This window comes from Monodelphis domestica, chromosome 3 (genome assembly GCF_027887165.1).
Source record: "Monodelphis domestica isolate mMonDom1 chromosome 3, mMonDom1.pri, whole genome shotgun sequence".
Taxonomy (NCBI): Eukaryota; Metazoa; Chordata; class Mammalia; order Didelphimorphia; family Didelphidae; genus Monodelphis; species Monodelphis domestica.
The window spans coordinates 93114957-93183401 of NC_077229.1; the positions used below are offsets into that span (position 1 = coordinate 93114957).

Here is a 68445-nt window from a genome sequence, read left to right on the forward strand (position 1 = left end):
AGGATTGCTACCCCTGCCTTTTTGACTTCAGATGAAACATAATAGATTCTGCTCCAGCCCCTTACTATTGCTCTTTGTGTGTCTCTCTGCTTCAAATGCATTTCTTATGTAATAGATGATATTGGAGGGTATATTTGATGGATACTAGATAGCTAATGGATTAGGTAGTTATCTTCTTTTTGTCTGCCCTACTCCCTTTTATACCTTCCTTCCTCCCCTTTTCCAATCTCTCTTCCTCCCTTCTTCTTCCCTTCAGTTTCCCTTTCTCCTTCTTCTTCAGCCTCCTTCTAAGTCACTCAGGGTGAGCTATTATATTTCAGAGGAAATATTCTTTTCTCTTTTTATCTCAAGTAAGAGTTTGTTGGGGAAAACAGGAAAGATGGAGGATGAAGGTAAGAGGGGTGGGATTTCCCTATTATCTACAGTGAGTCTTAGGTTGGAGGATATTGAGAGAAATGGCAATTCAGTCACTAGCATGAAACAGAGCCAGTCAGAGAGAGATATATGGACTATTGTCCTTCTTCTTCTGCCTTCCAATCAGCCAGGTCACCTCCAACTTGATTATCCTAAGTCCCAGAGATAAACCCAGCTTCTTCCTTCAGGGTCACCACCATTAGCCCCAAGCCTTCAAAACAGCCACCATTGGCTTGGCTCCAAACTGCTTTTCTGTTAACATTCCAAATGGAATTTTCCTTTGATTGACAGCTGACCCATCTCCAGCTTCTGTCCTTTGCAAGCATTTTCTTATAATTTCTCTCATTTCCACATTTATAAACAGTGTATTTCTTTAAAACCTTTACTTTATGTCTTAGAATCAAAACTAATTGTCTGTTCTAAGGTAAATGAAGAGTAAAAACTAGATAATTGGGGTTGTGACTTGTGATGGGTCACAGAGCTAAGAAGAGTCTGAAGCCAGATTAGAATTTAGAACCTACCATCTCTAGTCCTGGCTCTCTATTCACTGAATCACCTAGCTGCCCCCTATAAACAATATATTGTAAGATTCTGGTTTTTAATCCACCTGCTATCCACTTCCTTTTTATGGGTGAGTTCATCCTATTCACATTTATAGTTATGATTATTGTGTATTTACCTCCTTTGTACTTTCCCCCCTGTTTATCCTTCTCTCTCTCTCTGTTCTTTTACCCCGTCTCTCATCAAAACTGTTTTGCTTCTGACCACATCCTCTCAGAATTTGCTTCTCTTCTATAAGCACCCCCTTCTATGATCTCCTTCCCCTTCTACTTCCACGTGGGTAAGATGGAATTCTATATCCAACTGAATATGTTATTTCCTCTTTGAGCCAATTTTTATGAGAGTAAGGTTCAAGTGTTATCCACCAACCCCTCTCTGCATCTCCACTGTAAAAGTTCTTTCCCCCCTCTTTTATGTGAGTTAGTTTACTCTATTCTACCTCTCCCTTCTCCTGGTTTCTTCCTCCCTCCCTCCCTCCCTCCCTTCTTTCCTTTCTTCCTTCCTTCCTTCCTTCCTTCCTTCCTTCCTTCCTTCCTTCCTTCCTTCCTTCCTTCCTTCCTTCCTTCCTTCCTTCCTTCCTTTCCTCATTTTTCTTTCTTTCTATCAAAGCAAAAGAGTAGCAAGGGTGAGGCAATTGGGGTTGAATGTTTTGCCCAGGATCACACAGCTAGGACATGTTGAAGGCCAGATTTAAACCTAGGACCTTCCATCTTTAAATCTAGATCTTTATCCACTGAGCCACCTTAATTGCCCCACATTTCTCTTTCTCACCCCTTAATTTTATTTTTTTGAAGTGATATTATGCCATCATAGTCAACTCACACCCATGCCCTTTATGTACATGCCTTATAAATGCCCTAAAGATAAAGTTCTCAGGAGTTATAAGCATCATCTTCCCAGGTAGGAATAGAAATAATTTAACCTAATTGAATCCCTTATTATTTCTCTTTCCTGTTTACCTTTTTATGCTTTTCTTGGGTTTTGTATTTTTTAATCAAATTTTCTATTTAGCTCTGGAATTTTCATCAGGAATGCTTAAAAGTTCTTTATTTCATTAAATATTCATTTCCCCATGCATGATTATACTCAGTTTCACTGGGCATGTGATTCTTCATTATAATCTTAGCTTCTTTGCCTTCCAGAAGATCATATTCTAAACCCTCTAGTGTAGAAACCTTTTAGTGTAGAAGCTCCTAAATCATGTGTTATCCTGACTAAGACTTCACAACATTTTAATTGTTTCTCTTCTGAATCTATTTTCTAGGTCAGTAGTTTTTCCAATGAGATATTTAAGATTTTCTTCACTTTTTTTCTTCTTTTTTTTTGTTTCTTCATGACTCATGGAGTCATTAGTTTACACTTGCCCAGTTCTAATTTTTAGTTATTTTGTTCAGTGAGCTTTTGTACCTCTTTTTCCATATGGCCAATTTTGTATTTTAAGAATTTCTCCAGTGAATTTTTGTGATTGTCTAATTCTGCTCCTTCTTCTTTTTTTTTTTTTATAAAGCCCTTACCTTCCATCTTGGAGTCAATACTGTGTATTGGCTCCAAGGCAGAAGAGTGGTAAGGGCTAGGCAATGGGGGTCAAGTGACTTGCCCAGGGTCACATAGCTGGGAAGTGTCTGAGGTCAGATTTGAACCTAGGACCTCCCGTCTCTAGGGCTGGCTCTCAATCCACTGAGCTACCCAGCTGCCTCCTTAATTCTGCTTCTTAAGGAGTTGTTTTTGATAAAAAAAAATTTTCCCACTTGGCCAATTCTGCTTTTTAAGAATTTCTTCCCTTCTGTGGATTTTTGTGCCTCTTTTACTGTTTGGCCTATTCTTTTTCTTAAGGTATTATTTTCTTCAGTATTTTTGTGTATCCTTACACAGGCCAATGACTCTTTTTCATTATTTTCTTGCATTACTCTCATTTCTTTTCACATTTTTCCTTTTACCTCTCTTATTTGATTTTTAAAATCCTTTTTGAGCTCTTCTGGGAAATCTTTTGAGACCAGTTCTCATTTTTCTTTAAGGCTTTGGATGTAGCTGTTTTGACATTGTTGTCTTCTGAGTTTGTGTTTTGATCTTCCCTGTCATCAGTCTTTGTTGGGAGACTTCCAATGAGGAGAAAGGCATTATATCTTGAGATAGCTCATTATTCTAGGGCAGATCTAATTGTTAAGAAGTCTTTCAGTATATCAGGGATAAATTTGTCACTTGGTCACTTTCATCCATTGCATCTAGAAACAAATCAGAATCCTTCTTTCACATGATAATCCTTCAAATAATGGCACAACATGTGGTCCTAATGCTTGGAATTATATGGATTGTTCTAAGGGTTGAACTCCAAAGAATTTTTTTTTCTTTTCCCTCTTGTGCTCCTTCCCATAATTTACTCTGGGTAGTCTTCACATGTCCAGTTTCCAGCGATATGCATAAAAAGGGTCCCCAGTTTCTATAAACTCATTCAAGGTAACAAATTTATACCAGATATAGTACAGTTATTATTTTACTTTGCAGAAAATGTATAATAATCAAAAAAGCACTCATAAGAGAATATAGATATAGCAAATACATAAAACACTCACAGTAGTTCTCCTCCAAAGGAACTAAATTTAGGATTTCTATCAGGGCAAAACTCCAACATTCTGCTTAGTCTCAGGTTTCCTTTTGTAAAATAAACACAAATACAATGTTGTTTTCCTATACTGGCCATCTCCAGAAATGTCACTCCCAAATCTGTAGCATCTTTTGTGTTTTGGAGTATCAGTAGAAGGCAAACATGATTTGGGGGATACTGGATAGGTAACTTCTTCCTATCAGACCTGCATTATTGTATGGATAATTTATTGTAATAGTGGAGGATGGCAAGGTGCCAATCTCCTTCAACTATATTGTGGTTTTTAAGTTCCTTGCTGCTTTCCACCTACAGCAACCACATGATAATTCATTTCTTTCTCCAAGAAATATATATGCTGCTTAGGGAATCCTGGACTTAGGTTACTTATTAGGTAACCCACAAGGCTAATGCAACTCAAGAAATCTCCCTTCTTAAGCTGGATGGATAGGTTCTGGATCATACTGTTAAGGGAATAAAAATTCCCTTTTCTATACAGCTAGGATGGCTTATACTCAACTAGTAACTATCTGAGGCCAAATTTGAACCCAGGTCCTTCAGACCTGACTCTATCAATTGTACTACTTATCTGCCCCTACAAAAAAAGGAATACCCAATGAAACACATCCAATAAGTGGTCATCTGATTTCTGCTTGAAGATCTCTGATAAGGGGAAACCAACTGCCACATAAGCTAGCCTAATTTACTTTGGTATAACTCTAATTTTTAAGAAGCTTTTCTCTTATTTTTTCTATTAGCAAACATTTATTTTATCGCCTTGTTTCCTTTGGGGGAACCCCCTCCCCCCAATATCCTGATAACAAATATGCACAATCAAGTAAAAACAATTTTCCACATTGGCCATGTCCAGAAATGTATCATCACTTCTCTCTCTCAGGAGGAAAACAACACTTTCCATCTTCAGTTCTCTGTTATCACGAGTGGTCATCCTGTTGATCAGTTTTTAAGTTTTTCAGAGTTGTTTGTCTTTAGGATACGTATACAAGTTGTTCTCCTGGTTTTTCTTCCCTCATTCTGCATCAGTTATATAAGCTTTTCTAGTTCTTTCTGAAACTATCCTCTTTGTTATTTCTTACAGCACAATAATACATTACTACATTTATAAAAGAAAATTTATTCATCTGTTGATGGGCATACCCTTACTTTCTAGTTCTTTGCCAATACAAAAAGGTACTACAAATATTCTGGTACATATGGGTCCCTTTTTCTCCTTTATCTCTTTGGGGCATGGGACTAGTAGTGTTATTGCTGAGTCAAAGGGTCTATATATTTTGGAGTATAGTTCCAAATTGCTTTCCAGAATGTCTGGATCAATTCACAGTTCCAACAATGCCTTTTTGTGTCTGCTTTACAATGGTTCAGACATCCAGCATTTAGTATTTTCCTTTTTGTCATCTTTGCCATCCTGATGGGTATGAAGTGGAACTTCAGAGTTGCTTTAATTTTCATTTCTCTAAGTATTAGTGATTTGCAGTTTGAATTTTTTTTCCCACCTCTTGTAGGTATTTGGTGTTGTGATATAGTGGAAAGAGTGTTGGGTTTGGAGTCAGAAAACACCTGAGTCTTTAGACAAATTGAGCCTTAGACTCTTGCTAGCTGTGTGACCCTGGGTAAGTCACTTAATTAAGCCTCAATTTCTTCAATTGTACAAATGAAGTTAATATTAGTATCTACCTCACAAAGTATCCACCTTGTTGAAAGGATAAAATGAGATATTTGTAAAATGCTTAGCATGGTACCTGGCACATAGTAGGTGATATATAAATCCTTATTTCCTTCCTCTTCCCTTGAAAACTGCTTGTATCCTTGGGTGACTCATCAGTTAGGGAACTATTCTTATTCTTATAAATCTGAATCAATTCCTTATATAGTTGAAAAATGAGATCTTTATCAGAGAAACTTGCTACAAAGATTTCCCCGTCTAATTAACTGTTTCTCATAATTTTAGATGCAAAAAGTTTTTAATTTTATGGAATCGGAATTGCCCATTTTATCTTTTGTGGGACTGTCTCCCTTGTTTGGTAATGGACTGTTCCCCTATTCATAGAACCAAAAGGAAATCTCTCCCTTGTTCTTCTAAATTGTTTATGTTATAAATTTTTATAACTAATTTATTTATCCATGTAGAGCTTAAATTGGTATATGGTATGAGGTATTATTCTAAACCTAATTTCTGCTTAATTGTTTTCCTGTTTTCTCAGCAATTAAAAAAAATTTTTTTTATTATCCTAACAGCTGTGATCCTTTGGATTTTATGGATCTCTGAGGTACTAGGTTTTGTTTCTGTACATTGTGTCACTGGTCCATTGTACTAATTGACCGATTTTTTTAACAATGTCCAAATTTTGGGGAGATTGCTGCTTTGTAGTATAGTTTGAAATCTGGTACTGCTAAGTCCCCTTTCCTTCTCACTGTTTTTCATTATTTTTCTTGAGCTTTGTGATCTTTTATTCTTCTATATAAATTATTTTTTTCTAGTTTTTGAAAGTAATTCTTTAGTATGGCACTGAAAACATTTTGGTCATATGTTCATTTTGATTACTTTGGCTTAGCCTATCCATGAGCAATTAATATTTCTCTAACAAACAAATCCATACAAGTCTATTTCTATAGAGAATTTTATGGTTGTATTCATATGGTTCTTTCATGTGGGGGGAGTATTATGTATTTTGTATTTTCAATGGAATTTCTCTTTTTTGTAAGGCTTTGTTGCAATATATAGACATTTGTGACTTACATGAATTCATTTTATATCCTGCAACTTTGCCAGTTATTTCAATTAATTTTTAATTGACTAAGAGATTTTTCCTTATCTCAAATCTAAATTTGTCTCTTTGAAACTTTTATCCATTTCTCCTAGTTCTGTCTGTTGGAGCCAAATAAAACAAGTTAAATTTCTTTTCCGCATGGTAACCCTTCAAATGTTTGAAGACAGCTATTATGTACTGCCAAGACTTCTCTTTTTCAGGCTAAACATCTCCAGTTCCTTTAGTTGAACCTTATATGGTATGGACTTGAGGTCTTTTATTAATCTGGTTACCTTCTCTGGACGTTCTCTCTGGCTTATCCAGCTGTTGTCCTTCCTAAACAGAATATTCGCAGGCAGAGTTCAGAAAGACTATTCCTTCCTTATTCCTGGAATCTATAGGCTTCTCTTAATGCAGCCCCAGATTACATTAGCTTTGTTGGCCATCATCTCATGTATGATTTATATTGAGCTTTCATTCCCCTAAATTCCCCAGATTTTTTCCAGGACAAACTTGTCTAAGCAAACCACCTCCAACTTATACTTCTGGAGTTGACTTTTTGAAACTAAGTGTGAGCCTTTATATTTTTTTCTATTAAGTTTCATCTTGTTAGATTCAGCCCAATGCAATATTTGAGCTGCCCTTGACTGCCAATATTTTTGTGGATCCTTAAACAGTCATCCAATATGATAGCTATTCCCTGTAACAATCCCTTCCTTTTCTGAATAATTACTTAAAATCTCTTTAATCATGTGATGAAATTAAATAATATCTACAAAGTAACTTTACAAACCTTGCAGGGAGACATTACAGATATTATCATATATCTTAGAATTTTGCTAGGAAGCAAAGTCAAGCTCACAGATCTATGATTTAGATTCTAATCCTCTTTTAAAAAAACAAAAACAAGTCAGGGATATCTTTCACCTTTCATGGATTGGCTCAGCAATTGACTCTGCCAGTTCCTTTAACATATGATTAAAGGAGGATGTGATTATAACCATCACATACTAAACATTTATGGAGCACTTGAACTTGCAGAATCACATTATGATTTCAATCTCAACACACCTCACCTGGAAGGAGGTACTTTAGGTATTACTCTCCACATTTTACAGATGAGGAAACTCAGAGAGATAGCTAAATAGCATAGTAGATAGAGCACCAAGCCTGGAGTTGGGAGTACCTGGATTCAATTTGGCCACAGATACTTCCTAGCTAAGTGACCTTAGGTAAGTCACTTAACCTCAATTGCCTGGTTATCTCTTTTCTGCCTTAGAATTGATCATTACTATTAATTCTAAGACAGAAGGTAAGGGTTAAAACACACAAAAAGAAACTCAGAGAGCTCAAAGAAGTTAAAAGTGAATTGCCCTTGGTCACATAACTTGTGCCAGAGGCAGGATTTGAACCCAGGTCTTCTTGGATCCAAATGTAGCACTCTACTGCACCACACTCCTGGTGTGAATTCATCAAGGACATCCAAGTTTCCTCTTATCTTATTTATGGTGGGACATCATGTCAATCAATACAATTTTATTCCAACTTTTCTTGCTGACATCACATTGCCTAATCTCTTAATTTGTAATCTGCTAAAATCCTCAGATCCTTTTCAAATGATCTGATGCTCTCTAACCATGCCTCCTCTACCCAATACTTATGAAGTGAATTTTTTGAACTTCTAAATTCTAATTTAGAACCTTATCATTGGTTTTACATAGATTAGGTTTAATTTTTAAGCCTTTTAAATATGTAATATATATTTTAAAAATCCTACCTTCTGTCTTGGAATCATTACTGAATATCAGTTTTAAGGCAAAAAAGTGGTAAGGGCTGGGCAATGGGAATTAAGTGATTTGCCCAAAGTCACAAAGCTAGGAAGTATCTGAGGCCAGATTTGAACTCAGGATCTCCCATCTTCAGGCTTGGCTTTCTATCTAATGAGCCACCTAATGCCCCTACCCAATTTCCTTTGCAAACAGAAGAATTTTATATAATTTTTGGTCTCTATATAAAAGATTAAAAAAAGTCTTCTAAGCTCCCATGTAAGCACTCAAGCCAACAATATATATGTGTATATATTTTTATATATACACACACACACACACATATATATATATATATTTAGATTAAACATGAAGGATTTGTATCTAGATCCAAAATAAGGCAATTCTACTTCCCTCTTTTGTCCTCCCCTTCCCCCCAGGAGACTTTAGGATGTTCAATTCTATTCTGTGTCTGAAAGAGAAAACATGGGGTCATTAGAGAGTGGATTCCTTTCCCTGAATATGCATAGTCTACATAGCTTCCAGTACCTGTGGAGGGCAAGGTCTGGATTTCCTCTTCCAGATTGTTGCTCTGGTTCTTATTAGCCTATGGTGCTGGCTCCTGCTTGATTCTGGACCATCTTTTCTTTTTTTTTTCACAGGTGGTTTGTCCTTAGAATTTCTCTGCTTTTTCAGGAACTGCTCTATCACTCATAAGATCCCTGGTTCACTGCTGTTGCCTTGGTTCTGTTGGCTCCTAACTTGACCCAGAAGCTCCTCACTGTTCTCCTGTTGTCTCTAATGGCTGCTATCTCTAGGATCACTGAGTTCCTTCTCTTGGGACCACATGGTTCCCTTGGAAGAGAATCCCTTCTAGGGAGCCAAGCCAATGTCTTCGAGTAGCCCCCTCCTCTCTGCATCTCTTAGCTCTGCTTCTCTCCATCTGTTTCCAGAAGTCTCTGCTCTCTTGTTTAAATCCAAGGGCATATCCCAATTGCAAGACAACCTCTGGCTCAATTCATCACTCTCAAAATGGGTTGAAATGAGGGAATTCATACTATGTGTTATATATATATATACATATATATATATATATATATACATATATACATATATATATATATATATATATATATATATATATATAAAGATGTTTTTGAAGAGACTAGGGGAACTCCCCAACCAAGTTATGTTTTTTTGCTTTGTTTTTTTTATTTAATTTTTTTTTATTTGGTCAATTTCAAACATTATTCTTTGGTTACAAAAATCATATTCTATTCCGAGTTATGTTTTTAAAAGATGTGTATAGGAGAGAGAAACAAAGCCAGATACAGATGACTAGAAAAGCATAAAACAGGCCTGAAAAAAAATAGTGTCAGGAGTACTGAAGCTCACTTGGAGCTGGTGAAGGAAACCAGGACTATTAAAAAAAAAAGGAAAGGAATAAGCATTTACATGGTGCCTACCAGGCACTGTGCTAAGCATTTTTTAGGAAATTTTATTTCATTTGATCCTCACAACAACCCTGTGAGGTAGGTGCTGTTATCATTTTAGAGTTGAGGAAACAGAGGCAGACACAGAGTGTTTAAGTGACTTGCCCAGTTAGTTAAGGATCTTAGGCTGGATTTGGATGCAGATCTTCCTGACTCACAGCTCAGGTCTCTATCTATTAAGCTACTTACTAAAGTTTTATATGTTTGTTTCCCAGGTCTATTGGAAGAAAAGATAAAAGAGAGAAAGGACCTCTGTTTGGGGGTAGATGGGATGATAACAATTTACCAAAGAGACAAGGCAGAGCTGCTTAACTTAATTTTGTACACAGAATTACCCATGTGCTAAATAATAGAACAAAAAATGACTAATAGGGAGTTGAAACCCAAGAAAAAGAGGCAACAAGACAAGTTTTGATTCCAGGGAGTAGTACAACGAACTCAATTAATTCAAATCATCTAGCCCAGATGAACTGCCTTCCTGAGTCCTGAAAGAACTGGAATTTTTGATTGCTAAGAGGCTCTCAGTTGTATTGTTATATTTAAAAGATGATGGAAAACAAGAGAGGTTACCACAAGAATAGAGAAAAATAGATTTTCTGATCTGAGAGAGAGAGAAACAGTTTGAAAAACTACAAATCAGTGAGCTTTTCTGGGAAATTTTGGGAAAATTCTAGAATGGATCATTAAAGAGATGGTTGATGAACATCTAGAAAGTGAAACTGATTATGAAGAATTCTGGGAAAGTTCTAGAATGAATCATTAAAAAGATGATTGATGAACATCTAGAAAGTGAAACTGATTGCAAAGAATTCTGGGAAAGTTCTAGAATGGATCATTAAAGAGATGGTTGATGAACATCTAGAAAGTGAAACTGATTACCAAGAATTCTGGGAAAGTTTTAGAATGAATCATTAAAGAGATGGTTGATGAACATCTAGAAAGTGAAACTGATTACCAAGAATTCTGGGAAAGTTCTAGAATGGATCATTAAAGAGATGGCTGATGAACATCTAGAAAGTGAAACTGATTATGAAGAATTCTGGGAAAGTTCTAGAATGAATCATTAAAAAGATGATTGATAAACATCTAGAAAGTGAAACTGATTGCAAAGAATTCTGGGAAAGTTCTAGAATGGATCATTAAAGAGATGGTTGATGAACATCTAGAAAGTGAAACTGATACCAAGAATTCTGGGAAAGTTCTAGAATGAATCATTAAAAAGATGATTGATGAACATCTAGAAAGTGAAACTGATTATGAAGAATTCTGGGAAAGTTCTAGAATGGATCATTAAAGAGATGGTTGATGAACATCTAGAAAGTGAAACTGATACCAAGAATTCTGGAAAAGTTCTAGAATGAATCATTAAAAAGATGATTGATGAACATCTAGAAAGTGAAACTGATTATGAAGAATTCTGGGAAAGTTCTAGAATGGATCATTAAAAAGATGATTGATGAACATCTAGAAAGTAAAACTGATTACAAAGAAACTGCCTGGCTTCATCAAGCAAAGATTATGCCAGACAAACCTCACTTCATTTTAACCTAGATTTAAAATTTTTTCATATTATTGTTGAGGGGGAAATGGAGAGAAGTGGATTAGATAGATGATTATACAATCAGATTAGAACTGGTTGGATGACCAGATTCACAAAGTGATTAACTGTCCAATATCAATGTGGCAAAGATCTTCCATGGAGAATTCCAGGGCTCTGTGCTTGGCTATTTCTGGTTAACCTTTTATATCAATGACTTGGCTAAAGGAATTTCCAAATGACACAAAACTAGGAGGGAGACATGGTTAACAATCAGGATCCAAACAAACAGTGGACTGAATCTGTTTTTAAGATGAACTTAATAGGGATAAATGCCAAGTCTTGCACTTGCTTCCCCCACCTCTCCCCAGGAAATTTTACAAGTATAATATGGGGGATTCATGATTAGACAGCAAATGTTCTAAAAAAGAACCAAAGGTCTCAGTGGCCTGAAAGCTCAGTATCTGTGACATCTCAGCCAAAAAAAAAGATGATTTAATCTTTGGGATGACTTGAGAGGCATATCTTCCAGGAAAAGGGAGGAGATGGTTCCATCATATTCTGCTTTTGTCGGAAGTCATCTGTCTATGTAACCACTTTTAAAAAGGACATTGATTGATTAGCTGGAGTGTATCTAGAGAAGTGCAACCCAAATGGCCAAGGTCCTTGAAATGTGAATTTCAATTGAAGAAACCAAGGATGCTTAGCCTGGAAAAGAGAAAACTCAGGATGGGAGTGGGAGGGGCACATGGTAACTTTAGAATAAAGGGCTGTCATGTCTAGAAGAGGGATTATATTTGTTCTGTTTGGCCCTAGAGGGCTAAATTAGGAGCGATGTGCATGGGTAGCAAAGTAGCTAGATTTAGACAGATTGTCAGGAAAAACTTCTTAACAATAAGAGCTATTCAAAGGTTGGAATGGGCTGCCTCAGAAGGTGGTGAGTTCCTCCTCCTTGGAGGTCATCAGGAAGGGGCTGGATGATTAGATATGTTCTAGGGAGGTTTTCTTTTGGGTATAGATTGGACTAGACTGACACTGGGGTCCCTTCCAACTCTAATTCTACGATTCTGTGGCATTGGTGACATAATAAAGGCCTCTCAATAAGTGGTACAGAGGATCTAGGTCAGTGCCCAAGAGTATACCTCCAACATTCCCAAATATAAGACTTCGGATTTTTGTCTTTACCTATTAAAGTTCATCTTATTAGATTAGGCCCAAAGTTTTAGGCTGTTGGGAAGCTTTGGAATCCCAGATCTATCATCTGGTGTGTTAGCTATTCCCAAGAACCTTTGTATTATCTCTTTGCCTAAGTCATTGATTAAAAGTTAAGCATTATTGATCCCTGGAGCACTCAATTGGAGATGATCTTCCAAATTAGCATGGAAACATTACTAAATCCTTTTGGGTTCCTGCCATTTAGTTATTTCAAAATTCACATATCTTTATGTATATGTTTCTCCATCTTTTCAACAAAAATAGAATGGGAGGCCTCGCCTAATACTTTGCTAAAATCCAGGTAAACTATAGATACAGAATTATCTTGATGTGTACCATCTTAGAAACCCCACTGAAAATGGAAATGAGATGCTGTGACTTGGGCCTCTAGTTCCCCTCCCACAATCCAAGGGTTCTGGGTTCCATTTTCCTTTGCACACTTTAGGTAACCTGGATCCCAGCATTCCTTTTGTAGCCTAACTATCCTAAGCTATCAGTTTTTTTTTCCAACAACTCTAGGCCTCTTAGGCTTCTATCTACCCTTCCACAGCCCAGAGGCCTAGGCACTAATATTTTCCCATAGCTGTCTTGGATCATCAGTTTCCCTCTTACAATTCAGGTAGCCCACCCCCCCACCCCATCTCATTCACATACACAGACACCACACAATATATGGCTTTACTCCTTTATCACCACTTTCACTGTTTTCTCCAGACCTGAAGCTAGACCTGGGAAAATCTCATTCGGCCTCCCTGGCAAGACCTAGGAAATGAGTCCCACTCTAGAGTCCTCCATGCCTTTCCCACTCCGGGGCTAAGAGCATTGAAAGGGGCTCTGGGCCAGCCTTTTTGCCTAGCATTTCCTTGGCCGGATCCTGCTGGGCTCCCTGGGTGGGAGGCCCTGGATTTTTAAGTACTTCTCCAGCCCCTATTGGGGGGCGGGGTGTCTGGCCTTCTGGCCCTCTAGACAGGGGGAAAGGCTACTTAGCCACCCCCAGGGCACTCTTCATGGCTTCATACACCACGTAGCTGATGCCCACTGCTGGCAGCACTTTGAGGAGAGTGGGTGTCACCCCCCGGTACAGGCCAGGCATGCCCTGCTGGGCTAGGATCTTTCCAAAGACACCTCGCATGGTAGGATTGGAGCCCTCCACAGTGTCTGTGAAGTGTAGGGGAAAAGGGAGCATCAGTATCAGAACAAGAAGCTGTGTGAATCCAGGGGTCCCTCTCTGTCCTGAATCAAAGGACCAAGTGAAAATAGGATTAGATTTGCAGGGCCCAGAGAATTGGATAAGCCACAGCAAGGAGGAAATAAAGGAAATCTAATCTCCCACCCTTAAGCGTTTTCTATGACCTGCTTTGGTCCAATAGGCTCCTAGCCATCCCTTCCACAATTCTGTTATCATGGGTCCCCAGCTTCCTTCTGACACTGGAAGGATCTCAAGTCCTTTTCTATAACATGGAATCCAGATGATCTGGGCACCTGGTACCCACTGGAATTTTGATAAAAGCAGGTATCTTCATGGTGGGGAGGTAGAGGCCAAACTAGAGGGTGTCTTACCTTGGGCCTGCATCCTTGTCCGTACCAGTGTCAGAGGGTAGCTGGCCACCTGGCCACAGGTGCTGGACAGTGTGGCAGACAACAGGCTGACTATCCCGCTGGGATTTTCTGCGTCAAACCCTAAGTAGAGCCAGACCCACCTGAGCGACTATAAGGAGGGGAAAAATTGGAGGGGGCAGTGTTGGGCCAAAAGATTTCTGTGTCCTTGAGTGCCCTTGTCCTTCCTTAGCCCTTCCCCTTGCCCTCAATGAACCCCCAGGCCCTTCACTGAGACCACACTCCCTCAGTGATCCCCTATCCCATCATCGGGAGGTCCAGGGCAGCCCCAGCCCTGGGGCCCCTGACCTCATAGACCGTCAAGTCGGTGCAGGCATAAGGCACAATGCCCATCATGTTGGGCAAGTAGCCCCGGTAGAAGGCTCGGGTCCCCTCACGTTCTAGGATCTGGAACGCACAATCCAGTAGCCCTTTATACTGGCCTGTCCGCCGGAGCATCAGCCGGGTCTTCAGCACCTGGAGTTGGAGTCAGAGGATCTGGGTTCGAATCCATGCTCTGCTACTTACTAGCCCTGTGATTTCAGGCAAGTCCCTTAATTTCTCTGGCCCTCAACTTCCTCATCTATAAAATATTCAAGTTGGACTAGATGGTCTCTAAAGTTTCTTCTGGCTCTAGATCTTATGATTCTATGAGATGCCTGGGCCTGGACAATATCCATGTGGGACAGGAGGGTTTGGACCTCTTGCCCCCAACTTGTCATGTAGGGTGGGAGAATGGCATGACTTGAGAGTTTCTGGGAAAATAGAATCCTCAAGCCAGCCCCATCTTGCCTAATAATTGCCCATGGTAGAGGCAACCATGGATTAGGGGCTCACCTCCATGGGATTGATGAGAGTCTGGGAGATAGCCACCGCCAGGGAGCTAGCCAGGATTCTTTCATGAAAGGGCTGTGAGGTATTCTGGTTGCAGAAAGAAGTCTTACACTGTGGAAGGTGAGTAGGTGACAGGGGAGCAGGGTATAAGGGCAAAGTCAATATTCCTATCCCTACCCTTAAATCTCCTCCCAACGCCTTCCCAAGAGTCCCCTCCCTAATCCCACTCCCCAGTTTTTTTCTTCACCTCCCTTCCCTCAGTACCATCCCTATGGAACGTCTTGCTGCTTTAATCCCAAAGGGCTGGATAGAGGAAGGGGTAGGAGGGGACTCCAGGGGAAATGGACACTTTGTGGGTACAATTGGACAGGGAGTGATCAAAAGAATGGGCGCCTGGAGGGTTGTTGGAAAGAGAGGGATGGACTAGGATTAGGTTCAGAGTCAGAGTCAGGGCTGAGTCAGGATAGTACAAACATGAAGGGTGAATGAGTGGACCCGGGTCAGAACCAGGGGGCGAGTTAGGGTAAAGATAAGAGCAAAGGCTGAGAGGGATGGTCAGAACCTGGGTCAGGTGCAGATCTGGAGTCTAGGAACAGGTGAAGGTATAGTCAGGGGTCTGTGCAAGTATGAAGGCATAGGTCAAGGTCAGAGTCCAGGGGGGTTGTGGGAATAGCCTCAGCCTCTCCCCCCACCTGCTCAAAGACGGAGAACTTGATGGCGTACTCGGGTGCAATTTTGAGCACATTGATGCCATTTCCCCGCCACAGGGAGCGGATTCCTCCTTCTTGGATCATGCTCCGCATCCCCCCCAGCAAATTCATGATATTCGTTTTGGAGGCATAGACCTGGGGACACAGGGAGAAGATGTCCCCATCCTCGTGCTTAGCCCCATCGCCAGCCATCCCATCCCAGCACGTCCTTCTCGCAGCCGTGTCCAGCCCACCCTATTCCTCATCACCGTTCCCATCCCCTCACTATCCTGCCCTCAACCCTGGCTCCAGCCTTGCCCCAGACCAGTCCCCATGTGTATCCCTGGCCTATCCCCACCTGCATGAAGACTTTCGCCCTGTCCAGTGGGGCTGTCCCAGTACGTGACACAGCACCAGCCACAGCCCCTGAGACCAGAAACTTCCACCAGGCTGCTTGGTTGGTCTCCCGCAACACTTCTACCGGGACCATCAGCTGTTCACCGGTGTCCAGGACCTGGCCAGACCAAGTCCCTGAGTCCCCATAAAGCAGCTCAATACCTCAGACCACAGAAAACTGCCCCCCAAGCTTTAACGACTGGGGCTGAGAGGATCCCGAATGGTCGTCTCCTCAGTGACTGCCTCTTCAAGGAGACATTTTGGATTGAGACAGAGGGCTGCCCTTGCCCTGGCTTTGCCATCCTCAGCCCTCTCTGCGCCACCCCATGAGTCCCCTTCTGCCCCTGCGGGATCTAGCCAGGCAGCTGGACACTGTCTGTTCCTAGAAGAGGTCTATGGGGAAGATACGGGCAATGTGGCCTTTGGCTCCCCTCCCCGACCAGGACTGGAGGCCTTGGAGATGCCTAGTCTGAACTTGGCCCTGTGAGTTTACCTGCTGTTTCTCCTGGTGGTACGAGTGGGCCTCAAGTCTCTGGGTATACGATTTGGGATCCCTAGGATGGGTTTCCATGTTGGGTGGGAGGGCTGGAGAGGGGATAGGAGAGGCTGAGGACAATGGGTTTCCTCCGGGGGCTCTAGCGATCTCCTGCTTGGCCACTCCGGAGCACAGGAACGGAGGGGGCCGCCTTGGAACCCTAGCTCCCCTGGGGAGGACCCATGATATCACAGAAGCTTTGGTGAAGTCACCAAATTCTGTTGCCGTGGGGACTGGAATGGCATCTAACTTGGGGGAGTGAAATTTCCCAAAGTTGCAGACCTATAGAATGTCTGAGCTGGGAAGGCCCTTAGAAAAAAGTCAGTCCAACTTCATTGTGTTGTTTTTATTAATAATATTTAATAAAGGATATTAATATTAAAATTATCTATGCTTTTTTGGGCCAGCCCAGGTGATTAGAAATATTATTCCTTTCCCTTTAAAATGGGTCTTATCGTGTTAATGATAGGTCAAGTTTAGTGCTTTAAAATGTACACATTTCAGATTCACTTTGCCTCATAATAACTTTGTGAGGTAGGCACTGCAGGTACTATTATTCCCATTTTACAGGAGAAAAAACTGAGACTTAGAGAGGTGAACTGACTTGCCAGATTCACATAGATAATAAAGGTCAAATTTAAATTTAAATTTGAACCTCTGTCTCCTGACTCAAAGTTCTGTGTCACCTATACAATAAGATACTGACAACTTCTAGAAGAACCTTTTAGGGATCATGTGGAAAGGCTGCCTTTCTGTGTGTATCCTGGAACCCCACCACCACCACCACCACCACCTTTGCTCAGTCTGGAGAAGCCAAAGGACCTCTTCTTAGAAACATTATTATGTGCATAAAATTACAGAGGGAACAAATTATATTGAAATGGTTATAAAATATTTCTTAAATTAATGAATCCCCTGAAATCCAAGGACTCTAAGGGTCCACGGACCTCTGGTTAAGAATCCCTGGCTTCAGCCAGCCCCGTCTTTTTATAGATTGTGGGAGGTAGGCCCCTTGTACTGCCTGGGTCCTATTTCCTCATTATTGTGGAGTTCTAATCTAGGAGTCAGAGATTCAAAGAATGTCATAGCTAGAAAAAGTCTCAGCGATCAAATTTCCTCAAAGATGGGGAAACTGAGACCCAAAGAAGCTAATCTGAGCTTGCTCAATTAAGAGGCATAAACTAGGACTTAAACACAGGTCTAATCTCTTAGAGAGGCAAAAATTGGAATTCAAGCACCTGGGCTTTGTCTTTGTTCCTAACTCGCTATATGACCTTCCTTGAGAATATTCCTTCTCTAATTTTGGGCCTCAGTTTCCCCATCCTTGAGGAAGCAAGGTCATTGAGATCCTTGCTAGCTATGACATTCTTTGAGTCTCTGACTCCTAATTTAGGGCTCCACAATGCTGAGGAAATGGGGCAGTGCAAGGGGCCTATCCACCATAATTCATACAGTATTTTTCTAGCATTTTGTGCCATTTCCATGTTTCTGTCCCCTCCTCCCCCAACTCCCTCACCCCACCCTGGACTCCTTCCCAAAGGCACACACTGGCAGCTCCCCTTCCTTTTATCTACGCTCCAGGGCAGAACAATTCGGGCCAGGTAAAGGGTTTAGGATGTCAACATCTGGTTTGGAGGGTGTTTTCTGCCTGCCATGGTCCTCCAGCCAGTGGTCCTGAGCCTCCATCTATCTGCTGACCTGTGCAAAGAGGTGACAGACTGCCTTATTGGCTCAAAGCTTCCAGTTCTCGGGTAGGAGGAGAGAGGAGGCTGTTATCACCCACAAGTACCTACCACCAGCCTCTGGGCCTGAAGAATGGTAGACTGTGATGCAATAACATCTACTAAGCTTTCTGGGAGACTCTTCCCACATCAACTGCACCTGAGGCAGGAGCCAATCCCCTGCTCTTACCAGTCTTTCCCCCTCCCGTGTGACCTTGCCTCAGACACAGTAATTCCTATTTACAATTCTGCTCCAGGGATGGTACATTTTGCACAGAGGGGTTTCACCAGGTCAGTGCTGAAGCTCCCTCTAAACCCTCTTCCCCCCCTAAATAAAGACACCACACGGGCTGGCCCTGGGGACTTAGAAAATGTATTCGTTTCCCTTTGAAATGGTGCACACACAGGTAGATAGATTGGGGGGTGGGGGCGTAGGAGTGGAGGAAGAGGGACCTCTGGATACTGCCTCCCAGCAGGTACTAGATTCTCTGCTTTCAGAGGGAGATCTTTAATACGTTGATTCTCAGACCCTTCCCTCCCTCAGTCTCAGAATCCAGCTATCAAGGACAGTATATAGAGGTTCCCTGGAGGATGGGGGTTTTGTGTGTGTGTTGGGAGAAGGGCTGTTCCTTGACCCAATAGAAAAATAGACCTGGTTTGGATGATTTTAAGACTTTGTTTTCTTTATTCCTTCCTTCCTTCCTTCTTCATTCTCTCTTTCTCTCTTTCTTTCTTTCTTTCTTTCTTTCTTTCTTTCTTTCTTTCTTTCTTTCTTTCTTTCTTTCTTTCTTTCTTTCTTTCTTTCTTTCTTTCTTTCTTTCTTTCTTTCTTTCTTTCTTTCTTTCTTTCTTTCTTTCTTTCTTTCTTTCTTTCTTTCTTTCTTTCTTATTGGAATGTATATGTTTGGAGGCTATTGGAGGGAGAGGCATGGACCTAAGAATGGCTCAGAAGGAGGTCCTAGCCCTGTCCTGGGTCCCTTTTCAGTACTGTTCAAACTCATTTCATACCTAAGGGTGAGGGGTGGGAAAAGGGGGAAAGAAAAGGAGATGTGGGAGAAACCAGTGGAAGGCTCATCCTGAACTTTGGATCTCTGGACATTCTCTGCCTGGGGCCATGGAGTCCCCTCCCTCTATAGGAGATTGACTTCAGTGTTTTCCCCACCCTGCATTCCTCCACAGATTTGTTAGGTTTATCCCCTTGTGACAGGGAAGGGTCAGGGACTGGAGCAAGACAGTGTCACTCCCCTGGGTGAAGCCAGGGGATATGGGGAAAGGATGCAGGGAATTTGCATTCCCAGTGGGGACCCAGTGGTACTGCAGTGCAGGGTTATAGGGTAGAGGGTTAGGGAGGAGACCAGATCATTTCCATATCAGTGCAGTGGGTAGGGGTGAAGTGCTACCACCATCCCCACCTCCACCAGAGGTAGGGAATCCAGTGCCAATGCCATGCAGAGCAGATCCTGGGATAGGTTCCTCCGGTGATCCAGTGTCAGTGACCAGGTTGGGGTAGATCAGTTGGTTGCAGACTCCAGGAGCAGCCAAGAAAACTGGCACAGGGGTGGTCTTATCACCAGGATCCAGAAGAGAAGGGACAGGATCCAGCAGGGAAGGGAAGGAGGGAAGCCCCAGCTCCTCACCTGGTGGTAACCCCCAGGGCCTGTTTCATGTTCTCATAGACGACATAGGAGATGCTCACAGCCGGAATCACTTTCATGAAGTTGGGGGCGATGCCTCGGTACAGGCCCCACACCCCCTCTCGGGAAAGGATGTGACGGAAGAGGCCCAGCATGGTGAGCTGTGGGGCACCCTCGATGGAAGCTGGGAGAGGCAGTGTAGGGGCAGCTGTCAGGTTCTGCTCAGGGGTTTGGGTTCATCCCCTCCCTGACCCTCCTTGGGGCCAGGCTCTGGGGCTGGGGGATGGAGTGGGTAGCATACATGCTGCAGCCTTATATGGAGGGAAGATAGACTCAAGTCAGGACCTAACAGACCCAGAACAGCAGCTGGGGCCAGGAGGATCCTAATCAAGATGACTCAGAAGCCACAGATGGACCCAGTGAGCTGTCAGGGTCCCATTTGGCCCTCAATAAATCTCCATTAGGTGTGCCTACAGGGAAAGGCTAGAAATGGGAAGGACACATTGCCCTGAGAAAAGGAAATTTCAGGGTGACACACCTCTGAGTATATGTACTGGCAGTTATCTAAAAAACGCAAACCTATAATAAATGTTCTCAAAAAACTAAGAACACATGGATAATCCCCAAACCCCAAACCCCACAAACAACTGAAAATAAGCCCACAGACAATCTCCAAACATCAACTACTGAGAGTCTAGAAATAGAAACCCAACCCATGCTTCTTTCTCTTTGGCCTTGCTTAGGTTGCATCGTGGAGCTCCAAAGATTCTATCCTATTGTTTTATTTTTTATTTAAAAATACTTAAGCCCTCTGGTTGACTTTTGGGCACCAGGAGCATTCAATGAGGGAAAGGAGACTGGCGGGTCCAGATTGATATTCTATAGCAATGGAGCTCCAAGGAAAACCAGGATCCCATTGACTTCCTCTTGTCCCAACCTTCCACCTTATCTTTTCTGTGATCCAGGCTGGCAAAAAGCGACTGAGAAATCAGCCGATGGTTCTTATAAGTTTGGTTTTCTGGCCCTGGGACTTAGGAAGTCAACCCTGATGCCAGGGTAGGTGAGTCCTGTGTTCAGATCTTTCCTCTTCCATCTCCCTCCCTCCCTTCAAGCCTCACTCACCCTGAGCTTGCATTCGAGTTCGGACCAGAGCCAAGGGATAGCTGGCGATCTGGCCACAGGTACTGGAAATGGTGCCGCAGGCCAATAGGACAAGGATCCCTGGGTCAGCTGAGTGGTGGCTGTCCTGCTGGAGCCACCTGTTCTTCAGGGTCTGGAGGAGGAGGACCCAGAGCTGGGGATCTCAAAGCGCCTTTACAGCCCAATTCATGGGCCTTCCCTGGGAGTTATGTCTTCCTGTGCTACTGGAGGATAAATTGAGGCAGCATTGAGCCCTGAGGGGGATGTTGAGGGGGTCCTTGGCTTAAGGGGGAGGTCCAGGAGAGTATCCAGGGAGTTTAGCCCCATGGATAAGGGGAGGGAGTGACTGACCTCATAGACAGCCAGGTCGATTCCTGCATAGGGGATAATGCCCAAGACATTGGGCAGGTAGCCCTTGTAGAAGGCTCTGGGCCCCTCCTGCTCTAGGATCTGCCGTGCACAATCCAGTAATCCTTTGTACTGGCCAGTTCGACGGAGGGTTAGCCGTGTCTTCAGCACCTGCAATGAGGCCCCAGAGCAGCTATCCCAGGGGCAGCTAACCTTTCTCCAGGACAAGTCCAGAGGGAGCCTGATAGTTTACCCCTGAGTGCGCTACTCCCAGGACAAGTATCCCCAGGATAGACATACAGGAGAGCTACTCCTAAGATAAATGGTCGTCCCAGGACAGGTGTGTGTGCGTATAAAACATTGCTCCTGGGACAGGTATAACAAGACGGATTCCCCAGAAGAGCTACACTCTAGAACAATTAGACCCACTCGGGCCCTTCCTTTCCCCCTTTCCAATGGCTGTCTAGAGCAGATCTCTCTGGGACAGCTCTGTCTGCCACAGAGAATTTATCAAACAGTTAACCCCAGAATGACTATTCCCAAATGGCTTATCCCCAAAATAACTTCCCCAAGAATAACTATAAGAGGTATCCTGGAAGAGCACAGGTGCACTAACAACAGCTGTCCTGGGACCAGTAGCCCCCAGTGCTCTTCCTGTTGCTATGTTGCACACCACAGTGGAGCGACTGTCACTCCCCAACACAACTACGGTCAGAGATCCCAGAAGGGAAGAGGGTGCCCAGACCTCCCCACCAATGCTGCTCTGACTTCCCAGGGAGCTCTGTTGTTAATGGCTTCCTGGGCATCCTTCCCTAGCGAAAAGCCCACATCTCTCCCTTGGCCTTTGCCTTTCTCACCTCCATGGGATAGATGATGGTTTGGGCTGTGGCCCCGGCCAGGGACCCTGCCACAAAGCGCTCCTGCACCCGCAGCGTCTCCTGCTGCCCCCGAATCGCCCACTTGATCTGAGGTGTTCACAGGGGATGATCAGGATTCTGGCATCTGGGTCAACCATCCCTTTGGAGGGGCCCTCCCTTTTTCTTTCCCAGCCCAGCTCCTGGAGAGATAATGCCCTGCCAAGGGGCAGCCAGCAAGGGAACAGATACCTGTTCCCTCATGCCAATCACATATTTTCTCATGCCCATCACATGCTTCTCCATGCCAATCACATTTCCACAGACCAAATACAGACTTGCTCACAGCATTCACACGCTTGCCCACATCTACACCCACCTGCTCATATGCCATGAATTTGATGGCAGATTCAGGTGCGATCTTCAGTACATTGATGCCATTTCCACGCCACAAAGAGCGGATGCCACCCTCTTGGACCATGTTCCGCAGCCCTCCTAGGACATTCAACTGGTTGTTCTTGGAGGCATGAACCTGATAAGGGGAAGCAGGGAGAACTTTAGAATCTTGCAACCCAGCTTTTCAAAAGATTCTGGACAGGAACCAGGATTGGGATCTAAGGTCTTCATGCCTATTGGTTGGGGAATTAGGGTAGGGGAAGAAAGGACATTCAGTGACGTTGGCTAAGGATGAACTTTATCAGGGGAAGGGTTGGCCTTCACCTGCATGAAAACCTTTAGCCGGTCAAGGGGGGCTGTGCCTGTCCGTGACACGGCCCCTGCCACAGCTCCTGCCACCAGCTGTTTCCACCACATGCCTGATAGCTTCTCCTGTTCTGAGAACTCATCTGGCACTGTCAGACATTCCCCTATGTCCAGGACCTGACCAGGGGTAGGAGGAAGAATTGAGGTATGTCGCTCTGGTAAGGAGATACTCCTCTTCCATGGGATCCTTGCACTTAAAAAATTCTTACCCAGCAGATACCACTCGATGAATCCTGCCCAGAATATGAAACTCAAGGATTTGCTAAGATCTCACCATCAGATCCTACTTAGGGGTTCCCATTTGAGCCCTTCAGGGGTGCTACCTCAGCCCACCAGATCCTAATCAAGGGACCCTACTAGATTTTTACCATCAAATCCCAGCCAAATCTCTATCACCATCCCTTGACCCAAAAGGACTAGGGGATCCTGCCTAGGGATTTTCTTTGCCCTTGACCTAGGTTGCAGGGAACTAAGGAGGGGATTTCACACACTTGGATGTTCCCCAGCAGCTTCCACATCTTAAGAGCCCAATGCCTCTGAACCTTTTCCTCCATGTCCCAGGGAAACAGGGAAGAATGTCAAAGCCTGTAATGGGATTGGGGCCTGAGGAGCCTTGGGGACAGGTGGGGAAGGAAGGGGAAATCAGACCCAGAATGGCTCCTTCCCTGGGGTCTAGATATTGTTTGACCCTGGGTGTCTTTCTTTGGGAACCTAGGCATTTGACTTCCCAGCTTCTGGTCCTCCCCCTATTCCTAGCATAATTTTCCCCTCCCAGGGCATGATGTTGAGCCTTTCCTCCAAGTTGATTAGACCCTTGGTTCCCCAAGTCAGCACACCGTTGAGTGTTTCCAGAACTTCAGTACATCCTCCATGTTCTCCAGGGGCTGCAGCAGGAAGTGGTCTCGCCATTCTTGCCAGTCAATGGTCATTGTCCCATCACGGTCCATGCTGGGAAGGGAGGGAGGGAGGGAGGGCTGGGGATTGGGGGGAGGGGATGGATGCCAGGGTTCAGGCTGCAGGGTAGACACCTGGATCCAGGTTGTGTGTGTGTGTGCTTGAGGGGCAGACACCAGGGTTCAGTCAGGGGATGATACCTGGGTTCAGGTTCGAGGGAGATGCAGACACATGGGTTCAAGCTGTGTGTGTGTGTGTGTGTGTGTGTGTGTGTGTGTGTGTGTGTGTGTGTGTGAATAGGGGAAGATACCTTGATCTAGGATGGTAAAATGGAAAAGATAACACAGATTCAGGGTTGGGTTTTTTTTGGTTTGTTTTTTGGTGGGGAACTGGAGATACCTGGCTTTAGGATGGTGGGGCTGGGAGTGCAGATACAGATTCTAGACACCTAGGGCACTTACCTGTGCAGAATCTTTTCAGCCTGCTGCAAAGAGATGGAAACACCCAGGGCTTGGAAGCTTTCCTGAATTTCTGAGGCATCTATATGGCCTGGGGGGGTAATAGGGGAAAGAGGATTCCATGGGATGAATCCACTGGATTTTGATTGAGGGAAAAGGGAGGACTGATGAATTGGAAGAGATGAGACCCACAAGGGAATATAGAAAGGATTCTTTTCCTAAGGGCTTGGGATCAAAGTAGAGAGAGGATCCAGGAGATAAGGGGCTAGGACTGAATAGGAAGCAACTGAACAAAATAAGATGGAATCAGAAGAGAGGACCATAGCATTTGGGATAAAAAGGGGCATTGGAAGCCAATCTCCTCTTTTTATAGATAAGGAGATTAGATCAAGAGAAGACAAGAGACTTGTCTAAGGTCACTTAGGGAGTCAGTAAGAGAAAAGATTTGAACCTAGTTTCATGATGGGAAAGGCCAGGTTCTTTCTATTTCACCACATTGTTTCTCACATTCTGGGATTGAGAGGGAGCCATGGATCATGACCATTTGGGATATAGGATTTAATGAGCTCTAGGAATTTAGACCTGGGGCATCCTAGGAAGCAAAGAAGTAGGTGGAACATCTGAGGAAGGAGGCAGAGAAGAAAGAAAGGAGGGAAGGAGGGGCCCCAAGTGCTGTTCTCAAAATAGTCTGTGAGTCACCAGGATGAAGCCACCCCCCCATTATCCTTCCCCCCAGGGCTGTCACCCTGGATTGTCTCCAGCCTGAGCCCAACCAAGGGCTCCCCTGAAGTTTGGGCTGGGGCATAAGGGATGGAGGTAGAGGAGAGTCCCCTGTATTAGAATTCTTAGCCTAGTTCCATTTAAGCCTCACCATCCTGGTTCCGGTCCAGGCTGTGGAACATAAGCAGCAGTCGTCTCTCATGCTCCTGTAGGTAGCGGGTGAATTCTTCAAGGGTCAGGCCCCCATCTTGGTCTATATCCCCCTCTTGTAGGATATCCTAGGAGTAGGGGGAGGAAATAGTCAGGATGGGGCTTGCAAGGGAGGAGACAGTTACCATGGGACTCATAGAGAGGGAAGATTCCTCTTGCCTTGTCCTTAAATCATTAGGAATTAGATATGAAAAGAAACTTGGAGATCGTCTCATTCAAACCAATCCTTTTTTCCCCTTTTTATAAAAACCCTTACCTTCCATCTTAGCATCAATACTGTGTATTGGTTCCAAGGCAGAAGAGCAGTGAGGGCTAGGTAATGGGGGCTAAGTGACTTGCCCAGGGTCATACAGGTAGGAAGCATCCAAGGCCAGAATTGAAACCTAATCCTTTTAGATAAGAAAACAAATCCACTCTGAGGAAGTGGCTTGCCCAAGGTCACCTAGATAGGCAGACCCAGAAATTGACTGAAGATTTTCTGACTCTAAATCTCTGTTTTCCTCACTATCTCTGGTTCCTAGAAGCATGCCACTGGGAACTAGGCCATCAGCTGGTACACAGACCACCCTTCTCACTCTGTTTTGGGAGATGGGGGGAGAATGAGAACTAAGATTAGCTTATTTTAGCCTCCTCTTACCTACTTCATAGGGGCCAAAACCCAACTATTCAAGTCCCCTAGCCCTCTCTGGATAGCTGGATAGCTGGATTAGAAACAAGCCTGAGTTAAAATAACAATCATTCCCATTTTCCTAGTAGTTCAAGGTTTACAAAGTTCTTGTTTCATAACCACTCTTGAGGTAGGTAGTACAAATATTATTGCCATTCTGTTGGTGAGGAAATTGACTCAGGAGGGGTAAAAATGAGGCACAGTATGTTGTAACAGAAAAGATTTTGAGTTAAAAGCCTCGAGTTTGAATCTTGGCTCTGCCAATTATTAGCAGAGTGGCCTTGGCAAACCACATGGCCTCCAAAATGGGGATAATAATCCTTGCACAACCTGTGGCCTTGAGCTAGTCTCTAATACTTTCTGAGCATACACAGGGAGGAAGCCCAGCTCATGAGAGATGCACTCCCTGAGAGATCCTGCCCTGGCCTCAGCCTTTTCTAAGCAGGAAGGAGGCTGGTGGACAAGACTGGACCCCCACCTCTAACACATACACACACACACACACACACACAAATCCGGCAGCATGTAGGCTAGGCAGGATGGACCAACACCCCACCCCCACCCCCACCCAGCTCTGTGTTTACATTCCAGGCATCAGGCTCACTAAGTCCCATGACCAAAAGGCTCAAGAAAGAAAAAGCCAAGTGGGCACAGCTTCCCCAGGGAGCTATGTTCTTGTTAGGTGGAACCAGTCCCGCTATCTCTCAATAGTAGTAGCCTGTTGAGTACTGAAGAAAGGAGGAAAGGAAGGGCTAAACCCTGGAGTCCCTCCTTAGAGGTCCTGGAGAACAGTTATGTGCCCTAGGAGATACCACTCTCTAGATGGCACCAAATGCTTCCCCACCCCCCACATTTGACCCAGTTTAGAAAGGCAGTACAGCATGGTGTAGAGAGCCCTGGATTTGGAGTTGAGATCTAGATTTGAATTCAGACGTGGCAACTGATTACTAGTGTGACCTTGAGGAAGCCCCTGAGCCTCAAAAATAATGGCAATCCTTACCCTCCTCTGGCCCTCAATCCAGCTCTCTGTAAAACAAGGAGGCTGAACCAGAATGTCTCTAAGGACTCCTCCAGCTCTTACAGAAATGCTCCTGTGATGGGGTCTCTGCCCTGGGCCAACCATCCCTTTGCACTCATACACGCTGTTTTTCCTCCCCTGACCTACTGGGTTCCATCAGAGCCTTGGGGATGGCAATGATGGCGAGGACCCTATTTCCCAAGGGGCTTTCAAAGATATTCTGGGATGATTCCAGACTCTGATGGGAGGAAAGACTTGTGAAGTGCCAGGCTGGGGGGAGGTACTGCTTGGAAGAGAGCATGCTCTTTTGGGCACCGCAGTGAGTCTTGCCCAGGGTGATTAGGGTACTCCTTCCCGGCTTTGGGAGACATCAACAGGGATAAGCCAAGCAAAGGGAAGGCAGAAAGGGTGACTCTTTGTCCTGGTGGGCCAGGCCTGGTGCTAAGTTCTGTTCAAGAAGGTAGCACTAGGGAGACGCTAGGCTGGGACTGGACACCACTAGGTGATTCCAGACTCTGATAGGTACTGCTGGAGCAGACCAGGGACCACTTCGAAGATATGTGACTGGGGGAGGGGCTGGAGGACCTGTCCCACAGGGGTCTATGTAGGTTTATAGCATCCCTCTGGCTGGGGATGGAATTCCACTGACCTTTTGTCCACCTGCCCACCACCCACAGTAGTGCCCCTACCTGGCCGTCGCTGTCCGGGGTCCTCGCACCCAGCCTGGCCAGTCCCAGGCGAAGCTCGTGAATGTCCACACGGCCGTCCTTGTTGCTGTCCAGCTCATCGAAAAGGAGGCCCCATCGCTGCTGGCGCTCGGGGTCCCCGGAAGGGGGGCTGCGGCCCGGGCTGGCCCTAGCCATGGTGGCACCGTGGCTACCGCCCCGTGCCTGACCTAGTGGCCGCTTGCTTCATGCCCCTACCGGGCTCGGCCCGGCCCCCTGGCCCTAGTGGGAAGGGAGGTGGGGATGGAAGGAGGGAAACGGGAGGGGGTGGCCCCGGGCTCAGCTGGCACTAAGAGAGTCCCCCTCCCCCCCACCCCTCTTCCCACCCCCCACCCCTGCGGGCCGGGCAGGGGTCCGCCCGCGGCCCCAGGCTAGGACTGCTTCCCGGTGGCAATCGTATCCCGCAGCTAAAGCCCAGAAGGTGGACCCGGGACTTGAAGAGTGACCGGGAGAAGTAGGGAGGCTGGGAGCAAGGCTGGCTGGCAGGCAAGCAGGCAGACAAGCAGGCAGGCTTTCGCTGCTTGTCGTCGCCGCCCGATGGAGATCTGGTACAGCCTCCCCGCCCCCACTCCCCTTACCCTTGGCTCCGTAGGAGCAGAGAGCGGGGGATGGTGAGGAGCTGGAGAACCTACACTCTTGGGTTCTGAAATGCTCCCCTGCCTTCTCCAGCAGCGTGGGAGCCGGCGGTGTGGAGGGGTGAGGAACAAGATTCTTGCACCACTCCACCTCCTCTTCTCCCACCCGGTGGTAACTGGTTGCAGAAAGCTAGGGATCCTGAGGGGTCCTCCCTCTCAATACAGTATGAAAGAGAGTAGGGGATGATGAAAAGCTGGGATTCCTGGACTCGTGGGTCTTCCCCTCCTCTCAGTCCAGTGGTAGCGGAGAGAGTAAGGAGACAAGAAGGCAAGATCCCTTTCTGAGGAAGAGCAATGTGAGGGCTGCTGAGGAAGGGAGAGGCTAGAATTCTTGGGTTCCTCCATTCCCCAGCATTGGGGGAACATAGGATCATAGATTCAAAACAAGAAGAGACATCAGAGGCAATCTAGTCACCGAGAGCAGAGGATGATGAGGAGCTGGGTGGGATGTTTTTAAGGGAATGGCGACAAGGATGCTGAAGAACTGGGCAGGGGAAGAATTGCTGGGCTTTGGTTCTCTTTACAGAGGGCGGGGGAGCGGGGGATGGGGGGGGGGGGAGACACAGAGAGAGTGAGTTGGGCGCTTCAGGACTTCCAGATTTGGCGCATGAGAAAAAGCACCGTTTGGGAGTCGGAAAGCAGATTTAATGACAGGGTAAACCGAACATCAGGGTTCTTTCCAAACTCAGAAAGGTGAAGACGAAAGAAGATACTAGCGATCAACCAGGTCCCTAGAAACAAGTGCTAGATACTCTTCCCCTTGGCGTGTCTCAGTTTCCCACCAGGGGAAAGAGCTCCAGGATCTGTCTAGAGTTGTATAATCTTCCTCAACCGATCCAGGTCATGGGGCCCCCACCTGACCGAGTGGCTAATCCTCCCCCAAATCCTGTTAAAAGGTTCCTTGTCGCCTAAAAATAAGCCCGCCCGCTCCTTTCCAGGACATAACTCTGCCCGAGACACCCAAGATCAAAGCGCGGCCACGCTCCTACTCCGGCTCTCCAATGGCTCAGGCTTCCAAGGCTGGGCTCAGCCTCCTCTTGCTGACCCCCTGTCGGCACGAGCCTAAACCATTAGGCCCCGCCCAGCTCCGGAACTCCTTAAAGGAGCCACGGTCCACAATGAACTCAGAGAACCCTAATTTTGAGAGTATCCCAGCTCCTTATTCCATCTCCCCACTCCTAAATGCGGGCCACGCGTTTATCGTGTGTCTGATGGAAGCTCCCAGAATGGAAAGCATATCCATGATCTAGGTACCAATTTTCTGGTGCAGTTTCCATCACTAGGAAGATGTGCCTGGTTGGGGAAGGGGCAAAAGGAATTGGTTCATTGAGAGTTGGTGTAAAAACCCTGGGCAATTTCCTCGGGTTTAGAGTTAGTCAATAAACACAAGCATTTATTAAGCACCAACTGTATGCCAGTCACTGTACTAACCCGGTGGATAATACAAAAGACAGTTCCTGTTCTCAAGGAATTCAAAGTTTAATTGGAGAAATAGCATGTAAACTACTATGTACAAACCAGCTGTATACATGATAAAATGGGGCTCCACTAAGATTAAGGGGGATCAGGAAAGAATTCTTGCAGAAGGTGGTACTTTAGCTGAAACTTAAAGATAAAGAAGCCAGGAAGCAAAGATGAGGAGAGAAAGTTCCAGGTATGGGAAACAGCCAGCAATAATGCCTGCAGGTGGAGCTGGAGCTGGATTTTTATATTTTTGATCAGCGAGGAAGCCAACGGATGGAACTGAAGAGTGCACTGGGTGGGCGTGGTTAGGTTAGGTGGCTGAATGGACTGAAAGCCTGGTCAAGAGACTGGAGGTTCTGGGTTCAAAAGTGACCTTCATTTAACTCCCATTACTTAACTCTTAGCGTTCTTCCTTGAAACCAATACACAGTATTGATTTTAAAAACAGAAAGTAAAGGTTTAAAAAAAATGTATATAGAGTTGGGGTAGTAAACTTTCTAGATAAGATGAGGAAGGGGATCAGGTTGTAAATGCTAAACAGTTGATCTTAGACATAATAAGGAGCCATTAGAGTTTAGTGAATGGGTTAGGGAGGATGGTATGGTCAGACATGAACTTAAGAAAAACCACTTTGACAACTTAGTGGAAGATGGCCTGTAATAGGGAAAAACTGGAAGCAAGGAAACCAACCAGAGGGCTATTACTGTATAGTTCAGGTATGAAGTACTGAGGGTCTGCATCAGAGAGAGAAGGGAGCATTTCTGAGAGATATTGCCAAAGTAAAAAACAACAAAACTTAACCATTAATTGAATATGGAAAGTGAGAATGAGGAGTTGAGAATGACATTTAGATTTCCAGTCTCCATGGGTAGAAAGTGTGAAAATGAGATTAACTCTCCCCTGCCCATTATTTTTAGATTTAATTACCAGAAGCCTATACACCCCACTTACACTTGAGTGGAGGAGGTCTGTGACCCATGTGTGCAATAGTGGGTGACAATCACAATCGACTGACTCCCCCTGGGCAGTCCTAAGCAAAGCTTTAGCTGTGATTGGTACAAGTAAAATGGAAGGCAGTCACAGGAAGTGATGAAAAGGAATGGGCTTTAAAAATGCCAAGAACTTCCTGTGAAGATAGCTATTGCCTTCAGTTTGATCCTGAAGGAGCTCCAGCTGGAGACCTTGAACTGCTCTTGGATTTTTTTCCCCTTAGAACTACCACATGGGGTAAGTGGAAAAGGCTGACTACTGAAGGGACTAGCCTCAGGAGAGACCTACCTCTTGAGAGAGGCTTCATGCATCCCTAGGTCCTTGGCTCAAGGCTGAGGCCCCTCTGGCTAAGGACTAATTAGCCCTGCATGGGTTGAGCCAGGGGAAGGAGCAAAATACTTAAATGTGTAGGTTAGATATTTTACCCTATCCTTTCTCTGATTTTCTTACTTTCAATCTTTCTATATTTTATAAAGAAATTGCTAAAAAAGTATTTTGGAATTGATTAAATTCCTGATGACCCTATTTTTAAATAATCTATTCCAACCTTTTATATTCCTTACATTCTGACCCTTACAGAAGATGGTGGTGTTCTTCATAATATTAGGGAAATTAGGAAGTCCAGTTTTGGATATGTTGAGTTTAAGATGTCTAGAGGATATCCAGTTAGTGATAGCTGATAGAGGAGAGCAGAGTGCCTTAAGGCAACTCAGTTAAGATTCTTTTTATTTTTTTTTTAGTTCCTCTGTATATGCCCTCATATAGATAGACCCCCTATAGGCAATAGAGGTAATGTGTGTCATGAAATTTATGCTAGATTTGGAGTTAAGGTACTTGAGTCTAAATCTCACATCTACTACTGCCTGTATAATGTTGGACAAATAATTTTAACCTCTCTGAGCCTGAGTTTCCTTATCTGTTAAATGAGGGGTTGGAGTAGGTGACTTCTTGGTTCCTTCAAGCTCCAAATTAATAAATTTATGATCCTATATGCTATACTCAGTTGTATCTCTACATGGGATATCCATTGAAGGCATATTCCCAAGCCAAAGTTTACAGTTAATTTTTCCTTCCTTATAGGCATGGCTTAGAAGCATTTCCCCTCCTCCTTTATCATTAATCACTAAACATCCAATTGCTGCCTAGCTAGTTTCCTAGGATTGATGGAATATGGTGAATCCTCAGTAAGAGAAATATTTGAACATTTTCCCTAGTAGATATATTCCCCTTATAGATAACTTCCTTTTTACTGGGATGTTCCATTGACATTACAGTTGTGTGTCATTCATTTGTTAAACTTATGTTATATTCTTCATAACATGTGTATCTTTCCCTACAGGCATGTGCTCCCTCTTACAAGTCTGCTCCTTATTTTAGGTGTTGCCCCCAACAAGTATGTTCCATTACAAGCATGGCCTCCTTAAATAACAAGTCAATATGTTAATGAACTGATTATTTTGTAAGATTATAAAATAGTTGATTAATAAAGGTTTACTCTTTATTGGTGGCTTTTGCTTCCTCCATTGCAGATATATAATGTATATTACCCCCCAAAGATGTATAATACTCCAATGGGAACCCCCCATAAAAGATGTGACTCCTACAAGTTTTATCCTTGGCCACAGGTGCATCCTCTATTATAACTATGTCCTTCCTAAAATTTTAAAGTATGTCCCCTCACCATGTAGTTACCTATTGAAGTCTTGTTACAGCAGTGTGTCCTTCATTATATATATATATATATATACATATATATATTTTTTTATCACATTAAAGGTGTGTATCCTCCCAAAACAAGTCTATGCCGGATCGGATCAACAGGCATTCTTATGTGTTTCCCGTTACAGATGTGTCTCCCATAGATTTAACCCCCCTAGGTTACATGCTCCCTAACAGATATGTGTTCCTTCCCCTCCCATCGGTATGATTTTCCCACCCATTACTGATATATCTCATTATAATGGTTCCTCCTTCCCAACAGGTGTGTTTCCCATTATAGATGTAGCCCCTTTTACCGGGGCATGTACCCCCAATACAACCGTTCCACCTTACAGGTGTGCGTCCTCGGTTACAGGTGTGCCTGGTTTAGTCCTGCCCCCTCACCTGGGGCTCAGGTGCATAGACAGGAAGTGCGCTTCCCCTCCCAGGTGAGTGACTAAACTTTCCGGGTCACGTGAGCGGGTGGAGTCGGCCGAAGACGACTGTGGGACTGAAGGACCGACTGCCGGGGAGAGGACCGGAGCTGAAAGCTGGCGCCAGGTAGGGGGTGGGGCAGCGCAGTCCAGCTTTTCCCTTCTCTTAATTTCCTTCTTCGACCCCAGACCTTCTTCCGGGCCAAGCTGGGTTAATCTTTAATTCTAGGCTGGGAAGAACGGATGGGGGGTGGTGGTAGGCGGGACTCCTGAGTTTCTTCTGGGCTGGGGACACCTGCCCAGCCGGGCTCCCGTCTCTGTTCCCTCCTTTTCCCCTCCCCCTCCTCCGTCTCGGGCTCTCTCCTTTCTTCCCTTCTTTTTTCCCCTTCACAGTAGCCTGCGATGAGATAGCCACTGGAGGATCCTGCAGTTTGGGAGCGGGAGCCAGGTCAGCAGCAGCATAGGCCTGGTTCGGTTCCCCAGGGTCCCATGGAGAGCAGCCCTGGCCTGAGCTTGTGCTTGGCACTGAGCCTGCAGCTATTGAGCCCCCAGCCCGCTTTGACCCATGGTAAGTGACTTCAAGGACTGGTGCCTGGGTTCCCTATTTTTGGTCAGAAGTGGAGGGTCCTCTGAGAGGCGGGGGACAGATTATAGGTTAGAATTCAGTGGGGATACCTTGCAGGGCATATGGTTGGAAATGGAGCCCAAGGACCGATCTTTGTTTTTTTTTGATCATTGGTATTTTGTTTCTAAGGGGAGGGGTAAACCTAAACTGGGGTTCTGTACTGGAAAAAGGAAGCTAGTCCTAGCTGGGATTCCCAAACTGCAATTCCCATAAAAAGGATGAGGCTTAGGTTGGAGAAGAGAGCTAGAGGCTAGGACATGTGGATCCCCTCTTAGGAAAAATATTAGAACTTGTGTCCCAAGAGAAGGTAGGGTTGGATGCCTGGATACAGGGGAGGGAGGGATTCAGCACCAGGGGAATAGGATTCTGGATTTGGGGAAGAGGGTCTGGGGTTGGTTTAAATTTTGCCCTGGGTTCTCTCTGACCTATACTGTGTCCTGGTAAAGAGAGTCTAGGGAACTGGGTAGGGGGAAATCTAGTCTCTGCTAATGAACTGGACACAGGTATTTTGGAATTCTTGGCCCACTGAAGCCTTGGGGAGTGGCTCAAATCATTCTTCCAGTGAGGGGGGGGTACAGTTTGGTGAGTCAGATACTCCTGGTCTAAGTAGTAACGGCCACACCCACAGCCTGGGGTTGATAGGGCCTGAGGGTGCACAGGGGAAGGGGCCACGGGGATAGTTTTGAGGGTGACTGAAGGAACCCCTTCCTTTTCGCTTGCTCCCTTCACAGTTTCTAGATACACTGAGCATGAAAGCAACACTACCACTCCTTCTACAGCACCACCAGACAGCGGGGCCCTGGTGAGTTTGGTGCAAGGGGAATGGTTCCACCAGTAATTTTGTAGTATGATGGGAAGAGCTGAGAATGGGGAGACTGGACCTTGACCCAAATTCACTTGGCCTCTCTGTCTCCCATCTGTAAAGGAGAATGGGCATCGACGTCCATGGTGGAAGAGGGACTTGATGTTCCTTGGCAGCTCAGACTGTTCAGTGTTATAATGTTCTTCCCTATTGTTTTATATGTGTGGCAAATGGAGGGGTGGTATCTAGATGTGTGTGGGGGTGGATAAGGGAAGATCTGCCCTGCCTCCTCAGTGAGTGACTCCCCTCCTTCCCCCCCACCTAGTCCCAGGGTGCAGTCACAGCCATCATCACTGTATTCTCAATCCTGGGTATCCTCCTCCTGGTAGTGGCACTGGTCCTGCTGGGTCGGAAACTTCGAGAGAAACGACAGACAGAGGGCACCTATCGGCCCAGCAGTGAAGAGCAGGTGGGTGCCCGGGCTCCACCACCCCCAAACCTGAAGCTTCCCCCTGAGGAGCGGCTCATCTGAGCACTGCATCCCCTCTCCTCATACATGACCTTGTACTCCATTTCTGGTTTTGGACCTGCCTGACATTTGGGCATTCAATCATTTTGATAATCCCCATCAGGGAGCATCTGGAGTGACACAGAAGGCCTCAGATGCTAGGGGCTGGCAGGGAGTGGGCCAAGGGGAAACTGTCATAAGGTGCTGGTCATGGCCATCTTTACTGCACCATGAAGCCTGCTGCACACTTTTGACTTTGGCCTGTGGACTGTGGACTGTGGCCTGGGACTGACCGCTACTGCTTTTCCTGACTTGGACTATGATGGCCACCTGGCCCTCTCCCCAGATGACTTGCTCCTGCCTTTCAACCCTCATCTCCTTGCCTTTCAGTTGTCCCACGCGGCTGAGGCAGCCCCAGGTCCCCAGGACTCGAAGAACAAGGCGTGGGGCTGGGTGTCCTGCTGGGGTTAGGGTGGGTGCCAAAAGTTTGCACCCCCTTCCCCTTTGCGGGGTGGGGAAAGAGACTTTGGTGGGCACTGAAAGTAAGCACACCCCATCTCCCTCCCCAGGCCATCTTGATTAACATTCCACCCTCCCCTGGGCCACTTAACAATTCTCAGGACTAATCTCCCCTCCCAGTGAATAATAATAGGTATTTGAACTGAAAAGGAGGTGCTTGGAAAAGTCTTCCGCCCCTTCCTGAAAGCCTCCCCCTTTCTTCCTATCTCCACCCCTCTTCCCGACCCCCCCCCCCCCCCAGGCTACTACCTCCAATTCCCTAGAACTGCCCCCTGGGAAGGGCTGCTTGATTTGTATTTTTTATAAAGATTCTCTTAAGGCCAAACCCAGCATTTTTATCGAGTAGTGGTTGGGGTGGGGCTGATGTCCTTGGGATTATGGAGGGGTGGTAAATAATTAGATTTTTCCCTAGCCACACAACTGTTTCTCTGATGCTTTTAAAGTTTCCAAAATGCTTTGCCTACATGATTTCAATTGAGCCTAACCACAACCTCATGAAATAGGTGTTAACATTCATTTTATAGATGAGGAAACAAGATTTAGATTTCAGTTGCCTGTGGTCACCTATGTAGCTTAACTATTAATCATCAAAGTCAGGATATGAACTTAGGACTTATTGGTTCCAATAGGTTTCAGATCCCAGCTTTATCACTAGCTGATTGGAAATGGTCTCTAAAGTTATCTCTGGACCTCAGTTTCCTCAGCTCTGAAAGAGTACCTTAATCTATTAGTTGGAAGTGGATAGAGTACCTGCCCTGGAATCAGGAAGGCTCACCTGCCCGAATTCAAATCTAATCTCTTATTAGCTGTGTAAGTAATTTCACCCTGTTTGCCTCAGTTTACTCATCTGTAAAAATAAGCTAGAGAAGGAAATAGCAATCTGGAAGTTTTGCTAAGAAAACCCCCAAATGGGGTCAATAAGTCAGACGTGACCCAAAGGAACAACATCTACCAGCTGCAAACTTTGTTCCTAGGTGACACAGTTGAAGCAAACCCAGATTCCCAGACCTTTCATTCATTGATTCCAGTATTTCCCTCAACTTGGGGAACTGGCTGGTAAAGCTGCCTGATGTGTACAGAGCAATTCTGCCTTGAGTGAGGATGGAGGCCATTGGCACTGGACTGATAGAGAATTTTATTGGGGGGAGGTTGAGGACTAGGGTGGGACTTGATAGGACAAATGAAATAGCTATTGGAGTGGGGGGGGGAACCCTAATTAGTGACTGGATCTCTGCCCCTACTCTCCTTGATCTGGAATTGCCCCTAACCCTCAAACCTCTTTTTGAGCTGAGAAACCCTGGGTTGAACAGAAACCCCCTCTCTGAGGTTTGGGGCTACCCCTCTACCAGTGTTCTGGGGAACAGGCACAGGGCTGGGGGGCCTGCATTCTGCACAGATGTTGGGAGTCTCGGCTTCAGCAAACGCTTGGGAGGAATGAGGTACAGCAAGGGGCCTGGTGGGCAGCAAGTGAGGCTCTGGAAGTTCTTTGTCAGTCAGGAAGTGCTGATGACTCGGGGAAGGTAGTTGGGGGTCCTCAGTCTCCACAGAGGTTTGGGAAGTCCTGGTTTCTTCTGACCCCTGACCAGAAAAGGCTGCAGCAAAGATTGTGGGAGACAGTAATTGCTTCTCTGGAGTTTCCTCTTCCTCTTGGAGTACCTGATGGGGAGGGGAGAGAGTGGAGAAAGTTAGCTGAATGGATTTCCTGGGCAAAGAGGATGAATACTTAAAATCACTACTGAAATTCTTAATCCTCAGCCTTGCCCTAAACTGGAATGGGCTGCCTAGAGAGTAGTAAAGTCCATTTTGCCTGGAGGCCTTCAAGCTAAAAGCTGGAGGACCCTTGGTTGGGGATCAGAGATTTAGAAGTGAAAGAGATTCTTGATGTCATCTAGTCCAGTCGCATGGATGAATCAGGCTAAGTGACTAGCCCAAGATCACATTTACTAAGTGGCAAAAACTGGAGGATTCTTCTTAAACTAGCTGACCTGTAAAGACCCTTATAGCTAGGACATCCTATGCAGTATTCTACGGGGGAAAGGGGATGGGGAAGAGCTTCCTAGAAAAATGTCCAGACATTTGGGGGGAGGGGTGCCCTAGAGACTTGATGGAGTTATGCCACCCCTCCTCCATCTTGGGGAGAGCCCACTAGTTGAGGTGAATAGTGCAGTGGGGTGCTCACCGATTTGAAACAACCACCTTGGTCCAAATGGCAGTTGTCTAAGCTGTGGCTGGGGTGTAGACCAGGGGATTCACCAGGCTCAGCTATTCCAATGCTGAGATTGTCCAGTATCTCCCCGAGCAGGTCCAGTTCTCCTGAACCCAGGAAGTTGCTGTCGAAGTCCTCCAGTCCCCAGGGTTCCTTGGGCCCAGAGTGGGACTCCCTAAGGGAGGGGAGAAGACTCAACTTGTGGTCCTAAACCTAGAATCCCAGCCCCAGAGAAATCCAACCTACCTGTGTTCTTCCTCCCAGGGCACCTGGTCCTCAGATCGGGATTGGGACCTCTGGGGACGGGGTCTCAAGGGCCTGGACTGAAAGGGGGGAATATGTTGGGCAGGTTAGCAGTTACCCGACTTTCCCTTCAGAATGCAAAGTGGGTCTTGGTGTTTGATCATGTGCCCCTTACCTGGCCAAAGTGGTGGGTGATGGGCAGGCGGTGTTGCAGACGTTCTGAGCGATTGTCAGGAGCTGGAACCCGAAGAGAACCCCCCCTCTGCAGCAAGGAGTCGCTATCCTGCAGTGGGGGGAGGCTTATAAGCCAAAAATCCTCTCCTAACCCCACCTTCAGGACCACCAATAAGTCTCTCTCTGCCTTACCTTGTACCTTAACCTGTTTTGCACTTCCTTGAGCCCAATCTTGGCCTGGGGATGGGAAAAAGATGACATCGTGTCAGCCTTAACTAATGATGCCTGACATCCATAGCCCTTTTCACCTTATCTCCTTTGATCCTCTTGGCTACCCTGCCTGTAGTGTTTACAAGTGTCCCCATTTTACAGATAAGGAAACTGACTGAAAATGGTGAAGCTACTTGTGTGCGTGTGCGCGCATGTGTGTGTGGGGGGGGTCTTAAGTGGGATTTGAACCCAGATCTTCCTAACACAATCCAGCTCTGTTCTAGGGCTGAGGCGGAAAGACCTCTTCTCCCTCTCCCCCCCATTCCAAAATTTGAAGATGCAAGAATGTAACCCTTACTAGATTGTAGTTTTAAAATGTTACATTTTCTTTGTGGAAGTACTTTCACTATTTGAACCAGCTTTGCAACTAGTTAACTGGAATACTTGCAGATTGCTCCACCTCCACACCCACCAGGTGAGCTCCCTGGGTCCCTCCCTGCCCCTGAGCCCTAGCTGCAAGCTCCTGGCTCTTCTCAAGATTCTCTCCCCTACCCCCACCCCCCACCCAGCTTGGCACACAATTCTGGTTTCTGCTGCCCTACCCCCATCTCCTTCCTAGTTGGTGCTTACTGAGCGGTACATGTTCCTCACGGCTGGCTGGGTTTTGGCCTTCACAGAATGCAGAAGGGCTCCTCCACCTTTCTGAGGATGGATAGAGGAGAGGCTCAATTGGGGGTGGGGGTGAGGGGTTTGGGGAAGAGGAGAAAAGTTGGTGGGTGTCTGGGAAATACTCTTACTTTCAGATTGTCGGCCCAGAGCTGATAGGATCGGAGGCTTCCTGGTTTGGGGAGAGAGAGTCTTTAGCGTTGGGTTAGCTTCCCTAGTCTTCCCTCCCCCACCCCTAATGGAGGCTGGGAGCCTCCGGGCTCACCTGAGGCTAGTCCACTGCTAGTGATCTCCTGCTCAAACAGGTCGGAGAAGCCTTCTCCAGAATTCAGCTTCTCCAGGCGTTCATCGATGAACTGAGGAGGAAGAAAGCAGGGGATTTGTGGGCTGCCCTGGCCTGTGGGCGCCAGCCCCCCTGCCCAGCCCCTTTGGCTTGGATGTACCTGTTTGAAGAGTTGAAGGTGAATGGCATTTTGCCTGAAGGCCTGCAGGGGTCCTGGCTTCTGAGCCAGAAAAGCCTCTTTGCTGAATGTCACCGGCTGTCCCTGGAGGGCCACTGCCTCTTAAGATGCTTCCCTCATTTTCAGACTTTCACCTTGGAGACCACCACCCACCACAGAGGGCTGCCCTTGATTCCCCTAATTGAGCTGACTGAAGGGAATCTATGCAGTCACACCTATGCCCATCCCACTGCTGAGGCATCAGCAACTCGGTTCTGCTCCCCAACCTTCAGCAGTCTCATCTGTTCCCCCTTGGGGCCTGGGGCATCTAGATGGCTGCTTACGGGTCTGCAGATCAGTGCATCTCTGTAGCCACCAAACAGCACAGCTTGAGCCCTCAGAAAGAGTCGAGACACACCATCACCAGCAGCCAAAGCCTCCTTTCTTAGCCTTAGTTTCAAGAGGGACACCTGGTCCGGGGAGAAGCAGAACCAGGGGACCTGAGAGGGAACATCCCCACCCCCTGCCTCCAACAGGTTCCATGTGAGAAGCTCAGGCCCCAGAAGATGAACATATGATGCATCTGGAGGCAAGAGTGAAGGGCCTTTGAATAGGAGGTGGTTATACAGAACCCAGAAAGAGCTGGGGAGAGATTAAAGAACGGAGAGCTTAGAATGTCAAGCTGAAAGGCATCTTTATAGATCTGGAGTTGTAAGAGACCATGGGGATTGTCCAGTACAACACCCTCATATTTCATGAGAACAGGCACAAAGCAGTTTAAGAAAGGGCACCTAGGTGACCCAGGGTAATTTAGTCAAGTCATGATTTGAATTCAAATTCCCTAACTGCTTCTCTATCACATATTCCCCCATACTTTATAGAGGGGGAAACTGAGGTATGTGGAAGAACAGTGATTTACTCATGAATTCAGAGTAAAAATGGACTAGAATTTAGATCTCCTGACTCCTGGTCTATTATTTCAACATTTCTAAGTGCTTCATGTTCTTGGATGTGTTTCCATCATGCTCATCTGTAAAAGGAGAGTGATCTATGTATGCCCTACTGACTACCCAGACTGGCTTTGTGGTGGGATGGGATACTAAATTAGAAGTGGCTGTCAAAGACATGGGGAGCCTGGAAGGGGATCACATGGTAGTTAAGGACTGACCACATCTGGGGGCAGTGTCTCCACATCCTGGAATGGTGACTCCAAGGTGTTCGTGTCCACATCCAAGATGACCACATCCTCCAGGCCCTTTTCCCGAAGCCTCTGGGGGAGAAAGTCAGGTTCCCCTCCAATTTCTGGGACTAAGGGAGCCAACTGTCCCTTTGTGTCCCAGCCTTACTCACCTCCATGAGGCTGGTATGGACACCGATGAGGTAAGGCATGGGGGCACTGCAGGCAGAAGGAGAGCTCAGGTAAGGTAAAGAAGGGAAAGCTAGCTCTGGAGGTCATCACGCTCAGGGCCCAGCCTCCACATGTTATTTGGCCACTCACCAGCAGTAGTCCAGCAAGTGAGGGGGCAGTGTGGGGATGAGTATGTGTTCCCAGTGCATAGGATATAGCAAGCCACAGGATGCATGGACACAGGCTGTCAGCTGGGAATGATGGAGATTTGAAAGAGAGGAAGGAGTTAAGAGACCCATTGCCCAGCCATACAGGTTTCTACAGATGCCCTGGTTTCCCCAACACAGGACTCCCATGACCCTCCTATCCCCCAGTCTTTTCTCCCTTGTTTCTGGACCCTATAGTACAGTTCCTTCCATTCTACATTCACTCCTCACTCACTCCAGCTCCTTATGCCCAGAACTAATTTCCCATACCTAGATGCCCTTTTTCCTAATACCGGTCCCTCCTAGATCTTTGGTACCAGTACCCTTGTCACATTCCTCATTCAGTCTCCTGTCCTTGGACATCACTTCATCTCTCTACCTCTAACTCCTAGCCCCTATGCCTTTCCCTCTAGCCCAGAGGTTCCCATTGATCTCCAGTAACTTGTCCTGTTCCCTATCCTATCAGGAGCTTTGATTCTCATCCTCACTTCTCTTGCCAGAGACTTAAGCCCCTTAGAGCCACTGTGGCCACTCCTTCATTCCCTAGTCCCTGGATTCTCAGCCTTAACCCCTTGGTCCTTGGGCTCCCTTTGCCCTAATCTGTTCTTTCCATCTCTAGGCCTGGGTGGGCCAAAATAAAGTTGGACCTCACCGTACTGAGTTTGCTGGCACTGAGCAGAACTCTACGCTCACTGAGCAGAGAGCTATATAAGCCCACGATGTTCTCTGAAGCCACAGCCACCACTAACTCTGTCAGGTTCCTCTGTGGGCAGATGGAGAGACAAGGGACAGTTGGGCTTGAAGTCTCTACTGCCCATCCTAGTCTTGCTCTCTGACTTGGACCTCAACTCACATTTTCAGGGATGGAGGGCAGACATCCAGAAACTGGGGCGATGAAGCAGGATAGCTGAGGGGAAAGAGGCACATAGAGGTTACACCAGGCTGGTTCTTGACTTCCAAATGCCCAAAGAAATCCGGCCTCCCCTCACCATTCTCTTCCTGATCATCCTGGCCTTTTTTTTTTTTAATCAGATTCCTTTCCTCCCCCACTTCCAAATTAAGCAGAGCCCTCTACATGATCTCTTCTGGCTTTCAACACCAACTTTTGAAAGATGCACACCAGTCCCAACAAATTTCTGCACAGTCTCCATGGAGTTCCACTAGTTAGTGCCATTATATTTGCATCAAAATGTCTCATTAGATCCCACCAGGTCTATTAATGGTAAAGAGAGTTAATTAAAACCTACTTTGATTCCCTACTAGGGCATCTTTTGACATCTACCAGATTCCCACTGGATTTTGCCACCAGTTTCCTGACAAGGTAGATAATCAAATTCTATCTGAGGTCTCCATTCTCTGGAGTTTCCTGGATGTTTTACTCCCTGGCCCCAGTCCTAGCCCTTTCCCCATTCACCAGCTGGTTTGTCCCAGGTGCAGGAGGTAGGAGGCTGGGATGACTGGAAATTCTTAGCTTGCCCTCCTGTTGGTCCTGAGGATCCAAATGGAAAAGTAGGAATTAAGAATGGGTCCAATGTGCTTTTCCAGTCCAGCCCCTGACAAGCTGGTTATCTGGCTCTCTTCCCCCAACTGGAACCCTAAAGCAGTGGAGCCCTAGGTGTTCTGGAATAGGGGACTTACCAGGGACAGCCCCAAAGGGGCCTCTGGCCCAGGTATGGGATGCAGATACAGGGTAGAGAGAAGTTCTTCAGCTTCAGAGACCTGTGAGTGGAGGCAGGAGGGCTCAGGGAAGTTGGAAAAAATCAGACAAAGATGAGGGGAGAGGAAAAGGGAGGCCTCACCTGGTCCTGGGCTAATAGGTCCCCAACGCTGTTGAGCAGTTTGTAGAAGACCTCAAACCAGGGCAGATCGCTGGGGGGAGAAAGAGCAGCTGGCTCTGGGGTGGAGCAGGGTATCATCCCCCTTTCCATCCCAGCCCTTAGAAAAGGGAACTAGAATAGAACATCAATGCTGGAAGGAGCCTTAGGGAGTATTTAATTTGGGCATGCTCCCTTCCACCCCCTAGCTTTTGACAGATGGATCTCAGAGCAGAGAAGGGAACTTGCACAGCTAATCAGTGACAACCTAGGCCTGTTGGCCCCCAGCCCAATGATCACTACAGCCCCCACCTGAGTATGCAGAGGCAGCTCCTGGCATTGGTCCCCAGGCGGCAGAAGCCAAATCTTCGACTCCCAGCCAAGTCAGTTAGGACAAAGGTGAAGTGTTGGGCAGCTAGACTGTGGCCTGCCCTGGTGAATGGGGGGAGGGAAGGAAAGCTGTTCCTGTTCGATGCCTACCTCCACCCACTTCATCTCAGCTCCCAGCCCCACTCCCTCTTAGCAGAACATACAAACTGATCCCATCCATCAGTCTTTTCTCTCCCCCCTCCCTGCCCCAGTCTCAGTGTCCCTTTGTCCTGTTATTTCCCTCTGGGCTGTATCTCTGTCTGAATGTGTGTGGTTCAGTATCATGGTGCTCCCTTGTCCCTCTGTATGTCTTCCATCATCTCCTCACCTCTCCAAGTCAAAAGGGAAACAGAATTTGGGTACCATTTGCATTAGTTCCTAAGGATGGAAACAAAGTGAAGCCAACTTGACTAGGGGCAGCATTTGGGGTTGGGGGTTGAGAAGGTCCAGTCTGGGATGTAGAGGCCTCTACTACATCTTCCCATCAGGGTCTGGACATCCAGGTTCTATTGCCCTCCCCATCCCTCTCTTGGGTTCGGTCCCCCTTGGAGAAGGGAAGGGATGTTAGGGTGGAGGGCCCTGGCTTCTGGGGCAGGGGTGGGCACATACCTGATCACAGAAATCTTTAGGGAATTGGCGAAGGATGGGAGGTGCTGCGGGGAAAGCCGGTTAGTGAATTCAAGGCCTCCCAAACAACTCAGCCTTCCCTGTTGCTGCTCCCTGCCTCAGCACAAGAGCATGACAATCTATACCCCCTTTTCCTGCCCTCATCTTGGCCCTACCAGATTAGATGGAACTCTTTCTACTTACCCTCCTGCAGAGAAGTGGGGTAGGCAGCTTCAAAGAACCAAGCAAATGTGCTCTTGGGATCCTCCCTGGGGAACAAAGAGGGCTGAGGCTTCAATTTGGGTACCCAGGGGTGAGTGTATGTGTGTGTGAAAGGGAGGAAAGCGACAGAGAGAGATTTCCTGTCTAAGGAGGAAAAGCTTGGCAACATTGGATCAAGGGCTCAACTTGGAGTCAGGAAGTTCTGAGTTTGAACTCTTATTGACTGAGCAATTTAACCAGCAGCTAAGTGACACAGCCAAGCCTGAAGTCTGGAAGATCTGAGTTCAAATGCAGCCTCAAACACTAGCTATGTGACCTTGGGCAAGTCACAAACTCTGTTTGCCTCAGTTTCTTCATCTTAAAAAATGAGCTAGAAAAGGAAATGACAAATCAACCTAGTCATTTGGCCAAGAAAACCTCAAATAGAAGTCATAAAGAGTCAGATATTACTGAAAAAAACAACTCAACAACACAAACTGGCCCAAGGTACCATTCTAGTCTTCTTATATATCATTCCCCTCTACTCACTCTTTAGTCCAACCAAATTCGTCTTTTTGTTCCTTATACATGATGCTCCATCTCCTGTCTCCATACCTTTGCATAGGCTGTTTTACATGCTTAGGATGCCCTTCCTCCCCACCTCCTAGAATGTCTAATTTCCTTCAAGACTCAGCTCCTGTCATCTTTTGCTGATAGTGCATCTCTCTGTCCTTGTATCTATTTTGTATAAACCAAAACACATGCACATTGTTTCCATTTTTGAATGTCAGCTCCTTGAGGGTAGGGATAATTGGATACTTTTGCTTTTTTTCTTTGTATGCCAATGCATAACAGATGCCCAACACACCTAGTAGATGCTTACTTAATAAATGCTTGCTTGTTGGTGCATGCCTTGGCTCTCTGTGTATTCTTCTATCTGTTTTCCTGCCTTTTTTCTGGCCTCGTGCATGACTGCATTGTATTTTTGCAAGGGCACCAGAGCTTGGGTTCTCTTATCTCCATCATTCATCCCTTCTGACCATCCCCAGTCAGCAGAGCCTAGGGAAATAAGGATGGAGGGATAGAGAGACAGAGAAAGATACAAATGCAAAAAGAGGAAGATATGAAGGCAAGGAGGGACAGGGAGCTAGAGACCTGCAGCAACTCAGACCAGCAGAGAAAAAAAGGTCTACCAAGACAGAGCCCTAGGCTGAAGGGGATCACAGATGATGGAGGCTACAGAAGAAGGTTTGAAGGTGGGTTTAGAAGCACTCTTCTTCATTCCTTAGGGCTGTGGCCAACTCACTGCACCCCATCACGGAATTTATTTCCTCCTTTCCTCTGTTTTCCCCTACTCCAACGCACAAGAGCTCTCAGTTCAAGTTCTTACCCTCAGACTATATTTAAGGGGCATGGGGAAGCGCCTGGATCTTACTTGTTATCGGATCCCATGGTCCCCTTGCTGAATGGGTGCAGCACAGTGTTCCCAGGACAGGTTTTCCTGGGGTCCCTACTGGGGCCTGTGCTGAGGCAGTGGACCCCGGGTGCTGGATGCTGGGCCCTTTCTTCTTCCTGTGTGGCTTAGAGAGGAAGTCTGCTGGGTGACGTCCCCGGAGGCAACTCTCCCCTCCCTTGACAGCTTTGCAGAACCCAGGCTCACTGCCTTCTAGTCTCCCCATGAGGAAGTGGGGCTGTTGAGTTGTTTTCTGGGTCCAGCTCAGCTGAAGTAGCTGGAGGCCAGCATCACCCCTACACCATCACTTGGGGAAAGCTGGACACCTGCTGATGAACACCTCTTGCTGACTGGAACTGGTGTGCAACTTGCTGAAACTCCTATCTATCCAGGGAGCTTCTTTTTCTCCCTTTCTCCTAGTCTCCTTTTTCCTGCCCTGTCCTTCCATCTCTTTCTCCCTATTCCTCTGTCCCTCCTCCCCTGGACTCTTCCATTACCCCGCTGTCCAGGTGCAGGAAGACCACTAGGGGGAGTCTAAATTGTGTAGGGAGAATGAGGTACTTCGAAACAAACACAAATGAACACATACCTTCCCACCATTTCCTGTTCCTCATGGGACTGACGGACGCGCACACACACACAGACACACACACACAGACACAGACTGTACTTCTGACACCAGAGGGAGACTAATTTGTCAGGAAGTAGGCAGCTGTGGCTATACACATACCCAGAGATCAGATTCATGTTCCAGAGCTGAAGGTGCCTGCATCCAAATCCAACATTGGATTTACTCCAACTGATCTATGGACAAATTATGTTGTCCTGGAAAGGTAGGAGTGGAGCTAAGTCCAAAGTCCACGAGAGAAGGGGCAAAGTTGGGCACTTGAGGAGGAGAGAGATCCTGATAGGAGACATGTGTGCAATTTAGCTGGTGGGAACATCACTGAGAAGAGATTGTGGGATGGAAGAACTCTGGCCCTGCTCACCTAGATCCATTGCCAGTCACTCTAAACCTGCTCCTTCTTAATCCGGTTAGTTTTGGGAGTCCTGCCCTGGTCTTGACTTGTGTTGATGGATGAGTGAATGAGTACAAGATTACCTAGCTCACTGTTCCTAGGAGAGGCTTCGTATCCCATCAAGATTACCCATTATTGCCCTGCCAAATAGGCCAGTGCATTCTCCCTACATACTTTCCATTCCTTCAACTGAATGAAAATCAAATCAGTACTACTGTTGCTTCTGTAAAGGGCATATGAATGAATTGCTCCATGGCTCTAATTACAATCTCTGTAACTTTCCAGACTCAAACTCCTTTCCCTGGTCAACTCTCCCTTATATCCCTAGGTGTGTTATCTTCCCCCATTAGAATGTAAACCCCGAAAAGACAGGGACAGTCTTATATTATGTATTTGTAGCCTAACCTATTAATACTTGCTTTATTTTTTTTAAGCCCTTACCTTCAGTTGTTTCTAAGGCAGAAGAATAGTAAGGACTAGGGAACGGGAGTTAAGTGACTTGCCCAGAGTCATATAGCTAGGAATTGTCTGAGGGCAGATTTGAACCCAGGACCTGGGCCTGGCTCTCAATCTACTGAGCCATCCAGCTGCCCTCTTAATACATGCTTTTAAAAACTTATTCATTTACCTAAAAGGGAAAAGGTGAATGTCCACTCAGTGGAAAGTTTTATCAAAGAAAGGAAAATGACCCATATTAAAAAACAACAACAACAATGGAAGGCATTTTAATGGTAGACCAAAATTGGAAACTAAAGGGGTACACTTCTATTGGATAGATGACTAAACATTAGCTGGCTAAACACATTGTGGTATATGGAAATAATTGTACCTGAAGAAGTGACAAACAAGATAGTTTCAGAGGAAACTGGGAATACTGTTATGAACTAGTGTAGAGTGAAATAAGCAAGAACCAGGAAAAAAAACTGGTGTCAAAAACATTGCAAAAATACACAACTTAGAAAAACTTAAAAACCCTGTTGAACACAAAGGTAAACCAAAAGAATGAAGTTGAAGCATACCAACTCACCTGACAGGTATGATGAACTGAAAATACAGAGAAATATTTTCAGATGTGGCCAATATGGGAAATTGATTTTCTGGACTATGCATGTTTTAAGGGCTTCATTTTTCCTTTTCAATTAGCTCAACAGGGGTTGGTGGTGGCAGAGACAGATTTTAAAAGAAAAAAAAAATAGTCAAAAAAGAATGAGTAGCAGTATTATTAGTTAACACTTTTTGAGAAACTTTGCACCAAAAAACAAGCCCATCCAACACATTCATATTATCATTACTGTTTTTTTTATATCTATGTATTTTCATTGTTTTTCTTTGATGTTTAAGATTAGTCTGTTGGTAAAATTGTAATAAATTATACACCCCCAAAAAGGGAAAATTCCTGTTTTAGGGAAGATGGAATACCTCCAGATCATCTATATTCAGTTTGATCTGGAGTCTCAGAGTGCATATCTGTAACTATACATATATCTTAGTATGCATCTGTTTGTTCTTATTTCCAAAGTGGATTGTTTAGTCAGTCATTTGGTCATATCCCAGTCTGATTCTCTGAGGTGGAAATGCATATCATTAGCCAATGGGGAAACCAAGGATCATCTTTTCTCTGACAAGCCATTATCTTTAGGAATAGGTAGAGAAAACAATTTCATGGATTTGCCAAAGGGTCTTGAATGATGAATAGTTCCCTTCATCAGGGATTCCATATATCTACTACAATGAACTCTCAATACTCATCCAGATTTTGTATTTGTTTTTAAAGTGTGGCTCAGTGGTATCTAGGAGGCAGAATCTGAATCTTGGTTCTGTTGTTTACCATCTATGTAATCAGAGGTGAGCCTCTTTACCTCTGTAAAATGCAGGAATTGGACTAGATAAATTTCAAAGCTGGAAGGGATCTCAGAAGTTATGACACAGATAATCCAATAACTAGGATTTGGCTCTAACAAGCTAAAAGGATCACATGAAATCAAGTCCTATGAGAGAGTCTGTTCTGTTTTTGCTCCCACAAACCTGGGGTCTATCAATTTTGAACAATCGGTCCCATGTTCCTTCTCTGGGTTTCTGCCCTTTTCAGCTCTGCCTCTCTCCTAGGGGAACATAGAGGTTGGTGTCAGGTGACCAGGCACACAGCTTCGGGCTATTTTGAGCAGGGTGGGGTAGGTCATGCTCTCTAGCTCAGCTGCTGGTTGGGCACAAGTGGCAGGTCTCAGATTTGGGCTGGGGGACAGGCACAGACTTCTTTGGACAGTGGGGGAGGGGGATACCTCCTTACTCAAGGACTCTTCGATCCTCAGTCTCCTCTGAACCCAGAACCTCCCTCCAAAGTAAGACTTCTGCACACAAGGGTGTTATCATGATTTTATTGTATAAATGTTTAGGAACATTCACTGAACCCCGCCCCCCCCCCCAGCCCCATCTAAATCACAACATTAGGCTAAGATGGGAGTTAGTGCATGCTCATTTGGTAAAATGAAAATGTGCCCAACACAGCTTAGGGTGGAGGTATTTGTGAGGGGAAAGGGATTTATTTGGAAGAGGGGGGCCACTTAAGGACCCCGGGTTCAAGTCAACTCTATCATTCATTCTATATGTGTGACTCAGTGCCCCTTTTTTTATAAAGAGGGACTTGTAATCTCTAAAGTTTTATCTAGGTTTAAATCCTTCTCTCTAATATTCCACACCCTGCCTCCCCCCAACCCCCTTTCAGGAGTAGTTTCAGAGAGAGGATAAGAAAGTCAAGGAAGGTTTGGAGGGAATCAGAGAAGCTGAGGTCATAGAAGTTGGAGAAAAATCAGGGGGAAATTATCAGGAAAATTGGGGAAACAAAGGTTTGGTGGGATCTGAGAGGCTGGGTAAGATGTGGATGAGGTTGGAGACAGGGAGATAATGTAAGAGAATTAGAGGGGGGAAAGTGGCGAGATCAGAGGAGTCTGAGAAAAATGGGGCTGGAAGATGGAGCAGAGAAATTGAGGAAACACAGGATCAAGGCAGAATCCAGGGGAAGTAGTATCAGAAAAGAATTAGTATATCAGGTCTGTGTTGTAGGCAGATCCAATGGGAAACACTCTAGGCTACTTCTTCCTCTTCAGCTTCCTCCTCAAATTCTCCTTCTTCCGCTGTGGCATCTTGGTATTGCTGGTACTCTGAGACCAGGTCATTCATGTTACTCTCAGCCTCAGTAAACTCCATCTCATCCATGCCCTCACCCGTGTACCAGTGCAAGAAAGCCTTACGGCGGAACATGGCTGTGAACTGCTCAGAGATGCGCTTGAATAGCTCCTGGATGGCGGTGCTGTTACCAATGAAGGTGGCTGCCATCTTGAGACCCCGGGGAGGGATGTCGCACACTGCTGTCTTGACATTGTTGGGGATCCATTCCACAAAGTAGCTGCTATTTTTGTTCTGCACGTTTAGCATCTGCTCATCTACTTCTTTCATTGACATGCGGCCACGAAAGACAGCGGCCACCGTCAAGTAGCGCCCATGGCGGGGGTCACAGGCTGCCATCATATTCTTGGCATCGAACATCTGCTGAGTGAGCTCAGGGACTGTCAGTGCCCTGTACTGCTGGCTCCCCCGGCTGGTGAGTGGGGCAAACCCGGGCATGAAGAAGTGGAGACGGGGGAAGGGGACCATGTTGACTGCAAGCTTGCGCAGGTCAGCGTTGAGCTGGCCTGGGAAACGGAGGCAGGTGGTGACCCCGCTCATGGTAGCAGACACCAGGTGGTTGAGGTCCCCATAGGTGGGTGTGGTGAGCTTGAGGGTTCGGAAACAGATGTCATAGAGGGCCTCGTTGTCAATGCAGTAGGTCTCATCTGTGTTCTCCACTAGCTGGTGGACCGAGAGGGTGGCATTGTAGGGCTCCACCACAGTGTCTGACACTTTGGGGGAGGGCACCACACTGAATGTGTTCATGATGCGGTCTGGGTACTCCTCACGGATCTTGCTGATCAGTAGGGTGCCCATGCCCGACCCTGTGCCCCCTCCCAGCGAATGGGTCAGCTGGAATCCTTGCAGGCAGTCACAGCTCTCAGCCTCCTTCCGAACTACGTCCAGGACAGAGTCCACTAACTCGGCACCCTCTGTGTAGTGACCTTTGGCCCAGTTGTTCCCAGCCCCCGACTGGCCTGGAATGAATAAGCAGAAGTCCTTAGTCCCAGGAGGAGGGGGAAGAGAGGACCCATGGGGCAAGTCACTTGCTTTTTTGGACCAGCAACCCCTTAAGCAGAAGAGAGAGGAAGGGGCAAGCTGGGAGGCAGGACTCCTAGGTGGTACTATCTCTTTGGGGAGAACTTTTGAATTGGTTTTGTTTCTGTTAAGAATGAAGAGGTAGATTCTGGAGGGCAATTTGGAACTATGCCCAAAGGGCGACAAAAGAATATCTCCTTTGACCCAGCCATAGCACTGCTGGGTCTGTACCCCAAAGAGATAATGGACAAAAAGACTTGTACAAAAATATTCATAGCTGCGCTCTTTGTGGTGGCCAAAAACTGGAAAACGAGGGGATGCCCATCAATTGGGGAATGTCTGAGCAAATTGTGGTATATGTTGGTGATGGAATACTATTGTGCTAAAAGGAATAATAAAGTGGAGGAGTTCCATGGAGACTGGAACAACCTCCAGGAAGTGATGCAGAGCGAGAGGAGCAGAACCAGGAGAACATTGTACACAGAGACTAATACACTGTGGTATAATCGAACGTAATGGACTTCTCCATTAGTGGCGGTGTAATGTCCCTGAACAACTTGCAGGGATCCAGGAGAAAAAAACACCATTCATAAGCAAAGGATAAACTATGGGAGTGGAAACACCGAGAAAAAGCAACTGCCTGAATACAGAGGTTGAGGGGACATGACAGAGGAGAGACTCTAAATGAACACTCTAATGCAAATACTATCAACAAAGCAATGGGTTCAAATCAAGAAAACATCTAATGCCCAGTGGACTTAACGCGTCGGCTATGGGGGGTGGGGGGGAGGAAAAGAAAATGATCTATGTCTTTAACGAATAATGCTTGGAAATGATCAAATAAAATATATTAAAAAAAAAGAATGAAGAGGTAGAAGATGGAGGAGAGAGAGAAGAGAGGGAAAGCCTAGAAACCCAGTACCCTAAAAAAGAAAAGGTCAACCCTGCCCCCACCTTCTTGGGAGAGACTTGTGACTTTTTGGGTCTTTTGTAAGCACAATCATAACATTCATGCATCTGTATCTCTGTGACTCACCAAAGACAAAGTTGTCCGGCCTGAAGATTTGCCCAAAGGGGCCAGAACGAACTGAGTCCATGGTCCCTGGCTCCAGGTCCACCAGCACTGCCCGGGGCACATATTTCCCTCCTGAGGACAGATGGCTGTCAGAGCCAGGGACTCATGCATTCCACCCTGTCTCCAATCCCCCCACCTCAGCACCCAGCGCCCATCAGGGACATATTCCCCACCCCCACCCCCCCACTGGGGCCACAGACCACAGGCTGGCTCACCTGTGGCCTCATTGTAGTAAACATTGATCCTTTCCAGCTGTAGGTCGCTATCCCCGTGGTAAGTGCCAGTGGGATCAATGCCATGTTCATCACTGATGACTTCCCAGAACTAGAGCAAGAAAAATCATGAAGAGGGTGGGGCCGGGGCCTCCCCTCCTCCAGGGAAGAAGGATCCTAAGAGAACCCCCACACCCAGTGTGTACTCCGGGGCTCAGTCGCCTAAATATAAGGTGAAGAGAGGAGGGAGAATCCTTGAGCAAAAGCCGGACAACCAAGGGAGGGGACGGGAAGCAGCCACTGGGGAGACAGGGAGACAGCCAGAGTGGGTGGAGAAAGCAGAGAGGGCTGTACAGCTGGTTCCTTTTGGCAAAGCCCTCATTCGGGGGTCTCTCGGGCAGGGCTGACTGGGCTGCCGGGCTCCAACAACGGGGTTAGTGTGTGTGTGCTGGATGAGAGAGGGTGTTGGCACAGGGAGCAAGGGCGGATCTATTTATATCCGCAAGGTCCGCTGGAGCCAGAGTCAGCTGTGCAGCCCAGGCCCACGATGGAACGCCGGGGGCCCTTCTCCCCAAGACATTGCGGCCACCGCAGCAGGGGTGCAGTCTGGGATGTTCTCCTCCCACCTCCCTCACTGGCAAGGTTGTCTCCCAGCCCACTGACTTCTCTCCCACAAGGGACCCTCTCCCCCGAGGTATCCCTCCCCCCTCCTTTATTAGGACACCCGAGTCCCCGCCATGGGGGAGAATACTACTGCCTCAGTTTCCCCTACAGAACTTGCTGCTGATACACCCCCACCCCCCGGGCCCCAGGCCCTCCCCAGGCACCCCGCTCTGCGCACGCGCCGCCTGTAAGGGCCTGTAAGGGAGGGAGGGCTGTCCCCACCTTGGCTCCGATCTGGTTGCCGCACTGGCCAGCCTGCAGGTGCACGATCTCGCGCATGGTGGCCGCGGGGGGGCGCGCGCGCGCTCCAGTACTCGCACTCCAGGGGAGGGGTAGGCGCACGCAGAGTGTGTCTCTCCAGCCGGGCCGCCCCTTATAAGTCCCCTCGCGCAGCGCAGCGTCACCATATACGTCACTGACCCTCGCCCCTCCCCCTCCCTCCCTGCTGAGCCGGCTCCCAGCCGTCCCGCGGTTCGGCCCAGCCAAAATTCTCCTAGAGCGCGTGCGTGTTCTGTCTCGCTGCACCTGCAACCTCAGGGGCGGGGGCCAGGGCCTTCTGTGACTCCCCAAGGGTCCGCGTCGGGGCACCGCCCTGCGCAGTGCGGCTGCCTCCCTTCCCTAGTACGGAAGGAGACTATTCCGAAGTCCGTTCTCCTTCCTCTTCTCCCCCACCCCGGTTCAGCTGGGGCTGGCCGAACTGCGAACCGTGAACTTGACCTTGGAGCCCCCTCCTCCAGGCTGGGTTTCAAGGAGGTGGGACTCCCTCTCTATCCTATCTCTACCCTTTTAGGGGAGCGAGGAGACCCCTGGGACTTGGTCTCCTTTCCGGAGCTTCCTGCACCAGAAATCCTGGGAGGAGGTGGTTGGAGTGGTTCGTGTGTAATGGTGAAGAGGGGATGGCTCTAGATTTAGGGCAGAAAAGCACCTTAGGGGTTATCTAGTTGGCCCTCACTCCCTTCCATTTCTAGGCGAGGGTTACTGTGAGAGCGGTGATTTAGAAGGATTTGAGCCTCGGGGTGTGTGGGATTGCGAAATCAAAGCTATGGAGATTGGTTTTAGCGCAAAGGCTCGTGTGTGTGTGTGTGTGTATGGGGCGAGGGGTGGATGGGAGTGGCGTGTGCCGGAGTTTATGGGGACCAAAGCTTTATGGAGGCTCAGAGTCACCAGCGTTGGAAGACCTTGGCTGCAGCTGGGGAGGATTGGAATGGATGCTGCCCTTTACCTCACTCGCCAGTAGGGTGGCCAGGCAGGACCTTTTCCTCGCTATGCTGCTCTCTGGCTAACGCAAGGCGGCCTACAGTGCTTCTACAATAAACTTCCCTTGGGGATCGCAGTAGAGGAACAAACATACATGTGATGAGTGGTTTTTCCTAGGTTAATAACTCCCACCTGGAGTCCCACACATGCCATCAGTCTGTCTTCTTCCCCGGTTTCCACTGCAAATCCCTTCTACTTCAGAATCTAGCCTGGATTGGCTCCCACCTAAGGCTGTTTACTTCTACCTTCAGTCCTAAGTGGGGAGGGTTCATAGGTGACTGTAGGTCTCTGGGGTCAGGAAACTTTTCCTTTTGGACAGATTGTGTTATGAAAGGGGTCAACAACATAGCCCCCTATCTGCCACCCAGTCTCACTGTGTCCTCAGGGCTTAGAGTGTCTTTAGCGATTCAGTAGAATCCAGCTCCTCCCAATTTACACATAGAGAAACTGAGGCCTGCAGAGGGGGAAGGCCTTATCATGCAGTGCCTTAGTGGGAATGCTAGAATGAGAACCCACGTTTCCTTTATTCCCAGCCTCAAGATTCTCATCTGAGGGCAGGAGATGTGGGAATTCAGCCCCTGTTCCCTCATGAGGTATCTAGGGTTCCCAAGTCCTTCAGAATAGTGTCTAACCCTGAACCATTATTTATTTTAAAACAATGTATACACATTGCATTATTAGGGGCCAAGGACTGAGAGGGAGGATGCCCTTTCCTTCCTGAATGATAACCCTAAATTCTTAGACACATGTCCTCCTTACTATAGAGGGCAGGAAAAGGGTGCCAATCTGGTGTGACATTTGTCTTAAGCCCACCTAGCAAAGGCCAGCCACCTGTTAAATATTGTTTCACAACCAGTTTGATAGCTGATTATTGCCCAAGCCATGTGAAGGTAAAATTTCCTGCTATCATTCCTTCTAGTCACTTGGCATCTTCACTTGTATTGGGGTCTTCTGTTAAGGAGGATCAAGACCATGATCTTCAAGGAAGATTTAATGTGCTTGAAGACATAGGAAATAAGAAATGGAACAATGGAATATTCATTTCATATATTCATATTGTGTTTCCTGGCCCTCTGGTGAGAGGACACCAAGTTTCCACCATGGTTGGGGGACTTGCTGGGACTTGGAGGGACACCAAGATTAGAAGGTAGTATTTTCACTCAAACTCTGCTTCTTGGAAGAGGAGGAGGCTGGAAGCAAACTCTTCTTAGAAAGAAATATATCAGAGATAAAGAAGACCTGTGGAAGAGTGTCCCAAGGCAGCTTGTTTTCAATCCCAGTTCTGCCTTTTGTATCTGAGATCCCAGGTCCCTCCCTCCCAGAGCTCTGGGTGGGAGAAAGTCCTGGCTTTCTCTTCTGACCTCCACCTACCCTCATCACTCCAAAGTGCTTTCCCACTCATTACCTTACTCCATGATCCCCATTCTACAGAGGAGAAAATTTAGGCCCAGAGAGCAGAAAAGCATTTGCCTACATCAAGGTTTAAGTCCCAGTCAGGTCATTCCTTTTCCTTTACTAGGTTCCCCATGCAACCACCCTGGGAACCTCAATGTTCCCTATCTCCCTGGGGGATAAGACCTCCCATCCAGATGGCTGTGGTCATCCCCTGTAGGAAGCCAAGGAATACATCTGAAAGATGATGCCAATAATCAGAAATTTGGATGTAACCCACCAGCAATGGCAAGGACAGAAGGATGATTTGGAGGATGATCCTGAGATGTTTGGACCACTCCCAAATCAGTCGAGCCTGCAGGTAGAGCTGAAGGCATGGGGGATAGTTAGAGGCCCTCCCAGAGGTCTTGATTCTGGCTTTTTGCCTGTCCTGTTACTCTCACATGGCCTGACACAGCTGTTTGGCTTCCCAGACAAAGGCTAACTGGGTGACAAACACCAGCTCTGTTTGGGTTGTGTCATGCTGTGCTCAGCTCCACAGCCCCTCTCTGGGAGCACAAAGGAGTCATCTTTGGATTCTCGACAGACCCACAGCCTCCTCCCATCCTTCCTTTCACAGATACCGTCAGATAGACCACACAGTACGTGGAAAAGGCAGCTTGGTCAGAAAGGAATGATTTCCTGCAGCAGTGGGTAAGAGGGAAAGCTTGTGGAGAAACGGTCACCTCCAAACACCCTCCCCTTCCCAAGACAAAGTACAAAACTACAACAGCTATGATCCTATGATCTGAACAAGAAGAGAACCATTTGAGCACAGATCGGAGTGAGGAGGGTCCTTAGAACACAGAACACTGAATGCCAGAACTAGAAGAGGTTAAAGGCTTGCTTAAGTGAGATAATGAATTCAGTCTGAGCTCTGAGACTTGAATCTAGGTCTCCCAATGCCTTTTCCATTAAACCTGATGTCCCATGACTGATTACCCCCTCTGAACCCCTTCCCCATTCCAGGCGGCAGTTCCCCTTACCCGGCCATAGAAACTTCCTTTGGGTCTCCAGTGCAGTTGTAGTTAGTAACATAGCCATGCATGCAGTCCAGGTGGGCCCAGTTAGGTCGGCACACAGCCAGGAAGTTGGGGCGGAGACGGCCTGAGATAATCTTGGCAATACTGGTGAAGGACTGATTCACAGTGACTCCAAAGATGAAAGCACTCAGTTCCCTATAGCGTGCTGTCATGTAGGTGCTTCTCAACAGTTCTGGAGAGGCCGAAAACTGGTAGCTTATCCACTGTAGCTCTCCCAGGATGATCTGTGACAGCATTGGAACCCATCATCCACTTTGTTCCAGGAAACCCAACTTCCTCCCCAAATTTCTGGCAACTTTGTGAGAGTGCCCCCTCTTCTTCATCATTGAAACCTAGTTTGGGTCTACTTGACTGAAGGTTGAGAGTGGAAGGAGTGGCAATAAAGGGATTAATTTAATTATTGTGTGCTTCTTCCAGCATTATTCTTGTGTATAATGGCCCTCTTGTTTCATTTGGGGAAGGGGACAGAAACTGCCATCCTGCTCCATTGCAGTGGGGTAAAGGTCAGATTTCCTCTGTAAATTCTTTCCCCAACATAGGATTTTTGGTCTGTTTGAAAAGATGGGACTTTCCTAGACGATCAGGAGAATTATGAGCTTCTGTCATTTATTGGGGGGAAAAGAATAGGATCTCTCATGTTGTCAGAAAAAAGTGGACTTTTTGAATAGTAATAAAAACGAGCTTTTCCATAGCATTTTAAGGTTTGCAAAGAGTTTTCTATATCTCAGTTGATCCTCACAACTCTGAGAAGTAGGTACTATTAGTATTCCCTTCTTTTACAGAGGAAGAAACTGAAGCATAGAGAAGTTAAATATCTTCCTCAGTGTCACCTAGCAAATAAGTGTCTGAGGCAGGATTCAAATTCAGGTCTTTCTGACTCCAAGTCCAGAAACTTGGAATTTCTGCTAATTGAAGACTTTTATATGGCACTTTGAAAGCTTGTTCTGTACATTACTTCATTTGAGACTTATAGCAACCCTTAGAGGTAGAAACTACCATGACCTGCTTCATAGGATTAGAGATTACTTTATAACCCTTAAATTGAGGTAGAAATGGGAGATGCTATTACCTTTTCCATTTTACAGATTAGGAAACAGGATTAGATTAAATGATTTGCCCAAGGTGACAGTTAGCAAGGAATGGAGGTCCCATTTTGACTCCAGATTCCTCAGAGTGGTACCTGTTTGAGGGACTTAATACTATATATTTTATATATTTAATATATTTTTTGCGGGGTCAGAGTACATAGATCTGCACAGACTATCAGAGGGATATGAAACCACCAGAGCTGGAAGATGCCTTAGCAATAATTTTGTACAAACTCCACATTTTACAGATGACAAAGCCAAGGCCCAGAGAAGGGAAGGGCCTTGGCTGAGGAGTGCCCGTTCTCCCTTCCCCACTTACAGAGGTGATGGAGATGAAAAGGCCCATGAAGAGGAGAATGATGCTGTTAACAGATGGAACTTTCAGTGGGTAGCTAATGCTGCTGTCATCACAGAAGAAGCCAACACGGACAGGGTTCACGAGATTTGCCTCACACATGATGAAGGGGATGGAGACTAGGGATAGGACAGCATCCTCAGTGATTCCTCAAACTATCATGTAGGATGAAGGCCTGGTGCTGCAAAGATTCTGGGCAGGGAGAGCACAAAAGAGACCCCAAGCATCCCACCCTCTCCTAACCTTCCTGAAAAGCTATTTCCCAGCTTCTCCCTGCTTTTGATATGGGCTAATGGAAGGTGTTAGGAAAGGGGGCCTCAATGACCCAGGCTCTGGCCAGAAAGGATCGGTGATGAGAATATGGCCACTTCTCTGGCTGTGTTTCTGCTCTCTGAAAGTAGAGTGAGGGGCAGTAGAGGGGGTGTGTACAGCTGGGTGGCTCAATGGATTGAGAGCCAGGCCTAGAGACAAGAGGTCCTGGGTTCAAATTTGACCTCAGATATTTCCTGGCTGTGTGACCTTGGACAAGTCACTTAATCCCCATTGCCTAAACCTTATTCTTCTTCTGCCTGGGAACCAATACAGAGGGTTGATTCTAAGAAAGAAGATAAGGATTTTTAAAAAGAAACAAATAAAGTAGATTGGGAGGGTAGTCTGGCTTGTGTTCCCTTCCCATGCCTGGGAGAAAGTCTGGGGCAGAGAGCATCCAAGAAGGGGAATGGGCATTTGTTCTCTCCTTATAGAAGTGAATGATTCAATTATAGTATCAGGGTTTTCTTGAGACAGATATGACTGGCACAGGGCAGGGGGAAGAGGAATCAGGCTGTCCTAGAATCTCCCCCAGAGGGTCCCCTGCTTAAAACTATTTGTGTCAGGAGTTGGCACATGAATGGAAAACTTGAATGGGATATTAAGGTGACTGGACCCAGTTTCTTCCCTCTGGTGGAATCTTTGCCAACTTAGATGTACGGTTGTGGGCATGGAGTTCCAATATAGGCAAGTCATTGGGTAGCTACAGCCACCTAAGGAAGGTGTGCCTGTGGTGGTAGGCAAGAGAATTGAATTGAGTCATTAATGAGACCACAGGATTCAGAACCCTCACTCACCTTATATATTGAGAAACAGGTCCAGAGGGAGCAGTGACTTCCCTAAGACCATGTACCTAGTAAATGGCAGAGCTGACATATTTACTTTTTTAAGCCCTTACCTTTCTGTCTTAGTTACTCCAGAAGAGTGGTAGGGGTTAGGCACTTGGGATTAAGTGACTTGCCCAGGGTCATACAGCTAGGAAGTGTCTAATGCCAGATTTGCACTCAGGACCTCCCATCTTCAGGCCTCATGCTTTATCTACTGTGTTACCTAGCTGTTTCTTATTCAAAACGAGCTTCTCTGACTCCAGATTCAGTGTTCTCTCTACTATTCCACACCAAAGCTGGAGTAAGGCCTGGGGGGCAGAAATGGGCCAGTTCCCAGGTCACTCCTCTTGGTTACTCCTCCAGATCTACTGCTGGCTGCCCTTCACCTGTACATGAGTCTACCCAAGTGTTTCAGGGGTTGCATGTAGCTTTGGGAGAGCACCAAAGCAGAGAGGGAGGAATAAGGGCAATCAGGCTTAATTCTGAGCTCCCCAGGCCTTGGGAACCTTGTCTAAAGCTGCTGATGCTACATTCTTCCCCTTCCTCCAAAGGAAGGACCCCCCTCTCTCTCTGACTTGGCTTGGGGCCCTGACCTTGAACTTCAGTCTTCAGCTATGGCCCATCAGACTTACCCAGATGTATTCAGAGCAGGTCTATAATGAGCAGTTTCTTGTTGTAACTCTGGGCATATGGGCTGGTCTTTTGAACAATCTCCTGGTCTATGTGTGGCTCATCAGCAACCTGATGCTCCCACCATTCCTTGGCCAAAAACTGGTTGGTGTTGTTCATGGCTGGCTTCAGGCACCCTGGCTGGTTCAGGGGCAGTGAAAGGAATCTGAGGTTCTATCTGCTCCCCCTGCAACCAATTGAAAAGGGGAACTTGCTTGGCTTCCAGGGTAAAGGGGTTTATCTGAGGGGCTTCTTGTGGGTTAGGCAAAGAGAAAAAATGTGGGAAACATGCCACTTCTCCTCACTCTTCAGGGGATGAAGGGACTGGGTCACCTGCCCTGGATACTGTCAAGGAAGCTCAGATGCTCCAAGCAGGCAAGGACAGTCAGAACAGAAAAGGGAGGGCTTTGTGTCCAGTTGGGTGGAGACAGGGAAGGCTGGTTCAGCTTTGAGCCACTCAGAATACGGGCATATGTGGGTATACTGTGTATGGAGAGTCCAAAGCCTTGGGGAATGCAGAAGGGGGAGACACAAAGAAGGAAGTGAGGGAAGGAAAGCTGAAAAGGGAGGAGAAACTGGATGTGGCACTGAGGAAGAACCTTAAGAAGAACAATGAGAGGAGAGATTAATGAACCAGAAAGCTATGATGGGAGAAAATTGGGGGAGAGGCACTGGAAATAATTCCCACAACCCTGATTTAACTTTTGCCAAGGACCTATAATCTCAAAGGGTGACTATTTCTGTCAGCCAGCAGTAGGGAGAAAGTAGGAGAGGGGAGAGAGGTAGGAGAAGCTGCTCCTGAGATTATGCTTCCAAGGGTTTTAGGATTTTAGCTGGAAGCCAAATATTCACACAGCCAGAGAGACCCAAGGGACAACTTTGGTACCTGAGGCTGGACTTCAAAGCTGGAAGTCAGGTTGGGATTATTTATGATGGATGTATGGGCCAGAGGACCATCGGAATATGGGCAAGAAGGAATGCTCCAGCCCACCAAGTACTATGTTCTCATTTTCAGTGAGGAAACTCAGGCCCACAGTGAAACTTGCCAATGGCCACACAGGAGGTAAATAGCTCCGATTGGAATCTGGGCTCCCCGACTTCAGGTTACTGTACTCTCCAGGCCACCGGGAATGGGCTGGATCTAGGAGCCATGGAGGTGTGGGACCTCGGCAGAGTTTGGATGCGAAATAAGAGGTCTGCAGCTTGAGCTGGAACGCTGCCAGGAAGGTGGGAGGGATGCGGCAAGGGTCCAAGGTTCAGGATGTGTGCCTGACTAAACACCCAACCCGCGAGTTCAGTATCTACAAAGGTGTCGCAGCTGTTCGAAGTCTGGATCTGGCTGCTCACCGTTAAGGAGGGGCCCAGGGCCGTCCAGGCCGCAAGTCTGGGCGGTAGCCAGAACCTAACTAGGGTGGCCGATCGCAACCGCCATCAGGCGTCTGCAAGCAGCATTCCTGGACCAATAAGGGGCGGCCCTTATTACCACCTCTCTGATTGGGTGAGCGTCTCCAGTTAGGACCAATAGGAAGTTCATCATTTGCCCCTCCTTCCACCTCCTCCAGCCAGGAGCGCTAGGAAGAAGCTGGGTAGGAGTTGAACAGAACAGAATTAGGGTTTGGAATGTCTCTAGGCCATATGGGAAAACTGAGTGGTCTAGGAAGAAGGAAGGTAATTGCCAGGGGGTTACACACTGAATCCGAGATAGAGTTGGGGATTGAATCCAGGTCCCTGATAAAGATCTCTCTATGTGTATGTTTTTGGAAAAGTGAGAAAAAAATTTCATACACAGTCTTATAGAAAGAGGTTTCTTATCTAAAATGCAGAGAGAGCTTTGCCAAATTTATATATGAGCTATTCCCCAATTAATGGCCAAAAGATATGAATAGTTAAAGCTATATAGCTAGATATCATTATTGATTAGAGAAATACAGATCAAAATGATTCTGATACCATCTCACACTTATCAGATTGGCTAGCATGATAAAAGGGCAAAATGACACATGTTGGAGGGATTGTGGAAAAATGAGTATACTGTTATGCTGTTAGCAGAACTGAACTGATCCAACCATTTTGTGTTTTATAAAAAATATTTATTTATTTTAAAATATTTTCCATGGTTACATGATTCATGTTTTCTCCCTCCCCTTTTCCCTCCCCACTCCAGGAGCTAACAAGCAATTTCACTGGGTTATACATGTTGATCCAACCATTTTGGAGAACAATCTGGAATTATTGCCATTATATATATATATAACTGTTTGACTTAGCAATATCATTGCTGTATCTATTTCCCAAGGAGATAAGGAGGAAAAGGAAAAGAAGCTCTATGTTCTAAAATATTTATAACCTTTCTTTGTGGTGGCAAAAAAACTGGAAATTGAGAGGATGCCCTTAGTTGGGGAATGGCTAAACAAGTTATGGCATATGGTTGTGATAGAATACTACTGTGTCATAAGAAATGATGAACAGGTTTATTTTATTTTATTTGTTAAAATCCTTACTCTAGGGGGCAGCTGGGTAGCTCAGTGGATTGAGAACCAGGCCTAGAGATGGGAGGTCCTAGGTTCAAATCTGACCTCAGACACTTCCCAGCTGTGTGACCCTGGGCAAGTCACTTGACCCCCATTGCCTAGCCCTTACCACTCTTCTGCCTTGGAGCCAATACACAGTATTGATTCCAAGATGGAAGGTAAGGGTTAAAAAAAAATAGTATATTATTTTTATTTTGAAGGTAACAAGTATTTATTAATCAGTTCCTTCCTCTTATCCTCCCAATTAAGCACATTAAAATACAGACAGACAGATAGACAGACAGACAGACACACACACACACACACACACACACACAGTCCAAACAATCTTGAAAAACAATTCCCTCAATATTTATCTGAGTAGTTAAAAAAACCAGATTCCCACTTTAGCCCTGCCTAAAAATGTCTGCCTTTTTGCATTTTAAATTCATCACCTCTTTGTCCAGTGTCTTCATCGTTTTGGAATTTTTGGTTGACATTGGGTTGATCAGAGTTCTCAAGACCTTTAAAATTGTTTTCTCTCTCTAATATTGCCAGGGTAGAAAGTGTTCTCTTTGCTTTATATCAGTTTATAGAATTCTCACCACTTTCATCTGAACTTGTTCATTTCATCTTTTCTTATAAGACAGTAATATTGCATTGCATACATATACATCATTTGGCTAGCCATTCATCAGTATTCACCTGCCCACTAGCCCTTTACATTTAAGTATCCTCAAAAGTTCTATGCTTATTGTCCTTGAGGTGCTCCTTAATTCCTCTCCTTCAATTTTCACCTCTGTGTAGATGATTTCCAATCATATAGCTCTTGCTTATCTCTCCTGGGACTCCAGATCTTCAGGTTCTTCTTTCTCTCTCTCTCTCTCTCTCTTTTTTTTAACTCTTACCTTCTACATTAGAATCAATACTGGGTATTGGCTCCAAGGCAGAAGAGTGGTAAGGGCTGGGTAATGGGTGTTAAGTGACTTGCCCAGGGTCACACAGCTGGGTAGTGTCTGAGGTCAGATTTGAATCTAGGACCTCCCATCTCTAGGCCTGGCTCTCAATACGGTGAGCTACCCAGCTACCCACTTCTTCCTCTTAAATGTTTTTCCATGAATGTTGCACTGACCTCAACTTTAACATGGACAGGACAGGATATGGCATGGTGCTAGTTCTATATACCAATTAGTGAATGCATATTCTTCTGAATTCTCTTACAGAGAAAAACATCAGACTGTTGTGTGAAGCCAATTATTTAAATAGTAGAAGAAAAAAAGGAGTCAGGGAAGACAGTTCTGGCTGATGCTGAATAGCCTCTATCCTTTCCACCTGTATACTCTTTCCTCAAGACCATCAGGAACCAACTCGCCCTTGATTAGATTAAAGTCCATCAGTAGGATCTAGATGAGCATTTCTCAAAAATTTTGGCCTCTGAATCCCTGTACACTCTCAAGCAATTAATAGAATTTATTTACAAGTGTCTCAGCCCTTCCCTCACCTCCTTGCATCATAGAGGGCATCATCCAGGAGACTGCTAATTATGTAGAGATTATACCTTTCATGTTTCCATTTTTCAATTCATTCTCTGGAGGTAATATTCACAATTTATTCTTCAATTATTAAATCTGTAGCAATGTGTAATGCTCTCATGGATCTACCCATTTTGCCGTTCATTATCCCATGTTTTACAAAAACTTCTTTTTAAGTTAAAAAAAAAATTAGCCTCCTTATTTTTTATTATAGTGTAGTACTATTCCATCACAATCATATACCAAAATTTGTTAAGCCATCTCACAACTGATGGCATCCCCTCAATTTCCTGTTCTTTGCCACTATAAAGAGAGCTGCTCTAATTATTTTGGAATATATAGGTTCTTTTCCTTTTCCCCTCATCTCTTCGTGAAACAGACCCAGTATTGGTAGGTCTAAGATTATACACAGTTTTATAACTCTCTGAGTGTAATTCCAAATGCCCTCCAAAATGACTGAATTAGTTCACGGCTCCACCAAAAGTATATCAGCATCCCCATTTTTTCTCTTCATTATTTAATATAGTTCTTTCCAAGTTTTAGGAAAATTAATCTGCTGGTTGTTTCTTATGGCACAATCATATGCCACAATTTGTCTAGCTATTTCCTAATTGATGGATATTCCCTTGATACCCCTTTATACTCTTTAAAAAATATTTATCTTATATTCAATCCTGTGTATTGATTCCAAGACAGAAGAGTGGTATGGGCCAGGCAATGGGGGTTAAGTGACTTGCCCAGGGTCACATAGACAGGAAGTGTCTGAGGTCACATTTGAAATCAGGACCTTTTATCTCTAGGCCTGACTCTCAATCCACTGAACCACCCTGCTGCCCCTACCTCCTTATACTCTTAAAAATTATTGATGTTGTTTACGGGTTATACCTATTAACATTTGTTGTTTAGTCATTCCCGTTCTGTCCAACTTTTTGCAACTCCATTTGGGGTTTTCTTGGCAAAGATACTGAAGTGATTTACCATTTCCTTCTCTAGCTTATTTTACAGATGAGGAAACTGAAGCCAACTTGCACTCAAGAGATAAGTCTTCCCAACTCTAGGCCTAGCACTTTATGTACTATGCCACCTAGCTGCTCCCTATTAATATTTACTGTATTAACATTTTTAATGTTAAAATTTAACTTACTTATTAATATATTAAAATAACAACATACCCATGAAATGTTAATATAAATAATATATTTTAATGAAAAATAACATTTTCTAGAACAAAAAATTAGTGGCATTCTTTTACATATTTTGCAAATGTTTTTTAATGTCTGGCTAAAAAGAAAATAGTTGGATTCTCATCTCTGCTTCTGCATTCAATCTATTATGATATATTGTGTTGGTTGAAGTATATAAAGAAAATTTGGCTTCATGCAGATTAGTTGGAAAAGGGAAGAGTATTTTATTAGAGAAATAACATTTAAAAAATCTTTTATTTAGTGGATTAAGAGAATTTTTCCATGGTTACATAAATCATGTTCTTTCCCTCCCTTCCTCCCACCTCCCTCCTATAGCTAATGAGAAATTCCCCTGGGTTTTACATGTGTCATTGATCAAGACCTATTTCTGTATTATTGATATTTGCACGAGGGTGATTATTTAGAGTCTACATCCTCAATCATATCCCAACAGTTGTTAGAAATAACATTTTATTTTATTTATTATTATTATTATTATATTTTATAAACCCTTACCTTCCATCTTAGAATCAATACTGTGTATTGGTTCCAAGGCAGAAGAGTGGAAAGGGCTAGGAAATGGGGGTTAAGTGACTTTCCCAGGGTCACACAGCTGGGAAGTATCTGAGGCCAGGTTTGAACCCAGGACCTCCTGTCTCTAAGCCTGGCTCTCAATCCATTGAGCTACACAGCTACCCACCCCCTATTAACATTTTATTTATTTGTTTGTTTGTTTATTTAAAATTTTATTTAGTCAATTTAGAACATTATTCCTTGGTAACAAGAATCGTATTCTATCCCTCCCTCCCTGTAGCCCATGTGCAATTCCACTGGGTATTACATGTGTCCTTGATCTGAACCTATTTCCATGATGTTTGCACTAAGATATTCATTTAGAGTCTGTATCTGCTGGGAGCCACCAGGCCATGACCTCTTGACAAAGTCATGCATGGTAGCTAAGGAGGCCACAGAATGGCCCTTGGCAAGATGTGGCTGCCCACTCTATCCCCTTTTCATAACCTCTCTCATTAACATCCCTTACCTAAGGAATTGACATGATTATTTATTCCCCCTAGTCTCAGAAGGAATAATGCAAGAGAAAAATACCTGTACCCTAATTCTCTAAAACATCACCAAAAGATCAGGCCCTCAAACCCAATTTCAAAAGACTACCATCGGTTAACTTTAACTTAGGTACATAACTCCCAGTAAAACGGTAGCTACAAGCCAAGCCCAGAACTTTCCCACTTACAGAAACTTATTCTCATGAAGCCAGCATATAAATCAATCATAAAGGTCAAAATGTGCAGGTACACCAAGCTTCATCATGCCTCAGTGACTTGATTCTTCTCCTTGAGAAACTCCTTGGTAAACCCTGAAAAATGATCAGTCTAATATTAAATCTGAATTGTGTTCCCAGTACCTCTCAACCTCAATGCTATGATTGTTGAATTGTCTTTAAGAACTTCTGATTGATTATTTCTTTTTATTAAAGGTAATAAGTAAATTTCCTTGATTGTTTGTAAGCTCAAAACCTCACAGGGTAATGAGAAAATTAAGCCACCTGTGACAAAATAATTTATCTTGCGTGAAACCTTTATGCTATCAAGAATATGTAATCACAATACAAGAATATAGAATGATAATCAAGTGATTTGTTAAAAATTAATGCATCACTTTTCCAATTATCTCTATTTGGAAATGTGTGTTAGATAATGTATCTGTGTGCCAAGAAAATGGGTACAAAAATAAACACGAAGCCTGGGGATGGTGGAGTAGCTATCAGATGCAAAGCATGCCCATGGCCGTAAAATATACATCTGTCTTCCATTTGTTATTTTCTTGACTGATCGTTCACCACCTGTTGGGAACCCCTGCTGTTGCTAGTGAGGCTGGACCTTGCCCATGGCATATATTTCCAATCATATCCCCCTCGACCTATGTAGTCAAGCAGTTGTTTTTCTTCGGTGTTTCTACTCTCACAGTTTTCCTCTGAATGTGGATAGTGTTCTTTCTCGTAGATCCCTCTGAGTTGTTCAGGATCAATGCATTACCACTAATGGAGAAGTCCATTACATTCAATTGTACCACAGTGTGTCAGTCTGTGTAAAATGTTCTCCTGGTTCTGCTCCTTTCATTCTGCATCACTTCCTGGAGGTTGTTCCAGTCTCCATTGAATTCCTCTACTTTATTATTCCTTTGAGCACAATAGTATTCCATCACCAACAGATACCACAATTTGTTCAGCCATTCCCCAATTGATGGGCATCCCCTTGTTTTCCAATTTTTGGCCACCACAAAGAGTGCAGCTATGAATATTCTTGTACAAGTCTTTTTCCTTATTATCTCTTTGAGATACAAACCCAGCAGTGCTATGGCTGGGTCAAAGGGCAGGCAGTCTTTTATCACCCTTTGGGCATAGTTCCAAATTGCCCTCCAGAATGGTTGGATCAATTCACAACTCCACCAGCAATAAATTAATGTCCCAACTTTGCCACATCCCCTCCAGCATTCATTACTTTCCATAGCTGTCATGTTAGCCAATCTGCTAGGTGTGAGTTGATACCTCAGAGTTGTTTTGATTTGCATCTCTCTAATTATAAAAGATTTAGAACACTTTTTCATGTGCTTATTAATAGTTTTGATTTCTTTAGCTGAAAACTGCCTATTCATGTCCCTTGCCCATTTATCAATTGGAGAATGGCTTGATTTTTTATACAACTGGTTTAGCTCTTTATACATTTGAGTAATTAGACCTTTGTCAGAGGTTTTTGTTATGAAGATTGTTTCCCCAATTTGTTACTTCCCTTCAATTTTGGTTGCATTGGTTTTGTTTGTACAAAACCTTTTTAATTTGATGTAATCAAAATGCTTTATTTTACATTTTGTGACTCTTTCTAAGTCTTGCTTGGTTTTAAAATCTTTCCCTTCCCAAAGGTTTGACAAGTATACTATTCTGTGTTCACCTAATTTACTTATAGTTTCCTTCTTTATGTTCAAGTCATTCACCCTTTCTGAGTTTATCTTGGTGTAGGGTGTGAAGTGTTGATACAAACCTAATCTCTCCCATACTGTCTTCCAATTTTCCCATCAGTTTTTATCAAATAGTGGATTTTGGTCCCCAAAGTTGGGATCTTTGGGCTTATCATAGACTGTCTTGCTGAGGTCACTTGCCCCAAGTCTATTCCACTGATCCTCCTTTCTGTCTCTTAGCCAGTACCATATTGTTTTGATGACCACTGCTTTATAGTATAGTTTAAGATTTGGTACTGCTAGGCCACCTTCCTTCATTTTTTTTTATTATTTCCCTGGATATTCTTGATCCTTTGTTCTTCCAAATGAACTTTGTTATGGTTTTTTTCTGATTCAGGAAAAAATTTTTTGGAAGTTCAATGGGTATGGCACTAAACAGATAGATAATTTTGGGTAGGATGATCATTTTTATTATATTAGCTCATCCTACCCATGAGCAGTTAATATTTTTCCAATTATTCAAGTCTAGTTTTAGTTGTGTGGGGAGTGTTTTCCTGCATCTATTGAGATAATCATGTGGTTTTTGTTGATTTGCTTGTTGATATGTTCATATTCATCGAAACACAACACAGTAATAGTCTGTTATAACAAAATGAGATTTGTTTAACCATTCTCCAAATGATAGATAGCTACTTTGCTTCTAATTTTTTTCTACCACAAAAAGTACTGTTATAACTATTTTGATATATATGATGATTTCCTTATCAATGTCCTTGGAAAATAAATTAGAATTCTTTTTACATATATTTCTCTTATTATTGGTGTTTTGGAACATTCTTTTAAAGATTGATTAATAATTTGCAATTATTCTTTTTGAAAAATCTATTTATATCTTTGATAACTTATCTATTGGGAATGTGTTTTAGTTATA

General features: G+C 45.5%; 5 protein-coding genes across 15 annotated transcripts; 1 reads left to right on the forward strand and 4 right to left on the reverse strand.

Moving 5' to 3' along the window:
- Positions 1–13026: 13026 nt before the first annotated feature.
- On the reverse strand, positions 13027–18321 carry SLC25A41 (solute carrier family 25 member 41). 4 transcript variants are annotated; one of them, XM_007489018.3, is made up of 7 exons: positions 16362–18321; positions 15831–15986; positions 15476–15628; positions 14787–14894; positions 14259–14426; positions 13914–14061; positions 13027–13511 (listed from the first exon to the last, which is right to left on the reverse strand). In XM_007489018.3, exons 1-7 carry the CDS (start codon positions 16437–16439, stop codon positions 13333–13335), a joined length of 990 nt encoding a protein of 329 aa, XP_007489080.1. In that variant the 5' UTR covers positions 16440–18321; the 3' UTR covers positions 13027–13332. The 4 variants fall into 4 exon arrangements, with proteins under 4 accessions (XP_007489080.1, XP_007489081.1, XP_007489082.1 ...); XM_007489019.2 differs by having other exon boundaries at positions 15831–16003; XM_007489020.3 differs by lacking the exon at positions 15831–15986.
- A 154-nt stretch (positions 18322–18475) lies between these two features.
- On the reverse strand, positions 18476–28547 carry SLC25A23 (solute carrier family 25 member 23). 4 transcript variants are annotated; one of them, XM_056822561.1, is made up of 10 exons: positions 27518–28528; positions 25085–25211; positions 24217–24304; positions 23698–23809; positions 22820–22978; positions 22479–22631; positions 22103–22210; positions 21249–21416; positions 20880–21030; positions 18476–19941 (listed from the first exon to the last, which is right to left on the reverse strand). In XM_056822561.1, the coding sequence occupies exons 1-10, from the start codon at positions 27689–27691 to the stop codon at positions 19757–19759; spliced, it is 1425 nt and encodes a 474-aa protein (XP_056678539.1). In that variant the 5' UTR covers positions 27692–28528; the 3' UTR covers positions 18476–19756. The 4 variants fall into 4 exon arrangements, with proteins under 4 accessions (XP_056678539.1, XP_056678540.1, XP_056678541.1 ...); XM_056822562.1 differs by lacking the exon at positions 22103–22210 and having other exon boundaries at positions 27518–28547; XM_056822563.1 differs by lacking the exon at positions 22820–22978 and having other exon boundaries at positions 27518–28541.
- A 2247-nt stretch (positions 28548–30794) lies between these two features.
- Positions 30795–35553, forward strand: CRB3 (crumbs cell polarity complex component 3). Of its 2 annotated transcripts, none has more exons than XM_056822570.1 (6): positions 30795–30879; positions 32717–32901; positions 33168–33342; positions 34131–34201; positions 34527–34670; positions 35100–35553. In XM_056822570.1, the coding sequence occupies exons 3-6, from the start codon at positions 33264–33266 to the stop codon at positions 35178–35180; spliced, it is 375 nt and encodes a 124-aa protein (XP_056678548.1). In that variant the 5' UTR covers positions 30795–30879; positions 32717–32901; positions 33168–33263; the 3' UTR covers positions 35181–35553. The 2 variants fall into 2 exon arrangements, with proteins under 2 accessions (XP_056678548.1, XP_056678549.1); XM_056822571.1 differs by having other exon boundaries at positions 33171–33342.
- Positions 35554–36339: 786 nt separating this feature from the next.
- DENND1C (DENN domain containing 1C) lies at positions 36340–46016 on the reverse strand. Of its 4 annotated transcripts, XM_016432667.2 has the most exons (23): positions 45147–46014; positions 43715–43779; positions 43514–43557; positions 43233–43282; positions 42848–42967; positions 42521–42590; positions 42360–42440; positions 42136–42210; positions 41575–41628; positions 41374–41484; positions 40666–40766; positions 40518–40563; positions 40336–40437; positions 39512–39637; positions 39171–39272; positions 38993–39083; positions 38859–38899; positions 38692–38763; positions 38044–38088; positions 37853–37960; positions 37681–37757; positions 37408–37609; positions 36340–36884 (listed from the first exon to the last, which is right to left on the reverse strand). In XM_016432667.2, exons 1-23 carry the CDS (start codon positions 45161–45163, stop codon positions 36492–36494), a joined length of 2193 nt encoding a protein of 730 aa, XP_016288153.1. In that variant the 5' UTR covers positions 45164–46014; the 3' UTR covers positions 36340–36491. The 4 variants fall into 4 exon arrangements, with proteins under 4 accessions (XP_016288153.1, XP_056678545.1, XP_056678544.1 ...); XM_056822567.1 differs by having other exon boundaries at positions 38993–39272; positions 45147–46016; XM_056822566.1 differs by having other exon boundaries at positions 43715–46014.
- Positions 46017–48544: 2528 nt separating this feature from the next.
- Positions 48545–52961, reverse strand: TUBB4A (tubulin beta 4A class IVa). The gene is made up of 4 exons (XM_056822569.1): positions 52559–52961; positions 51677–51785; positions 51423–51533; positions 48545–50325 (listed from the first exon to the last, which is right to left on the reverse strand). Exons 1-4 carry the CDS (start codon positions 52613–52615, stop codon positions 49265–49267), a joined length of 1338 nt encoding a protein of 445 aa, XP_056678547.1. The 5' UTR covers positions 52616–52961; the 3' UTR covers positions 48545–49264.
- Between the last annotated feature and the right edge of the window lie 15484 nt (positions 52962–68445).

Excerpts from the sequence above, each read along its gene's own strand:
- TUBB4A (XM_056822569.1), bottom strand. The coding sequence starts at position 52,615 with ATGCGCGAGATCGTGCACCTGCAGGCTGGCCAGTGCGGCAACCAGATC. Across the intron at positions 51,534-51,676 it reads TTACTACAATGAGGCCACAG|GAGGGAAATATGTGCCCCGG; the intron begins GTGAGCCAGCCT and ends ATCTGTCCTCAG. Across the intron at positions 50,326-51,422 it reads GCCGGACAACTTTGTCTTTG|GCCAGTCGGGGGCTGGGAAC; the intron begins GTGAGTCACAGA and ends TATTCATTCCAG.
- SLC25A41 (XM_007489018.3), bottom strand. The coding sequence starts at position 16,439 with ATGGAAACCCATCCTAGGGATCCCAAATCGTATACCCAGAGACTTGAG. Across the intron at positions 15,987-16,361 it reads ACCACCAGGAGAAACAGCAG|GTCCTGGACACCGGTGAACA; the intron begins GTAAACTCACAG and ends TGGTCTGGCCAG. Across the intron at positions 13,512-13,913 it reads GACAAGGATGCAGGCCCAAG|ACACTGTGGAGGGCTCCAAT; the intron begins GTAAGACACCCT and ends TACACTTCACAG.
- DENND1C (XM_056822565.1), bottom strand. The coding sequence starts at position 43,901 with ATGTTGCCAAGCTTTTCCTCCTTAGACAGGAAATCTCTCTCTGTCGCT. Across the intron at positions 43,558-43,714 it reads CCCCACTTCTCTGCAGGAGG|CACCTCCCATCCTTCGCCAA; the intron begins GTAAGTAGAAAG and ends CTTTCCCCGCAG. Across the intron at positions 42,591-42,847 it reads AGCTGCCTCTGCATACTCAG|CGATCTGCCCTGGTTTGAGG; the intron begins GTGGGGGCTGTA and ends TTCTCCCCCCAG.
- SLC25A23 (XM_056822561.1), bottom strand. The coding sequence starts at position 27,691 with ATGGCTAGGGCCAGCCCGGGCCGCAGCCCCCCTTCCGGGGACCCCGAG. Across the intron at positions 25,212-27,517 it reads CCCCGGACAGCGACGGCCAG|GATATCCTACAAGAGGGGGA; the intron begins GTAGGGGCACTA and ends CCCTACTCCTAG. Across the intron at positions 21,031-21,248 it reads TCGACCTGGCTGTCTATGAG|ACCCTGAAGAACAGGTGGCT; the intron begins GTCAGTCACTCC and ends CTCCTCCTCCAG.
- CRB3 (XM_056822570.1), top strand. The coding sequence starts at position 33,264 with ATGGAGAGCAGCCCTGGCCTGAGCTTGTGCTTGGCACTGAGCCTGCAG. Across the intron at positions 34,202-34,526 it reads CACCAGACAGCGGGGCCCTG|TCCCAGGGTGCAGTCACAGC; the intron begins GTGAGTTTGGTG and ends CCCCCCACCTAG. Across the intron at positions 34,671-35,099 it reads GGCCCAGCAGTGAAGAGCAG|TTGTCCCACGCGGCTGAGGC; the intron begins GTGGGTGCCCGG and ends CTTGCCTTTCAG.